Source organism: Camellia sinensis, chromosome 8 (genome assembly GCF_055761805.1).
Source record: "Camellia sinensis isolate YWXY chromosome 8, ASM5576180v1, whole genome shotgun sequence".
Lineage (NCBI taxonomy): Eukaryota > Viridiplantae > Streptophyta > Magnoliopsida > Ericales > Theaceae > Camellia > Camellia sinensis.
Window position 1 is genome coordinate 7357552 of NC_138968.1, and position 72089 is coordinate 7429640.

At 35.8% G+C, this 72089-nt stretch overlaps 5 protein-coding genes and 1 long non-coding RNA gene across 8 annotated transcripts in view; 3 read left to right on the forward strand and 3 right to left on the reverse strand.

The window, feature by feature from the left end:
* The first annotated feature begins 3617 nt into the window (after positions 1–3617).
* On the forward strand, positions 3618–4591 carry LOC145797466 (uncharacterized). Its single transcript, XM_082884608.1, has 2 exons — positions 3618–3790; positions 4069–4591. The coding sequence occupies exons 1-2, from the start codon at positions 3618–3620 to the stop codon at positions 4589–4591; spliced, it is 696 nt and encodes a 231-aa protein (XP_082740734.1).
* Positions 4592–12188: 7597 nt separating this feature from the next.
* LOC145797467 (uncharacterized) lies at positions 12189–13756 on the reverse strand. The gene is made up of 3 exons (XM_082884609.1): positions 13749–13756; positions 12451–13669; positions 12189–12365 (listed from the first exon to the last, which is right to left on the reverse strand). Exons 1-3 carry the CDS (start codon positions 13754–13756, stop codon positions 12189–12191), a joined length of 1404 nt encoding a protein of 467 aa, XP_082740735.1.
* A 2202-nt stretch (positions 13757–15958) lies between these two features.
* LOC145796803 (uncharacterized) lies at positions 15959–25335 on the forward strand. The gene is made up of 7 exons (XM_082881971.1): positions 15959–16304; positions 16619–16720; positions 16959–17073; positions 19444–19559; positions 23370–23558; positions 24099–24241; positions 24957–25335. Exons 1-7 carry the CDS (start codon positions 16183–16185, stop codon positions 25136–25138), a joined length of 969 nt encoding a protein of 322 aa, XP_082738097.1. The 5' UTR covers positions 15959–16182; the 3' UTR covers positions 25139–25335.
* A 6318-nt stretch (positions 25336–31653) lies between these two features.
* LOC145796804 (uncharacterized) lies at positions 31654–32663 on the forward strand. The gene is made up of 2 exons (XR_014337341.1): positions 31654–32003; positions 32085–32663. It is a non-coding gene; the product is annotated as an uncharacterized LOC145796804 (long non-coding RNA).
* LOC114299802 (histone acetyltransferase MCC1) lies at positions 32468–45179 on the reverse strand. Of its 2 annotated transcripts, none has more exons than XM_028244629.2 (8): positions 44884–45179; positions 41946–42025; positions 40887–41092; positions 40646–40790; positions 40378–40477; positions 40070–40298; positions 32749–32915; positions 32468–32571 (listed from the first exon to the last, which is right to left on the reverse strand). In XM_028244629.2, exons 3-8 carry the CDS (start codon positions 41030–41032, stop codon positions 32546–32548), a joined length of 813 nt encoding a protein of 270 aa, XP_028100430.2. In that variant the 5' UTR covers positions 41033–41092; positions 41946–42025; positions 44884–45179; the 3' UTR covers positions 32468–32545. The 2 variants fall into 2 exon arrangements, with proteins under 2 accessions (XP_028100430.2, XP_028100429.2); XM_028244628.2 differs by having other exon boundaries at positions 40887–41116; positions 44884–45172.
* Positions 45180–61040: 15861 nt separating this feature from the next.
* LOC114274897 (syntaxin-22) overlaps positions 61041–72089 on the reverse strand; it is a 19068-nt gene continuing 8019 nt past the window's right edge. Inside the window, exon 7 of one of the 2 annotated variants that reach the window (XM_082881973.1) lies at positions 61041–61476. In XM_082881973.1, the coding sequence (XP_082738099.1) occupies positions 61411–61476 (66 nt within the window). In that variant the 3' untranslated portion in view covers positions 61041–61410. The remainder of the gene's footprint in view (positions 61477–72089) is intronic. The other variant, XM_082881974.1, reaches the window with a different exon arrangement.

Genomic DNA, 72089 nt, shown 5'->3' on the forward strand with positions numbered 1-72089 from the left:
TTCAGTCATAGCCGTCATATGTGGTACATCCCATAGCAAAACAGTACAGTAAGTCTTAACAGACCGAACAGTCAGTTGATGGCTATCATATCAGTAAACAGTAGTAGTTTCAAATATGGGAACCGACAGAGATCTCTGTAACAGTAGCAGTAACAGTACAGTAAGGATAAATTGCTAAAGATGCCATGAATACAGTTCGCAAATAGGACAAACATTCATTCAGTAAAAAATATCATTTCAGGAAGCAGTACAGTTGGTCATTAAGAAAATATTCATGATTAAATATATCTTTACAACATTGTTACTCACAGAGTTCTGGGCTACAAATAGGCTTGTGAGCGTCCTCGGATGCTAACCTTACACATTTACAGGATGAACACACACTAAGTTGCATGTTTGGGAAACAATAACTTAGTCCCTAACTCGACTCGGTGTGGTTCTATAGCATTATCCTCATTAAGATGCCTTAAACTAGGCCTAGGAATGCTTAGGATGGAATGAGGATGCAAAGATGCACTTTAAAACACTTTTCGAAATTTTCAAAAAATAGGAGTCTCGCTCGAGCGTGGCTTTCTACACTCGAGCGGACATGCTGATAAAGGAGCTCTGCTCGAGCGTGACTTCCTTCGCTTGAGCGGATTGTAAACTATAGTAAAAGTACTGGATGCACAAAAATCGCGCTCGATGGGCGCTCGATCCACGCTCGAGCGTGAGACTCAGGTCCTCGCTCGAGCGTGAATTCTCTCGCTCGAGCGGACTGTAAACACATGCAAAAGTACTGGATACACGCATTTCACGCTCGAGTGTTACTTTCCCTGCTCGAGCGGGATGCATGTATTTAGAGTGTACGCTCGAGCGTAAAGTCCTATGCTCGAGCGTGGGTCCAAAATTTGGAATTTCCAGATTGAACCTTCAAGCTCAAATTCAACATTTAAAGCATCAAATTCGATTATTTTGTGCTAATTTTCTGGAAAACACTTTAAAACTCATAATATGACATGTTTCAAAGATCAATTTGCAAAATCAAAACCCAAAGGTAGTTCAATTAAACACCAATTCAAATGTAAGTATGAAGAACAATGCAAAATCATACATGCATGAGTTCCCATGAACTCTAATGCTTCAAAACATAACCAAAGCAAGATTGAGCTCAAAAAATCATGGTGAAATCATGGACTATAACCAAAAATGTGGACATGCATGTGAAAATTCATGAAGAACAACTCCAAAATCCAAGAATATGTGCATGCATGCATGAATTAAGCCCCAATTCAACTCTTACAAATTAATTCTTGACTTAGATCACCAAATTACCATGGACCATGCAAGTAACAACTTAAATTCATAAATGAGAGGATGAAATCTCTACCTTAGGTCTTGTATTCAAGATATGCAAGCTCAATTATACAATCTCTCTTCAATTTCTCCTAAGTTCCAAGCCAAACTTTGTTGAATCAATTCTTTCCTTCAAATTCTCTCTCTCTTACACGTTTGGTCTCAAAGATGGAATGGATGGCATATCAAACATGAGGGAAGTAGAAAAGAATGGTCTTGAATCAAGCCACTAGGTGGCATTTGTGTAAATATTGCAACTAATGTAATTTAACTTTATTTAATCATTCCAAATCAAATTTCAATTAAATCTAGTATAAAATCACATAAATTCTAATTAACACATAACACTAATCAGTTTCGGATTCGGCCATTGATAAGGCCTTCAATTTACAGTTTAAAACATAAAACATGAACAAATCATTTAGCAGTCAAACAGATAGATTTGCATTTAAACTAATACACTCAATCAATCAGTTCAGAATTTCAGTCTAATCAGTTACTTATCATATTCAGTCACCGTTTAGCAGTAATCAGTGGTGAGGGTTGTCACACGAGCGAACCTTCACTTTTTGCATGTCCGCTCAAGCGAGGAAAGCCATGCTCGAGCGTAGACCTTGTTTTCAGCAAGATTTGGAAAATATTTTCAAGAGCATTTTTGCATCCTCATTCTATCCTAGGCATTCATAGGCCATGATTAAGACTCCATAATGAGGTTAAAGGCTAGAAACACACTAAGAACAGATAAAGTAAGTTATGTACGTTTTGGGCGTGTGTTTCAAGTGTGCGTTTGTTATATGTTCTTGTAGGTCACGTGCCATAAACCGTTGATTAGTCTGCTCCGCCTGTCTGCACCTGAAGCCAACTGTGAGTAATAACTTAGTAAAGCTATGTTCAATTTTATTTATTTTCCATACGATGAAATAAGATATGTTTTCTGAAATGTTCTGTTCTGTACAATGAATGACTGTCCAATTTCTGACATATATTTGTGGCATCCTTAGTATCATGTGATACGTGTTAACTGTTACCCGGTATCGGAGGCTCCATCATGGAGCTCAGCATGTTTATCCTCTGTTACCCGGATCCGGAGGTTCCTTTATGGAACTGGTTATTCATAATCACCACATGTTCTGCATCTGCTCTGTTAGTGCTAATGGATGTACTACGTATGATTAAGCACGACTTATGATTTATGTATATGATCTGAACATGATTATGAACTTGAATTTGATTTATGATTTCTGAATCTGTATGGACTTCATTCATTAAAACCCTTTACTCCGTTATTATTCACTAGGCTTCCACTCACTGTTTATATTATGTATGTAGGTGAGTCGGTACGTGATCAGGGCTCGAGTTGACGGCCCACGTTTTAGTTTTGTCAGCCAACTCTTGCACCTCCCGAGGAGGCTCCTGATGAAGTTCAATTTTGTAGCTGTTTTTGTAATCTGTATTAGACTATGTTTGTTTGTTAAGATGTGGGCGAAATTTTTGTCGTAAACACCTAAGTGTGTTGTGTATATATTATGTGTGTTGACTTCGCTTGCATTTTATAAAAGTTTCAAGCTTTACTGTCCCATGTATGTTATCACAGCTCGTTGGACTTTGTCTATTTTGTATATTTGCTTTCGCAACCCCTATCTATATGTTAATCTATCATGAGGCCTTTGGTAATCCAATGATTACTGGCCGGTTGCGATACTAAACCTATAAAGGTGGGTTTGGGTCGTGACAATCCTGGGAAGTAGACGCCGGTTAAAACTCGAAGCACCGGAGTGAGGGCGAAACCTACTTTAAGGAGATTGTGTCCAACACAAGTGTTAATATTATTTTATGTAAGCTTTTAATTCAGGAAATAATTTATGTAATTATTTTTCTGAATTATTTATTTTATTGTTTATTTAATTTATACATTTAATTTACACACACACCACTGTGGGTATAACAAATCTATGGTCAAAAACCAAGCTGCGGGAAATGGTGAGCTTTTGGATAGTGAAAAAGACCATGACATGCTCCCGAAGGTGGTGGAATTCTCCTAGCAGAATGGAGACGGTAGAGAAGATAAGCTGAGAGTCAACATTCATGTCCAACAATACGAGCAAGGATGGATCTAGGGGGGCGGAGGGGGGCGGCCTCACCCCCAAAAATTTGAAAAATATCATATATTATACTAGAAATTTTAAAATAATTTAAAATTATAGGAGTTCGCACCCCCAAATTTTTTTTAGATAATTTCAAAATTATATAGAGTAGCCCCCCTAATTTGTAGTTTGATAAACATGTTCAATGCTACTTGTGTAGTCCTAAGAAACGTAATTAATGATAGAAGCAAATCGAATCAACGAGCTGAGGCAGATGGAGTTTATGATTCCATTACATCTTTTGAGTTTGTCTTCATCTTACATCTTATGAGGGATATCATGGAGATTACTGATGATATTTGCCAAGCTTTGTAAGTAAATCTCAAGATATATTAAATGTAATACATTTGGTGTCTACAACGAAGATACTTATTTAAAAATTTAGTGAAGATGGATGGGTTCCATTGTTGGAGAAAATTAAAATATTTTCTAATGATCATGGTATACAGATTCCTGATATGAGCTGTCCTTATAAAGAAGGCCGAGGTCGGTCTCATTCTGAAAGAGATCAACTCACCATGGAACATCATTTTCGAGTTGATATTTTTATGGTTACAGTTAATTCTCAGTTACAAAAATTAAACAATAGGTTTAAGGAAGATGTAATGGAATTGCTTGTTCTTAGTTCAGCTTTGGATCCTAGGGATGGTTATAGATCATTCAAAATTGAGGATATTTGCAAACTTGCAAATAAATTTTATCCCATGGATTTCTCCGAGCAAGAAAAATTGCATTTGAACTATAAGTTGGAAAACTATAAGCTTAATATTTTCATACTTCCCGAGTTTCAGAAGCTGTCAACCATTTCTGAGTTATGTCAATTGTTGGCAAAAACAAAAAAGTTGACAAGTTATCCTCTTATTGATAGATTGATCCACCTTGTGTTGACTTTACCTGTTTCAACTGCTACATCAGAAAGTGCATTTTCAGCTATGAAACTCATTAAGTCTAAATTGCGCAATAGGATAGAAGATGGTTTTCTGGCTATTTACTTGATTACGAACATTGAAAAAGACATTGATCGAGGGTTTGATGTAGATTCTATCATCCATGCTTTTGATATTATGAAAGAGCGTCGAGTTCAATTAAAGATGCCTAATTTTAGTATATAAATGCATGTAGAAATAATAACTACTTTTTGTAAGTGAATATTGGCAAAAAAATATTCTCAATTGTATAATCATCTTTTGGTACTCAACTATGTTGATAAGGAATATATAGTTCAATATTTTATCGTAACATTATTGATTTTTTCCATGTTAGTAGAAATTGGTATTGGACTTCAAATTTTATTTGTTAGAGGTTAAACGTACTTTGGCCCCCCCAAAGTCATAATCCTGGATCCGTCCATGAATGCGAGCATCTCGTAAAAGAACTTTTTCCAATGGATAATAATGTTTTGTGTGATGAGGAACTTCGAAGTGGTGCTGCAAAATGTGATAATTTGAATGGAAACCTGAATAATAATGAAAGCAAAGAAAAAGAAAAAGAACATTCGGTGGACGTTGAATTTAAGATGTGAGAGAGCTGTAAGATTGGAGAGAGAGACTTCTCTCTTGAGAGAGAGATCCAGAGCAGGAATCCTTTGAAGAGGAAGTGGATGCAAAGGTGGAAACAGGTGTAAGCTATGACCAGATAAATGGTTTACCCTCATCAGCAAAAAATCTTGATATTGGCACAAGCTCACCGTCGAAGCAATAGCAACATTAAAAGAAGAAGAAGCCTTTGCTGCGCAAGTTTGGTAGCCTACTCAAGAAGAAGAGTACTAGCAACCACAAATAATGGGCTGTTGGTGGCTGGCAGGTACAATTGGATTCTATCTAGCACCTGATTGTGTTTGCTTTAATGTTTTTTTGGCTTCTGATTGTCAGACTATATAGGGAAAAGAAAGATATAAAAGGGCATGTATCATCTGTAGATTTTTTTAAAGGAATTTCTTTTATTGTAATTCCCCAGTTTGGGAGAGCATCTTGTATTTGATGGAGATTTTTTTTTTTTTTTCCTTTCATTTTTTATTCTTCTTATTTTCTTGGAAAGGAGTTGTAACTTTTGAAATTGTATCTTTTTGTGCTTTGGCCTGTTTTACGTGAAGTATTGTTCATTGTTATATTATAACTTCATCTATGGCAAACAACTACTGAAATTAGTGTCTGTAATAAGTATGTTAGTGTTATGTGTCAACTTGATCTTTGCTTCTTTCATTTTGTTTTTGTTTGAATTAGTCTACCAACACACAAACTGTTGTAGACACAATATATATGGACAGATAAGATTTTTTAAAAGAATGTATATGGAAGACGGACAAGATTTTTTAGAATAATGTACATGAACAGATAAGATTTTTCAAAGGCTGATCCACTGATAAACTTGTAAAATCTTGTCAATTCTACTTTTAGTATTTTGATTGATTTTTGTATTTGCAGTTTTTTTTTTTTTTTTAGGTGGCATCAGATAAACCATTCATTCATTTATAATAAAAAAAAAAGAAAAGAAAAAATAGATAAATTTCACTTTACCCTTCATGGTTTGATTCATTTGCAAATAATCCCATTGTTATTTGAAAATAACTACATAATCCCCGTATAATTTGTGAACCAAATGTATAGTCAATTTTTTCATCCAAATTAATGACATGTGAGAGATACGTTCCGTATATTAATTTTAAAGACTGTTAGAATAGTAGAGAGAGAAAAAAAATAATATGTATTATATTGAATGTGCCACGCTTGTTGGTTCAACATCTAGTCTCTACAACTGTTCAGCATGACCCCGTAAACTGTTCCGATATTGATTCCGGTTAACTCCTATATTGGTCCGGGGTAACCCCTTTAAACTGTCTCCCGACTTTAGTTCCGGCCTCTGACCTATTTCAAGCACAACAAAATATCCATGATATGTTTTTTAATTAATAAAAGAATGTCATTCTTTTTTCTTTTTTCCCTCTCTATGATTTCTCTACACCCTCTCCTCTCTCCCACTACCCCCACTCATCCATTTCCCAGCCCTTACATATATTACCTCAATAAAGGAAAGAAAAGTTCTTGCCATTTTTTTTCTCTCCTTTTCTAAATATATATATATATATATATATGCTTGTTAGAGTAAGGCATCGTTTGGCAAGTGACTTTTTTTTGTCAAAAAGTCATTAAAAAAATTAAAAAGCCAACAACTAATACCAAAAAGGCAAAAATTTTATTTTCTCTCTACTTGTCATCTCAAACATATTAATTTTTTTTACATCATATTTGAGCTAAAAAATCAAAAAATTACTAAAAAAATCTATTCCCAAATGAGGCATAAGAATGAAGAGAAGACAAACGAAAGGAAAAAGAAAATAAAGGAAAGAGGGAGTAACTAACTTCACATTTTTGCTATTCCGTGAATGCAACTTCAATGAAAACATTTTGAACAAACCTTGGAAAGAGATTCCTGACCGATGTGAATAGGGACGGATCCAGGATTATGACTTTGGGGGGGCCAAAGTACGTTTAACCTCTAACAAATAAAATTTGAAGTTCAATACCAATTTCTACTAACATGGAAAAAATCAATAATGTTACGATAAAATATTGAACTATATATTCCTTGTCAACATAGTTGAGTACCAAAAGATGATTATACAATTGAGAATATTTTTTTGCCCATCTTCACTTACAAAAAGTAGTAATTATTTCTACATGCATTTATATACTAAAATTAGGCATCTTCAATTGAACTCGACGCTCTCTCATAATATCAAAAGCATGGATGATAGAATCTACATCAAACCCTCGATCAATGTCTTTTTCAGTGTACGTAATCAAGTAACTAGCCAGAAAACCATCTTCTATCCTATTGCGCAATTTAGACTTAATGAGTTTCATAGCTGAAAATGCACGTTCTGATGTAGCAGTTGAAACAGGTAAAGTCAACACAAGGTGGATCAATCTATCAATAAGAGGATAACTTGTCAACTTTTTGTTTTTGCCAACAATTGACATAACTCAGAAATGGTTGACAGCTTCTGAAACTCGGGAAGTATGGAAATATCAAGCTTATAGTTTTCCAACTGATATTTCAAATGCAATATTTCTTGCTCGGAGAAATCCATGGGATAAAATTTATTTGCAAGTTTGCAAATATCCTCAATTTTGAATGATCTATAACCATCCTTAGGATCCAAAGCTGAACTAAGAACAAGCAATTCTATTACATCTTTCTTAAACCTATTGTTTAATTCTTGTAACTGGGAATCAACTGTAACCATAAAAATATCAACTCGAACATGATGTTCCATGGTGAGTTGATCTCTTTCAGAATGAGACCGACCTCGGTCTCCTTTATAAGGACAACTCATATCAAGAATCTATATACCATGATCATTAGAAAATAATTTAATTTTCTCCAACAATGGAACCCATCCATCTTCTCTAAATTTTTAAATAAGTATCTTCGTTGTAGACACCAAATGCATTGCATTTAATATATCTTGAGATTTACTTACAAAGCTTGGCAAAGATCATCAGTAATCTCCATGATATCCCTCATAAGATATAAGATGAAGACAAACTCAAAAGATATAATGGAATCATAAACTCCATCTGCCTCAGCTCGTTGATTCGATTTGCTTCTATCATTAATTATGTTTCTTAGGACTGCAGAAGTAGCACTGAACATGTTTATCAAACCACAAATTGAGGGGGCTACTCTATATAATTTTGAAATTATCTAAAAAAAATTTAGGGGTGCGAACTCCTATAATTTTAAATTATTTTAAAATTTCTAGTATAATATATGATATTTTTCAAATTTTTGAGGGTGAGGCCGCCCCTCCCCCCCCCCCAGATCATCCTTAGATGTGAAGTATGGATCAGAATTTGTTCTTTTCTTTTATTTTTTTCTTCACAATTTTTTTTTTTTCCTGGCCATCTCTTTTTCTTCTTCTATTCCTCCCTTTCGTTCTTACTAGAGTAGAAATGTACGTAGGCAAAAAAAAAAAAAGAAAGGCAAAATGGTGGGAATTTTTCCCTTAATTTCTTAAGGTAAATAAAAAAATTTTAACATTTAAAGTGTCAAAGTCAAAATATATATATATATATATATATATATATATATATATATATGTGTGTATAATAATTAAGGAGTCAATGTAGAAGAGTAATTTTTATACTATTTTTTTGGATTGCTTTTGAGTCTAGATTGCGTAAAATGTTACGATGTAGCAATTTTTGTAAAAATTAGACAGCCGTTGGCAGTGGTGGGGCCACAGTTAGAGGGGGGTCACGTGTGCCCCTGAATTTTGGAATAAAATTTTTTTTTTGTATAAATATAAAGAAAATATTTTAAACAAAAAAAAATTACAAAATATTATTTAGAGTGAAATATTAATGACATTTTTTTAATTATGAGAATAATAATGGTTGTTTTTTTATTGAAAATAAAGATATTACGATAAGTCATATTATTATCTATGAAAATTTCAATACAATCGTGATGCCTATCATTATTGACATACAATTATAATTAATCTCAATAAAAATTTAGAATTTATTTAATTGTTAGGTACATTTGACATGTAGGGTTTATCCTCTATGTGTTTCTTTACTATTGGTTGGTGATATTATATGTCAATGATGACGTGATATTACTATTATATTGAATTTTTATTGAAATTTTGTATAAAAAATTATTTTATCATTATATAATTTATTTTAAACTTATATCCATGACTCTTTTTTTTATATATATTGTCCATGATATACTAATTACAAATATATATATATATATATATATTTTTCTTGAAACCAATCGTAAAAATTTATATGAAATATTTTGTAAAAATTTTCAATATTATAATTAATATGTGCCCCTCTGATTTAATTTCTTGACACTCCCATTAGCAGTTGGTGATTGGAGCTATATTGGAAAGAAGAACAAACACTCAAAAGGATCAAAGTACAAAATAGATAAATTTGTAAGAGACAAAGTGGGAATTCGCTAATACTTTAGGGGTAAAAATGTAATTTAACCCAATTAATAAATATCAAAAAAATGTTTTGCTCGAGAGCTTCTATATACACACACCTAATCCCCTCTTTACACATCCTTCTCAAAACACACACCAAAAAAATTAATTCCTAATTAATTTCCTCACTACACACACGGTGAGTTCCAAATGTACCCTCATACACACACACACACACACACCCGACCCCAAATACACACACCTATTGAATCTGAAGCACATCTTCAACCTTGAAGCATTCCATCACCGCTGAAGCACCTATTGAAGCATTGAAGCACATCTGCAAACACATTGAAGCATTCCATCTCCTTACCGTGTGCAACCCAGGTGTGCAAATATATTGAAGCATTTCATCCACGAAGCTGCATCCCATTGAAGCATTCCATCAGATTTTCAATCCTCATTAGATGAATTTACTTTTGAATCATCATTCCTATTCAATCCTCATTTTCATTTGTAATGTAGAGTTTTTCAGTTGGAATGTAGAGTTTGTGATTTGGAACCGTTCTTCGGAACTGGTTATCCGAAACATAACAATGTATTCGGACGTAGGAATCCGAAAAAATTCAATATTTTCATCAGTAGATTTCCGAAATTTTTACATTCATTCGATAGTCAACTTCCGAAAAAATTGAATTTGGACAACAGTCAACCTCCGAAATTATGTTTATGTTTCGGACAACAACTTCCGAACAAAATAGGTATTTTCGGTTGTGAACTTCCGAACAAGTTTTTTTTTTTTTTTTTCCCCTTCTTAATTAAAACACTTAATTATAACACTTATTATAATTTAAAACACTTATTATTTACACACACACACTCATTACACACACTCTCATTAATTTTACACACACTCTCATTATAATTTAAAACACTTATTATTTACACACACACTCATTACACACATTCTCATTAATTTTACACACACTCTCTCATTATAATTTAAAACACTTATTATTTACACACACACTCATTACACACACTCTCATTAATTTTACACACACACTCATTACACACACACTTATAATTTAAAACACTCTCATTAATTTTACACACATTCTCTTTATTTACACACACTCTGTTTATTTACACACACACTTAGTATTTTTTGCAGATAATATGGATTCTGAATATCAACAACGTGTCCCACCTACTGCTTCAAATAGACGACGTCGTGAATTGGATGTAGACCATGAACGGGGACAAGGGCGTGGGCGAGGACGAGGTCAAGGTCGTGGTCGAGGTCGTGATCCAGTTTCGGTAGAATATGATATTCCCAGTGCCAGTCAAAGTGGGGGCCAAAGCCAAAGACGAGTTGAAGGTTATGATATGCCTGACATTGCTGTGGAGGATACCTCTTTACCTGATTCTCCTCCTGTCCAGGAAGAGTACCTTACTCATGCTTTTCCAAGTGGACCGACTGATCCGTCAATACTGCGGAGTTTCAATAGTCATGTGGCTGAAGCTATTTGGCACGGGGAGGTAAACATTCCTCAGTAAAACTGAAATTCATTTGTATATGAGTGTTTTTTTTTTTTTTTTTGTGTGTGTTTACTCATCCTGGGATAATTTTAACACTTCCATTTATCTTACCCTTTATGTACTTTAATGCAAAAACACTTTATGTTTACAGGTTATTTGGGATCCATACCACAGCTGCAGAGACCGACATCCATGTAACCCGGTTACGTTCTACCATGGATTCTTAAAGTGCTTAGACGTTGTCGAACCCTATCATCCAGATAGAGTTTTGAGGCAGTTTGGCAGGGTTCAAACCATCTCAGATGCACCGCTAGCTCCCAGTCGTGTTGCGCGAGGCAACATATCTGCACGATATACAGTCATGTACAGATACTTGGATAGGATCTGGGAGGCTTGGGATAACCACGTGTTATCTGAGCAACGGAGGAGCACACCAGTTCGTCAGCCTTGGCAATGTGTACCGGGTTACATGGATTGGTATAAGAATATCACGCACCTATATGTCGAGCACACTGATGAACCGCGTGTCCATAACCATCAGGATTTCAGCGAACATGCGGATGTAATCTATTATCCTCTCTTATGCATATGTAACCTACTTTTTTTTCTGATATGTTCCCTAAAATGTGATATTCTTTTCAAATGCAGCGTATTGCACATGCACTGCAGATTTCACATCCTATTATTGATGCTGGTTATCAGGAGGGGATTCGCCATCCTTATCGACTTTACCAGGCTATCGAGAGTATGACACATGTTCTTGAAGGTCAGCACATTGACGAAGCTGGACCTAGTTCTGCTGGACCTAGTTCTGCTGGAGGTCGCTTTCCATCTTCGACATTGACATACAGTCGTAGGCCTAGGCGTAGGCATACAGTTGATTCATGACATGTTATTTTGTTACATGTTATTTTGTTAGTTGATGAATATTTTTTGGTGTTTTTTGTAAGATGACATTGTTGTAATGGTAACAGTGGTTAATATTTTCTTATTAGAATGGAATGGCAACAATGGTATTGTAATGACATTGTAATGATATTTTATTATTAGAATGGAATGGTAACAATGGTCATTGATTTTCTAAATGATATTTTCTTATTACAATGGAATGGTAACAATGGTCGATAATATTCAATCCACATTGCAAAACATAACACATCAACATAAAAAACACATCCATTAATTTCTTCCATAATTCTAACATTGTCAAATGCATACACGTGTCATGCGACAACAACAACATCAAAAGTCTCTCGAGTAGCTACATTATCATGAATAATGTCCTTGAAATCTTGAATGCGACGCACATATGCATCATCCCAGTCGACAGCGCAAGGGTGACGGTATTTTCTCCAATTAGTGGCAATAGGAGGAACTGGATGGCCTGGCTGCAACAAAACCTGCATCAAATATCAATTGACTTAGTGGTCATACCTCATAACTTCTTGTACATGCACAAACCCAATTGATAAGTTTCTATTATACCTGGATGAAATGATTTCCGTTGACAAACCCAATGGCAATCTCACGTCTATCAAGTTGAGGTACTGGCACTGTTCTAAGAGGTAAAAAGGTGAGACATTGCTGTAAAGACAAGTGGTGTAACACAAGATTGTAGCACGATGCAACAAGATGCCCCATGTCTGGCATAGTCATCCAATGTGAGTATCCAGGACTGTCTTCAAAGTATGACAATATGCTTGTCAATTCTTCAAACCTTTCATAGGACCCATAAAGTGTAATGTATTCCTCTTTGTGTGTGTGCAGCTCACCCAATAGGTCACGCCTAACTTGAGCCCAATCATCTTCTGTATGACCAATTGAAGCAGCTATAGCCCTGAAACCACAATTCCCATCTGCAGCTACATCCTTGACAAACTTAATGTATGGTTTCAACCCAACAGGGAAAGCATCAGCATATGCACCAGGTTTTATTGTTCTAGTAATGTATGCCTTCCCTTTCGGATTCACCTTCTCATTTCCCTTAACAGGTCGCTTCTTCTTGGTTTGCAGAGTAGAAGCTAATGTAGTGATTTGAGTGTCTCTAGGTGAGAAGGAATCATGTCCAGATTGCACTAACTCAAATGCACACGGGTCACGACGGGTAGAAACATTGATCTTCTTATGATCCCGAGGACGTGTTTTGGGCTTCACCTCCAGCTCAACAAGAAAAGTGCTTCCTGGATATACAATCTCTTTCAACTTCTTCAAAAGCTCCAACCGCATGGTTCTATCACTTTCATTAAACTTGTTCACAAACAACTCTACTTCTGCATGACAAGTCACCTCTGTTTTCTCTTCTTTCTTGCATATGGAGATATGAAGTTGCCTCCACTGTGAGTGTATGGTAGCAAGTGGTATAGGACGATCTTGTCTGATGTAGTCAGCAATCTCATGGGCGCAAGGTAAACCATGAGTGTGGCGAATGACGCATCCACAAGCTTCAACATCAATACCAATGGAATTGGCTCTCTTACTCTCGACAAACAAATACTCCAATGCAAAGATAGACACATTACCCCGTAGCTCCTTGAATTGAGAAGGTTTAAATTGATGTTGCACAACAGTTAGACTTTTCTCAAATGAAGCCTTGATATCAGTGTGTTGCAACTCAAGCAGACTGTGTATTTTCTCAAATGATGCCTGAAATGAGACTTGACATGAACCCAATTGTCTTTTAAGTTTTGCATGTGCACTCTCAGCCCTGTTCAATTCAATGTAAGTCAAGTTAAAATCAAGCACATGGCACTTATTAATAACACATTGAAGAAAAGTAATCTTACCGGTTCATTGTAACATTGCCACAATGCATACACGTGTCTGTCCATGCCGCCACAAATTTGTCCTTGTAAGGAACCAACCAAGTATCCATGACGTATTTGACTGCATCAGGATAACTACTGAATTCCTTAAGTAATGATTTAAGACGCTTCTCGTATTGAATTTCAGAAGATTAATACACTACAGAGTTCCACTCATGGTTGAACTTCTCCCATTTTTGCTGTGTCTCAAACATTTTCTTGCATTTGGTCAACACATTCTTACTGATATGCCAACGACATAATAAATGTCTGGCACTCGGGAATATCTTCTGTATGGTATTCATCAAGGCTAGCTCTCTGTCAGTAACAATAACTGTTGGCACAACAAACCCATCCATGACATCACGCAATGTAGCTAACACCCATGCATAGTTATCGACCCTCTCATACTGTAAGTATGCAAAAGCTACAGAGAATGTCATTTCAGTTGATGTCACTCCCACAATTTCAAGAAGAGGAAGCCGATATCTGTTGGTTTTATATGTGCAATCCATAATTAATATACATGGGAAAGACCGAAATAAGTCCAAACTGGTAGGATGTGCCCAAAACAAGTCTGTCACAGTCATCGTGGACTCTTCAGACCGATGGCGCTCAATGTAATTATACTTGGCCAATTCACCCAATAAGTGTTGCATCTGTGATCTTCCAGCTCTCTGTACCACCCTGTTTCGATGGCGTACATTGTAAATGGTTTTAAGTGTGCTTACATTGAGGGCATCTCGCTGTTTCAAGGTTACTAGGATTTCTTTTGACCGAGCCATGCTCTTTGACATATCCATTAACAATGCTTTCTCATCCTTTGATAGCCTCCCCGCATATGAATGTCCCTCAAGGTGCTCCGCAGGTGGATGATTATGCAATCCGCATACTACGGCCGATGTCTATTCATCATGTGTGGTAAACCTGTGAGCCCTCATATCAAAAGGACAACCACACTTCTTTGTACCGGTTATTCTTGATGTATTGTTGCCATCATGTTTTAACTTCTTTGTTGCTCTATATTGGCCACTTCTCTCACAAGCAAGATACATCCTGGGTCTTTTTTTCCCTCCACCATAGTCTGATGTTTTGATTACAATGACCAAACCATTTCTCTTTCCAACTTCACGTACCCAGTTGAGCAATTCATCCTTACTTTTGAATACCTACAAAGTTAAATAAATATTATCAAACATTTACATTTGGTGAGCAATTTGAAACATAATCGTTATAATTTCGTAGACTAAACCTGTTCAGTTGTGAATTGAGTGGTGTAATCTAACACAAAATCCGCGCAAACCTGACTTCCTTGAGTTGACACATATTCCTGCATGTTTTGTATAACATTACAAATTTTTAATGGCATTATAAAGATTAATTTGCAATTTGAAACTGTAAATTTGGTATGCAGTTTGCAAATTTGGAATATAAAATGGAAAAAAAAAATTTACTTCTTTCAGAAGTAGTTGTCCAAATTTTTTTTAAAATTTCGGAAGTTGAATGTTATAAAAGTTAACTTTGTTCGGACAACAACTTTCGAATTTAAATACGTTGTTCGGACAACAACTTCCGAAATTTATTACTTTGTTCGGACATCAACTTCCGAAAATACATAATTATTTTGGCAGTAGATTTCCGAATCAAATAACACAATTCGGCTCTGGTTATCCGAACGACGCTGGGAAAAAAAAATTTTAAACTCACATTTCCTTCGCTCTGCTTCACATGAACACTTATTTGCTGATTTTCAGAAGGTAAATCCTTCATAACAATGATGTTTTCCCTACGAATAACGAAGGTTGATGAACTTGGAAATGCCAAAGCCCTTTGGTTTCACTTCTAGCTCAATGAACATCATATACAGAAATTGATAGAAGAAGTGAAACCAATTTGGACAACCTTCGTCATTCACAAATTGATAGAAGAAGTGAAACCAATGGTGTCACTAGTTACACACACGATGCAACAGATAGAAACTATGAATGATTACACACGCTCCCTGGAAGAAGCTATGAATGAGCGTCTACAAGCTACACACACGATGCAACAGATGTGAACTCTGAGGTATGCATTGAGATATTTTTAATTAATAATGGTGTTTAAAACAGTAATTTCATTTAGGGATAAAATTGTAACAAAATTAAATATCATTAAGCGTGTGTATTGAGGGGTTAGGCGTGTGTATATAGAAGCTCCCGTTTTGCTCGTTCCTCTCCTGACCTGAGAAAATCTTGTCTAACTCGTATTTTGTCTTTGGATTGTCCTCTCTCTTTCATATCCTCCTTGTTTTGGTGCCAACTGCGAAGCCCATCGAATCCATAGTAGAGAGAGAGAGAGAGAGAGATAGTAGGGTTGGGTTGGACTGGATTGGAGGTGGATTAATTGAATTGTGCGAAAACAAAACAAAACAGGCATGTGGTTGGAGATCATTTGTGGTCTGGTAATCTACATATTGTGCCGTTGTTTCTTCTACGATGACGACACTCTCGATGTCGAAACCACCGATTCCAATGCCCTTTTCGCCGTTGCCACTAGGTCTACTTCCGATTCTTTCTTTCTTTCTTTCTTTTACTTCCCTTGTTATTAATCCTCTTTTCCTTTTCTTCTTTACTTTTTTTGCAATTTTGATCTTCTGTTTGGTTGCTAAGAAAATTCTGCAGAAAATATTTCATGTCATAATTAACAAACAGTAGAGGTCAAATCAAATCAAATAATAGTAGAGGTTGCGTTTTTATTTGAAACAACTTGTAATGAGATTCCATTTCTTTTAATTTACTGTTATGTTCTTTTCCTTCTTTCTTCGCTTCGCACTTCAATAATTTGTTGATTCGATTTAATTCTAACTGTAGACTCGAAAAGCTTTATGGTGGAAAAGTCTATGTTGGGCTTCGAATTCCAGACGCTGATACTGGTTCGCCACAAAATATTGATATGGTCCTCGTCACCAAGGGGTAGGTCTCAACTATGTATTCCAAAAATGTGATTGCTTATGGATAAAATGTTGGAGAAAGAGGGGAGTTATTGAAAAAGACCAATGTGATTCTTTAGCTTACTAAACTAGTTTGCCTTGCCTTGAGTTGAGTTGAGTTGATCTTTGCATTTCAATGGCATAAAACATTATTATTTTGATTGTTTTCGCTAGATTTTCCTTTGTCATAATTGGGTGCATGCTTGCATTTCTTTTAACAGAGAAGCAGTGGTGATTTCTGTTCAGAATCTCTCAGGTTTTGTATCGATTGATACCGATGGAAGTTGGGTTTCCACAGGTGGAAAAAACAACAAAACTGAGCGTCATCCAGATCCTGTATGTCTGAGTTCAAATTTCTGCTTTTGCAGTGATATAATTTGGCTTTCTTTTAGCATGTTTAGGTGTCTATCACTGCTGATTTTTATTCTTCTTCTAATAATCGACATGTGACAATCATATATGATTTTGGGATACAAATTATAAAATTAAACCACCTTTATAAAATTCTTGTGTGGAGTCCTCTCCACAACATGAGAAACTTCACATGAGGAAGGTGGAGATCCCTATTAGCCACAGTATTCTATCTGCACTAAACACATTTGTCCTTTACTTTTTGGGGGGAAGAGTGGCACACTGTGTCATATTGTTGTTTTATATTTAATTTCCTAACTTGGTCAATTAGTGTGTCTTCTTTGCTTCAGTAGCGTGTTGTAAGTGTTTGCATTTGGAAAAGACTACGACGCCACCAAGACAGAATTATTTCGAGGGTCAGCATTAATTTATTACCTTTTTGCACTAATTATGGATGGATCTATTAGGAAATAAAGTATCCCTTTGTAGATGTTGTTTGCAGATGATTTAATTTTAGTTGATGAAACAAGAGTGAACTTAAGTTAGAATTGTGGATAAATATTAAACTGATATGGAATGCGGAAGACCTAGTAGAACAAAATGGCAAAAAATGATTTATAGATATGACCCTGCTTGAATGGAACACGAAACTTAGTTTGCTTTGGTTGGGTTTGGTGATTTAAGGATTTTAGGTCAAATATGACTAAAATGGGGTGTAATTTAATTAGTATTAAAAATATGGAAGAAGGTAGAATAAAACTTGATGGGAAGAGATAATCTACTAAAGAGTTACCATTTTTGATATATTAGGTCAACTATTCATAAAGAATGAGAGGTTGGGAAGGATTTGTCCCTCAAAATTAGGACTGAATGATGAAGTGGAGGAGTGCATCATGAATTTGTGTGAACATAGGATTCTTATTAAGTTGAAAAGAAAGATTCATAGTACTACTATTAGACAATTAAATAAAAAATTTAATAACAATATGTTTAAAAAATGAGTGTAGCTAAAAACAAATTTTGAGATGGATGAGTTGTGCTAAAATAAGAGATAGAATTAGAGAAAAAATGCATTAGGGAAAAGTTAGAAGTGGGAAAATTAAAGATAAATAAGGGAAAGTCGTTTGCAATGATTTAGTCTTGTGCAATATAAGGTAACTAACGTGTATTTAAGGAGGATGATTTGATAGATGTCAAGGGTGATAAAAGAAATAGAGGATTGCTATGGAGAAACATGGGCTGAGTCCATAGAAAGGACATGATTGTCTTAGATTTAATTTAACTAAGGATGTGACTTCTAATCGAACTAATTGGAGGAGATGAATTTATGTAGCTGAGCAAAGGTTTTAATTTACAGCACTGCTGCCATAGCAGTGGTGATGGTGTAGTTTCGTGTCTAACAGATGTTGTGTGGAGGCAACGAAAATCATAGCTATGAATTGTTTCTTCTCCAATCAACTTCGCAAAATCATACTGATACATTTTTTTTTTCCCCTGCAGAATTGCATTCATTCAGATTTAAGAGGGTTTTAGCAGTTTTTGTTTTTATAAATTTAGAATAAACTTAAAATAGAGTGTCTAGAGATATAGGCGCTGTTTGGGAAGTTGGGTTTTGGATTTATTTTTTTATTTTTTTTTTTCACTAAAAGACAAATTGGTTACAAAACCAAAAAAAATAAATCCAAACAAAATATCACATCAAACCCCATAATCATTTCACTTTTTCTCTCACAAACATCACATCCAATCACAAAAAAACCCAACTATCTTCCCAAACACAAAAAAAAATTCTGTAATAATATCCTACAACTAAAAAAACCCACTTCTCAAACACCCACATAATATAGTGGGTGTTGGAGAAAAAAGTAACAAGGGGTATGTTGATGTGATAAAGGACGTGTATGATAGGATTCTAACTTTAATCATTTGAACAGTTATTTTGAACTGCCATCCCTACACCTTAATGTTATTTTCTACACTCTAACCATTATTCAGTAAGCATCAAGCCACTTGTTTTGAACTTTGAAGTATGCTTGAGATGATAATTCTCTATCACTTATGTTATTTGTAGACAATTAACTCTTGCTATGCTTACTGAAGTGTAAATTATGATCAAATGAAATAACTCAAGTGAGGACTGAGGAGAGAAAAAATTGAATACTTGAGTACGTTCCCTACTCCGTTTACCACCTTTTCCAGGAACCTATCAACTTGTAATGTTAACAATGGTTCCAATCATTTGTGATAGATTCAAGATTTATAGCTGAAAAATTCACACATAAGTAGGATGATGTATTTTGTCTGCTCTTGTAACATTTTTACCTCACACTACATTTGGGAATTTATGTATCTCAGGTGGCAGAAGTTAAGCGGCAAGTTGCTATTCTTGAATCCTATCTTGAACAAAGGGGAGCCGCTCTTCCAGCGGAATATATGTCTTATAAAGTTGTCTGTCCCAACCCAAATTTCCGGTGTGCATCAAACTCTTCCCTTGGATGTGTTTGTACCAAAAACTATTGTTTATTGATTCTACTCAAATTATAGGGTTCTGATTTCTTCAATTTTCTTGATTACTTAATGGATTTATACTTGCTCATCCTGAACTTGTAGTTTGTGCATTATTGCTGCATTCTTCTCTTTAAGAGTTAATGATTTCATTGCCCTAAAATTGTATCAGTAACACTAAATTCTGATTTACTTGTTAATCAAAAAGCGCCAGAGTGCTTTTTTTTTCTTCTAAGTTTTGCTTAGAGAACACCATGAAGATGTGGCTTTTGGGATTGAGGACATTTTTATATTGATAAAATTGGTGATAAATCCAATTTAGATTTAAGACATTAGGTCTACACTTTGTGAGAAATCCTGTAGGATATTTTGTTTCCAATTTTACCCTTTGACTTCTTTTTTTATCAGTTTGACTCTTTATTGACTATCTGTTCAAATTTTTTCCCTATCTATTCAAATTTTTTACCCTATCTATTCAAATTTTTTAGCCTATCTGTTTAATTTTTTAACCTTTCAATTCAAATTTTGCTTATCTACTTAAATATTTGTCCAAATAAAATTCTATCTATCCAATTATTTGTCTATATATCCAATTTTTTGCCTATCTATTGAATTTTTTCTCTTATTTGTTTGAATATCTGTCCAAAATTTTATTATCTGTTCAATTTTTATTTATTTTTTCTATCTATTGAAATACAAGGAAAACCAAACTCTATTTGTTGAGCCAACCCAACCCTATCTGTTGCAATACCAAGTCAAACCAAGCCTTATTTGTTCAATTTTTTGACTTGTCTATTCAATTTCTATATCTATCTGTTAAACCTACTCTCTCTCTATTTGCCAAACCAAGCATATCGATCTGCAATCTAGTTCATCATCAACATCAACAACAACAACAACAACAATACATCATCATCATGCCAAGCTATGATTAGGAAAGGGGAAAAAAAAAAAAAAATCAGAAACATAAGCTTTGTACATTCAACCAACCAAGCACATGCTAAAACTTCAACGTCCATAAGGATGTAGAAAAACATAATTATATTCCTGGACAAAAATAGATATAACATATATACCAGATCCGATCTAACAATTTAAGTACAGTCATACATGTATATCTGCTTATATATTCATACTTGCACAAAATTTAGTAATTTATGGATCAACATTTTAAGGCACATAGTGAACAATTGAAATTCAAAGAATTCTTCCCTTTGAACCATAGCACTGTTGCATATTGCTTGGTGCACATCTAGTACAAATAAGAATATTATAAACAATCACAAAGCTTATCATAACTAAACAGAAAATTATTGGTATAACAAATTAGCGTGTTAAATGTGCAACAAAAAAATCATTTTGACAATTCAACAACAATGAGTGGATTGTAAGATATTACTCAAATGGCCAAGAAACTAGCAGCACATTCTAGAATTAAACATCAACAAGATCTCCTACAATGAGGAACAAGAAACAATATATCCAACCCAACAAGGTAGGAAAGGAAAAACTGAACCTCAAGTCATTAATTGCAAGCTATAAAGGTGGGTCGTTTACCAACCATGGACAAATGAAGGGGCATAAAGTTCTTTTACCAATCAATTTCTAACCACAAACAAAACATAGCAATTATATTAATTTCTAAGAAACAAGGCTTCTCCTCTAACCTCCACTTCATCGTCCTCATGCTTCTTGGCTATGCTGCCATGGTCCTCTATCATCCTCGATCCAGGTCTCACCTTTGTGATTGAAGATTTGGTCGTACATGGTGATGGAAGATCTACAGATCTGGCTAGCAGGCGGTAGACTAGAGGATGGAAGGCGACGGATTTGTAGATCTAAGTGGGCTTTGGCAGCTTCGGCGGCCACGGTGACGGCGGCGACAACGAACGACGGAGGAGAACGGCGAGGATGGGAGAAGGTGGCTGCGCAAAGCGGACGGCAACTCTAGCGTTGCGGCAGTGGCGGTGGCGCGGAGAAGGAGAGAAGAGAGAGAGAGAGAGAGATGTGTGGATTGTGATTTGTTTGTTTTTGACCGTATATATGATATATATATATATATATATAAGGGTATGTTGGTCATTTTGCTTGAGTTTATCCTTTTGGACAAAGTGTTTCAATGCCTAGACCTTTGAACAAATAAAATTAAAATTTGGACTTTTGAACTGAGTACCTTTTTATATTTAGTTGACTCCCTATGATACAAGGACACCAAAGATCGTGTCCTGGTGTTTGACATATGTCGGACACAGGCACACGGCACCAAACACCTTCCAGACATATGTCAAACACGCTAGAGAAAGTGGCCCCTTTTTTTTTTTTCTAGTCAGGCAAGTTCGGGACATGCAATTTTCATTTTAAAATTTTTTAATTTATTTATTGTTTTCATCTAGAGTAGCATATCCAAGGTTCATGAATTTGATGAGACTAACTATTTGACATAGAATAAATATATAATATTCAAATATATGACATAGTAAATATTTTAAAATGTATATGTTTTGCATGTGTCCCTCGCATGTCCGTGTCGTGCCAAGTGCCCGTTTCCGTGCCTTTAGCTTCTTTCCCTCATTGGATGTCCCCATATCAGTGCTATGGACATGGGGAAAATATTGGATTCTTAGATCTCATGGGAAATGATTTAAGCATGTCATACAAGCACAAAAATGTGATAAGTGACTAAATTTTGTGCTGTATTGAAACCACTGAACTAAACAAGGGTGTCAGCATCTAAATTGACCAAAGAAGATGGCAAATTAGGATTGGCATTGGTATATTGAAACTAGCCGATGACTGCACTATGTGGGTGTGGCTGTGGCTGTGGTTGATGCGGGCGTAATTTTTTCTATGCTTACATACATAGACACGTGCATAAGCATGTGAGAACTACACATGCCCATTGCAGTTTAAGGTGACCAATTGGATGGTAACATGTGCAGAAACTACAGAAATGACAAAAAGTATTTGGGCAATTACAATTCTCTTTACACACTAAACCATGTCTGTTATTGAAACTATTACAGTTCATTTGGTCATAGTTTTTAATAACATGGCAATTGCTGTTCATTGGAATAAGTATTTATGAAACTTTCTGGAGAAGGCACAATCCAGTGGGAGAGACGGCCTATATCACACGATATGATTGCCACTATTGAAGTTTTGCATGTATGTTTGACATTGAAATTATTTCTAGTATACTTGATATTTCATTCCAAATACTGCATTTATTAGCTGGATCTACTATATTGCGACTGGACATGAATTGTAAAAGAAACAAACACAAGGGTAATTAGGCATCCTCCATTTTTAAATGATATATCATCATTAAAAATAATAGACAATGGCATGTGAAAAAAGAGCAAACTATCTAGGAAGATATACAACCCTCTAGAATGAACTCTCGCCTTTTAATGCAGTGTTTACACATGAATGTCCATACATTGCTTCTTGGCTTTTCAATCTTACTTCAATAACTATAACTTGCATGTCAAAAACTGTAGAAACAACAAAAAAATGTTGACAATTTTACTCTATGCACCAACTGTGTAACCTATAATGGGACTCATGAAGAGCAATAGGAAGATATTGGCTGAGGAAATCTTCAAATTGAAGTTGTGTTTTGGTATGGGTAGAGGGCATGAAGGAGATCAGTGGAATTTACCATTTAATGAGAAATACAAGTAATCACAGGTGTATCATTATGCATATTTGGGGTAATTGTCATCCTTAGTTTTGGTTTGCATTTTTACTCATATATTTTTTGGTTCCACCTGTAGTTGCATTCATTCAGACTATTTTCCATCTGAGGTTGTCACCTATGAACAGTGGATACAACTGAAACCGGAGCTGAAGGGTATGTTTTCTAATTGGATCAAGGGTGCGTTTCGTGGTGGAAAGAAAGAAATACAGGAATCAATACATCAGAAGCTTAATTTTATCCTCAGCACTGCTCCAACATGGGATAGGTATGTGCCTTAAAGTGGCTGTTGTTTAAACTTGTTCCATTTGCCTAAAATGTTCTATATTTGGTGGAGGATGTCAATAGTCTTCCCATGATGTCAACTGCTGTGCAGCAGGATGGTGAAATTTGCCACTGCCTACTATGCTACAAGACTTTACTACTTGCCAGACCCTGTTGTAAGCAAGGTGTCTGGTGCTTTAAAAAAATTTAAAAATTTTAAAATTTAAAAAAAAAAAAAAAAAAAAGAGGAGAAGAAGAAGAAGCTGTGAAACGTCTCAGTGATTGTCTGGCTGGTCATTTTGTAATAGCAGTCTCATTAGTAAATCATAGATTACCAGCCAAGTGTGTCTTTGGGCTTGCCATGGAAATTTTATGAAGATGATACTGATCTGGGCATTAAACAAGCAAAGCGAGGGTTACCCAGTGCACTGGGCTTACCTTGGAATCCTGTTTGTTCTCTTATTTGTTCATGAATATTCTTCATCTTTCCTTTTGTAATTTGCTCCTTGGAGAAGAATATAAAGAGGTTTCTCACATCATGCAGGTTGGAACTTAAAGGTAATAAATACATCCTTGGAGAATTTCTGGAATTCAAGGGGAAGCATGAAGATACCCAGTCTTTGAGAAATATCAGGAGATCCAAAGTTAGTCGCCTGACTATCCAAAAGACGAGCATGTTTGGTTTAGGTAACTTCCCGACCTTCTTGTGCTTCCTAATACGTGATAGCCATGGCTGATTGTTGTAAAACATGAATCATTAGAAACATTCCAGGGTAACATGGTGCTTACTCTTGATTATTTAATCCTTAAAGCATGCCATATATGGTAGTCTGATGTTCAGCTGGTTAATTTTTTGTGCATGTGGAAATGACATCGTTTTACAGCCCTCCATCAGTGTTCTCCTCCTAAGTTATCCTACAACAGAAAAATAAGAGACACGTGAGGAACTCAAGCCATGTATTAGATTCCTGCCCCAGCCTCCTTTCCCTCACCGCTTATGTGTGGCCTGCCCTTTCAGATTATATAATCATGCCTGTGATAAAATTGAGAAACATGAAATAGTAACTTAAAATAAGCTGGGGGGATTTATAAATTATTTGACACAATGAGAACCCCGGGGCAGGAAAATGCTGTTTTATATCTGTAACCTATGTTGTTTCTGTTCTGGGGGATGTGTGAAGGAATTCTCTCATGTCGGGTAGGCTCATGATTATGAAGAGGGATTGACAAAATACTATTAATTTCGTCTTGGGATTCAATAGTCTCCCATATGGGGATATACTATGTCCAAATGAATTATTAGTCACTCCAATTTTTTTAGTTATATTGGCTCAACTGTTGTCACATATTTGCTTTATGCGTTCCCATTTTTATTCAACTGCCTGTTGTGCACCAAATGCAGCCCACTCTAAGCTCCAAGTTCTGTATTCTCCTCGAGACTACCGAAATGACGGGGCTTCACCTTCTGAGTGGAAGGAAGTAACTGTTAGATCAAGTACAGAGGTGCTGTTTCAGCCCCAGAATTCAACTAAAGTACGCAAGTTCAAGCTATCATCAATTATTTCCATGTTTCTTAGTGCCTGAAGATATTGTATCATATATTTAATTGCAAGATTCAGGAGGTAACATTTATGATGTTACACTTAAATACTTATTTTGTTTTATTGTGCATGCTGTACAAATTCTGGTGGAAAATGACTCCATATGAGTTACTTTATTTGACATGCCATCAGTTCTTTATTTTTTTCTTTCATATATTTCCACTTGGTCTTTTCTCCTTCTATTTGGTGTTTTTGTTTCGGAGTTCTCTATATTTTATCTGCTTTATGATTGAAATGTTTAAACCAGAGTTTCACAAGCATTAGTACAGCAGGAGCGGTGCATATGTTAGAAATTGCAGTTAGAATGTGGGGCATTTTTGAAGTTTCAAGATCCCAATTTTCCTTCATCCTATAAAAGAAGGGAAATGAAAATTCTCAAGCTATTCTTCCATTTGGTGGTCAAGGGTAAATTCTTAAACAAAACCAGAGGGGGCTCAATGCTTTTCTCTTCTCTTCTCTTTTCTTTTCTTTTCTTTGTTTTTTTTTCGCTGCATAGTGCATGTGATGATTAGTGGACTGCTGCCATTTGTAGTAAATCTTGAAGGTGGTGAGTGTCACCTCTTTCTCCATTTCTCTTTTCTTTTTTTAAATTTTTTATATAATTAAACACGACATTGGGTTAGGTTACTATTGTTTGACAAGGATGAAAACATAGGATTGCATTACTAATCTCAACTCCAACCTTTATCCCATGTTTGGTTGCCCTATGTATATATGTATGCCAGATACATACACCAAAAACCCAAGGTAAACGGTCACAAATTCGCCTACCGTTCTTGTTACATTTCAGCCGTTCCTTTCAAATAGGATTTAATATGATTATTATTATTGATGGGATCCATCAGCAACTGAATATTGATGGGTCAATCATAGTAGCAAACAAAGTTGTTTGATTTGATTTCAAAAACAAACGGACAAAGACACACACGCTGGGTATTTATTTATGTATTTGTTAAAGATAAGTTCAGCTTTGTGTGGACAATCAAAAAATGTTAGGGATCCAAACCAAGGAACACCAATAGACAAATTTTGGCTAATGGCATGAAGGAAGTACCCTTGGTCATGAGACACAGACACATCAGAAAAATGTGAAGTAAGAGTGATATTGTGTGAGATAATAAGATTTAACATTTTTCTAAGAGTTTTATCAAATGTCTCACATGAGTAATATTTATCTCCAAAAAAAAAAATAATAATAATAATAATAATAATAATAATAATAGTATTAGCCAGCATTTTTATCTTTTTAATTTTAGTTTTTTTATTTGCTCAAAAATTAATTATAGAGTTGGACACAACCTTTTTACATAGATGTGGGATTTAATACAAATAGTGAGAATCAACTTGTGTGAAAGCAAATCAAAACAAGTGCTACGATTTCCCGCACCTCTCTCCGGTGAGGATCAATCTTTTGGTTTTCCTTGTTTTCATCCTCCGATCTTGTTGTTTTGAGGGGAGGGGGACCTATTGTAGGTCATTTCTATGTCGGCTGTGCTTTTAACCAGTTTTGGTCTTGGTTTTACTCTGGTGATTTTTGACTGGCTTTCCCCTCCCCTCACTCACTTACTCATTATCTCCTCTGGTTGTTCTATCGATCTAGGTCTGTTTCTGCCATTTCTTGAGTTTTTTGGCAGATCTATGAGGTTAGGAGCTTCTTGAAAGGGTATTTTTCAGCGTTGGGGGTGATTTCTGGCGCCTTTCTACGGTTTTTCTCTGGCTGATCTGCAGATCTGTGGGGTTGTATTTTTTTTTCTTTTTTCTTTTCTGGTGTTGGGGTAAAGTGCCTTCAGGCATTAGATTAGGAGGTGTTGGTGGTGTTTTTCTGGTGATCCTTTGGTTTTTTCTTTCCTAGTTTCTGGTGGGTTCGTCTAGTTCGTTTTGTTTCCTCACTCCTCTGCCATCACGTTTTTGGGTGTTTTCTGTGATATTTTGCTCCTCATGTTGAAGAAGGGGTTTCTTCTCAAACCCAAGAGGGCCTCCAAAAATCGCCTCTCTCGGAAGGAGAAGGGTAAAGGTATTCTTATGGAGAAGGAAGATAGGCAAGATGAGTTGAAAAGCTCTCTGTCATTTGATGACTTCCCATTTGATAAATTCCCCCATTTGGATCCATTGGAGATTGCTCTCATTAAGGATACTATGGATGATGAGGATTTTCAGTTTGTTTGTGGTTCAGCTTTGCTACATTGGAAGGGTTTCGTGGGTATGGATGACGAAGTTGGACCAGTAGACATCCCCCCAATGAGGGGTCACGACATGTCTGACTCCTTTGTTTTTAGTGCTGTTTCTGGCACGGGTGGTCCATCCTCGCATTCATCTAGGCCAGATTGTTGTGATAATGGGACAGATGGAGGTAATGGAAGCAAGCCTGAGGTAGGTTGTATCAACGAATCAGGTGGACGTCAGTTTCGAGGGGGTAAGGTGTATGGTGGTACTTTCAAAAGGGAGATTTAGCATCGTCACAAGGTGGGTCTTGGTAAGAATTTTCTCCTCATCGATTGTACATTGCGGCAAAATCAACAGTCAGTTGGTTCTTTTCACTTTCTGCACCGACCAAGTTTGTCAATTGTTGAACTCCAGCCACAAGGGCATTCCAACCCAGATATGCAACTTGACGAGGAGGCTTCATTTCCTGAAGTTCAGATGCCACCACTCGTTTCAGATGAAGTTTCGCCACCAATTCAGTCTTTCCCTCTTTCTCAAGACTCTGAAGAGCAGCTACCACCACTAGATCTTGACTCACCTTTACTTCCTGATCCTTTATCTGATTCCGTTATGGTTTTTCATGCAAGAGGTTCTAAACGAATTAGAACTCCAAGAGTGGGTAGCTTGAAGTCTGATGCAACCACCTCTGCCCATTTCTCTAGAATTGGAAAAGTTAAGGTTCCAAGACTCGGCAGATCAAGTCGGGCTCCTAGATCTTGTAGCACACATTCAAGAGAATTGCGTTTGGGCCCTATAGCTGGGAAACGTAAGAGAGAGTTGAGAATTGAAGACTGCTTCAACGAGCCCAGTCTTTTTAGACCACCTCGACGCCGAGCAATCTAATAGGAGCATGGGGCTTGTTTTTGGGCTTTGTTGGTTACCTATTTTGTTTGGTTCTATTTTTGTTTGTTATGCGTCTGTTTGGTACAGCTTAAAAACTGCTTATTTCAGCTTTCAGCTTAATTTAAACTATTTTGATGTGTTTGGTTTAGCTTATAGCTTATAACTTATAGCTTTTTGAAAGTCAGAAATCAGCTTATTCTTTGAGTGGGGCAGGAGATGCTTAATTTATAAGTCAGAAATCAGCTTATATTCATAGTTATAAGTTATAAACTGTTTAGACATAAGCTATAAACACTTTCCCACGGCTCTACCAAACAGGGCCTATGTCTGCTTGCTTGTCTATTAAATAGTGTTGGCTTGTAATCCTTATTCTATTTCTTATTAATATATTTGCTGGTTTTACTCTTTCCTCAAAAAAATAAAATAAAAAACTTGTGTGAGAATTATGTCTGATTTTATGTTTAATCCTAGCAAACTTGATATGAAAATGCATAGCCAACTTTTAGAGAAGAAATCCAACGGTACCCCCACCAAAAATTTGACACCAAACGCTGAAATATAATTACATAAGGGATTAAAGTAAAATTTTTATGAAAGTTTCATAGTGAAAATATAATTTGGCCATTTTACTTTGCTATTAAGAAATGGATCCTCCTTAGTTGGTGTGCAAATAAAAAATATAGATACTAGCAAACAAAGAGCTGACAATATTTCAAACAAATATTGACCATAGTAGTGATAATATTTGAATAAATATTGACAATAATGATGATAACATTTTCTATGGCATCATTCACTAATAAAAACACAATTATATATAGTAAACATAAACGACAAAAAGACACACACAAAAAAAAAAAGAAAACACAATTAAGATTAAGGGGTTGTTTAGGGTGTCCTAAATAAGTGCACTTTTTAATTTTTTATGAAATATGAGTTGGATATGGGTTGGGTTTGAAGTGATGTGATAAAGAGGTGATGTGACTTAAATAAGATGATGTGACTCAAATAGAATAGTGACTTTTTGACTTTTTAGATTTTTTTAAGAATGCCAAACTTAGCCTAAATATATATCATTTATCTATTATTAACCTAATAATATAATTCTCATTATCAAAATGCGATATTTCGTATCAAAATGCAATATTTCATTAGTAGTTACTCAAATTTTCCAATAACTACTAAACTACTACCAGATTTGCACTCTCATTTGTTTTCCTCATTTGCAAAATCGAAAAGTTTGGGATCTGAATTGTCCATCCAGAATTTTTTGGATAGATTATTATGTGATGAAAATTAATTTGTGTAGTGTGAAGTCTATGTAAGGTGTGGTGGAAATTAAGAGGGTTTGAGATGATTTAAATAAATATACATTTTAATTTTTTACGAAAAGATGTGCAAAAAAATAAAGAAGTAATATGACCTAAAAAAATAAAAAAACATATACTTTTGTAAGAGATGCCAAATAGTGTCTAAATTCTAGATAATTTCTAGATTGATAAGGATAGATTTACAGTATTACTCTTTGCAGATAACCGCCTAACTTCCATAATTTGCTAATTTTATTTACAGAGCTCTCAAGGAACCACGTGGTAACAAGTTTGATCTACACTAATATTAAGTGAAGGTCTCGGTTGATATAATAAATCCTTACTTCATCTCATATCAAGTTGAAGTGTGTTTTTTATTTTTATTAAAAAAAAATAAAAAAGATTTAAACCCATAACCATAGATTTAAAATAAAAAGACTCATACTACATAAAGCTAAATACATATTATAATTTTAATTTTATTATTATTATTATTTAATTTTAATCTTATTTATTTGAATTATCACGTATTACTACGTGGGTCACTCACTAATTATTATATATTTTTACTTTCTAAATCATCAATCATTTCATCTATCTATATGAGTTTAAGTTGCACACAGTCGTTCCGTGAAGGTTTAATTTTACGGACAGCAAATAATATTTTAGCACGTGGCTACAAAATTTAAAATAAAATAGAACACTCATTTTAAAAGTTCCACAAGTTTAATACTAGTTTAAAGTGAGTTAAAAATTTACTTTTTAATTTTTAAATTTTTTTAAAAAATATATAAATACATAAAGAGATAATATAACTCAAAATAAATTAAAAATTAATTTTTAACTTTTAATTAAATTCCCAAATTAAATCTTAAACTCATATTTCCCTTTTCTCCGTTCCCAAATCACATCTCTCTTCTTTTGCCCTACAAGCCCCATTGATACCATCTACCATTTTCACTGGTCATTTGTCGTCTCTTCTACACCAATGCCATAGCCATATTATATTTGTTTCAATTAATAAAAATAATTTGTAAATCCATTTCTGTATATACCCATAAAATTATTTTCTCCCACAAGCACATCACCAAATCATCGCCTCGTCAACTAAGGAATTTCTCTCTCTAAAATCTCACTCCACTCTTAGAATGGAAAATTTCAAAAACAATAAACAAAATCAATTCAAGCTTCGTTTGACATTGATTAATATAGTCAATTTTTTTTTGTTGAAACTTTTTTAACCCGACCTTATTAACCTCATTTGGTTTAAATTTTTGACAATATTGACTTTTATGAGAAAAAAAATATAATAATTATAAATTGAATGTGATATTTTATCTTATTAACTTATTTAGGCCTTATTCGAGATAAACTAAAAAATCCAAAAAGTCAAAATTACTAAAAAAATTAAAAAATCTATACTATTCAATGGTAGCCTGTGAGAAAAGTCACTAAGACAAAATTATTATTTTGCCCCTTAAATTCAACTACTCAAAAATCAAAATTAAAAAGTCAAAAGGGTAAAATGATGATTTTGATTTTATTACAATATTTTATTATACATCTTTTCGTAAAAAGTTAAAAAAATTATTTCAAACATATATTTTTTTTTCTCTATTTTTTTAACTAAAAAATCAAAAAGTACAATAATATAACACATCCCAAACAACTATTTTAGTCTATTTTGTCATTTTATATTTTTTTAGCCCCAAAATGATAGTTAAACCAGAGCTCATGGTGTTTCAAAACAGAGAGGCCAATCAAATCAATCCATCACCCAATAAAACCCATATCACCATTTTTGGCCAATATATTTTGCTCATCTCCAACACACAGTCACCATCACCTCTCTCCTTCGATGTATTCACTTATTACTATATATACATTTATATTGTCTCCACTTATTAATGAGAAGAGAAATATACATGGTCCTAGAGAGAAGATGATCATGGGTAAGTTAGGGTTTATGGACAATGGTGTAGAGAGTAAGAGCGGAGAGAAAGTGTGAGTATGAAGCTCTGGGTCATCAGTCTGAAGAACGAAAGAGAGATTAGAGAGAGGGGCCTGTGTGGCTTTGTAAAGAGAAAAATTTGAACCCAAACGATAACTATGGTTGAGTTAAATGGTCCTCTTATTAAATCCAGCTAGGGGTATTTTTAATTTTGGTGATGTGGCACAAATCTATTGGTCATCTGTAAAGTGAACTTTCACGGCTCAGCCGTGTAAAACACAAAGTCCTATCTAGCTTGCTGTATAATATAACCACCATCGATCTCCGACACCACCAAAGTCCAAACCAATCGAAGAAAAACGTTCGGAACAGTTTCACAAGAAAAACAAGTAGAAGTGCCAGCAAGCCAAGCATGGGAACTGTATAGCACCCGCCAACTGGGCAATCTAACCCAACAACAACTCACTACTCTTATCGAAAAAATTGACGTTGTGGAAGGTGATGAGGCGTTGGAACTGTACTCCACCTAATATTTCCACCAGGTATGTATATATATATATATAGTTATACAGTTATATACCTACCAACTGAAATAACTGTGTATTGTTGTCTGATTGGACTAGGCAAATCTGTGTTTACCTCTTACAAGGAGAAGTTTACCAAGATTGATGATGAGAAGCGAGTGAAAGAAGCAGAGGCTGTTGAAGGAGGATATCTTGACATAGGATTCATTGTCCATTGGGTTCGCTTTGAAATCATAGAGAAAGGGGAGGATTGTTGCATCACCAGACCAATGATTGAGTACGATGTCAAGGAAGAGGCCGCTACTAATGCCTCCTGTGGTCAGCATTCAGCCACTCGTGATGATTATGGAAGCGGCTGCCAATCATCTGGTGATCAACAACAACAAAATAGTCGAAGACCACCGAATGATCAATCATCATCAACTTCAAGTATCAACATTCCTGTTTGTCTGTCCTCCGATCCATCTTATGCATAACAATTATGAAATAATCCTTTTCTGTTGTTCTCATCGAATATCAGACACTTACAAGAGTTTCATCGGTCTTTATAAAAATGCAATCTATTTTGAGTTCTTAGAAATTATTTCTTTGAATGGACATGATACAATAGAAGGGATACGGGAAGGGGAAGTGGAAGGGGAAGGAGGACCAGAAAAAAGAAAAGAAAAGAAAAGATAAGACACATTAAATGATGACCAATGATGAGTCCATATTCAACAACATCAGCAAAATAAAATTGACTACACACATTGAAACCCGGTACCTTGAGTCATAAGGATTGATCTCTTATTTTGCGTTGATGTTAGAAGGCAACAGGTTTCTTTATTATTAGGCCATCTAGAGGCCTTCTTCCCATCATTTTTCCATAGCTTTGCAGCAACCAGATTAAGCCCATTCCTCACATAAGCTGCAATGCGCGTCAGAAGCTCCCTGCAAAACAAAACATTAGATTTGACCCACGTATTGAGCACACAATCCTGACATTCTGAGCAATCCTTGCAGTCACAAGGAATCTTTTTGATAAACAGAACAAGTTTGTCATGTTATGTCATATTCATTTAGCGCAGTCATTTGGGCTCGAACCTCGACACACTACCATGTGCTTGGGCCAAGGGCAGAGCCCATGAGCTCAATGCCTAAACCTGTCTACAATACTGGGATTTTGTGGCACGGTGGCCACAACTAGGCTAGACACTTGCATCTTTAGTCTCACTAATGCAAACATTTCACGTTAATGATGTTATAGCAATGAGGCACATCTTAGCCATACTATAGAGCAAGCCAGAGAGGACGTGGCCTCTGAGCCACACATCATACTTGCCACAATTCTAGCAATAATCAAGTTTTCTTCAAACTTGAGGCAGACAATCTCAAATTTCCAGCTGGCTAAGTAACTTGAGCCTTAATCATCTGAGCCAAGCCTTAATAACCTGATGCCTCCAGCTACACCCTGTATGTTGAGACCGGATCCTCAATCCTCAGTTCTCCTGTCTCAAATTACCTCTCTACCACATCATCAAAGTCAAATAGACTAATTGTGTGGTAAACAAGTGCTGGTTTGGGACATAGTGACAGGAGGATGGAGATAGAGGATCCCGCGTGCCATAGGATAAATCTCAATCAGAGTTTTTTACCAAACCCAAGTTACTACAAAACTTATTTCCCAGATGCAGTTTGTTTTTAGTTTACTTCCCAAAATCAGGTTGTTTTTTCTGAAGTCATGTTTTCACAAACATAAGTCTGGAAAAAGTTAAAAACTACTTAGGTTTGGGAAATGTAATTTAAAATGGCATGAGTTTGTAAAAATCTCCTCAATCCACCAAAAGCGATATTGAACAGATTGGTCCCCTGCATGTATACAGCATCTCCTCATTCTCCCTTGTCCTCTTTCACCTTCCTCAGTCCCCTCCCTAGCATGTTTTCAATTCTCCCACTCATCATCTTGTGTGTACTATCTCCCCATGCAACCAACACCACTTCCCACACAACAGTTAATATAACATTCAAATAACACCCAGCTTTTTTGGGACAATAAACAAATTTTGTAAAGGAGAAGCTAAAGATGAAGCTAGCAGCACATGAAAGCAGTCATGTTGCAATATATTTTGCTCAAAGTCAGGGTGTTGAGCAGGCTCAGCCTGAGCAACCCAAGCGCTACCCGAAATTTTTTTAAGGCTTGGGCAATATATTTTTGAATTCAGTGCCAGCTTGACCAGAAATTTAGAAACCCAAATTAAAGTCAGGCCAAGCTTGGGCAAAGACACCAACAACCCAAGGCCCGAAGTGTATATCAATATTAAATATACATATAAATTATTAGCCTTTGTATGATGTTAAAATGGATTGTTAAATCATATGCACTATATTACATATATTATATACATAAGTCACACAACACAAAACCTTACCCTTTTCTTTTCTCTCACAAATTCCAAAGACCACTGCAGAGTCGCATTGGTTTCTTAATTCTCATCTCTCTCCTCTCCATTTCTCTCACATAAATTATTTATTTTGATGTTATTAATGGTTTTACCCAAAAAAAAAATAAAAAACACTACGAGTCTAATTTTAACGAAGTAATCAACCTAACTAAAAAATAAATAAATTACACATTAGTCTCTGTAGTTTAAGTAAAGTCTCACTTTAGTCCTTGTAGTCTTAATTTGAACCCTACACTTTCAATTTTGTTGCAATATGATCCATCCGTCACTTACAGTTAGAATTTGAAATGGAAAAAGACTACATGCAAAATAAGAGGGACCAAAGTAGAATTCAAAACAAACTATAAAGACTACCGGTGTGTAATGAATAAATTGCGCCAATGGTCCCTATATTTTCTTTTGAATTCCACCTTGGTCCCTCTAGTTTTGCACGTGATTTTTTTCCATTCAAAAACGTATGATGGAGAGACCATATTGCAACAAAATTAAAAGTGTAGGATTCAAATTGAAATTGTGACGACCAAAGTGAAACTTTGCTAAAACTAGAGGAGCCAGTGCTATAATTTACCCCCCAAAAAAACTAAAATTTATAGGCAACTCAGGCAATTTGGACCTAACTTGGGTTGAGCCTGGACAACTTCTCAACCCACCCAAGTTGCACCCCTACCCAAAAGTCATGATGCATGGAAAAATCCTTAAGATGATAATGAGTAGCCAAAAAAAAATTTAAGGTACAGAAAATTATTGTTTAAGATTACTAAACACTATACATTTCCCTCCAAATAATTAGATAAACCAGTTAACTTCCTAAGTACCAGTCATACTTACTAAAGGCACAACTAGGCCACAAAAAATCCCCAAACTTATTAAGGCTCGAAGAAAGCGCCACCAAGCGCCTTCAGTCAAGCCCACATAAAGCCCCCATGGCACATGGCCTTTTAGCAAGCTCTAGGTCAAAAAACTGTGCCCTTTTATTAAAAATAGTTCGATCATATATTTATCATTTTATTTTTCAATAGTCACCAATTGATATGTCTTATATTTGTATCTACAGTCTCATGTGTAGATGATAGGAAAAATTACCAATAAGAGTCTTATTTTGTTTTTAAGATTACTTTTGAGTTCTATCAAGTTTCAATATGGTAAGTCCTATTAGTCATAAAATATTCCCAAAAGGTTCATTCCTCCATAATGATGTATCTCATCCTAATTTTACCCCTTATTTGATATGAACAACAATTTCATAAATATTTTTAATCTAAGTAAAATTATATTTTTAATTATCAATCATAAATCATATTAAGTGTTAAAATCCACCTACTCTCCACCTACTTCACCCACTTAAACCTACTCCACTAAACCTAACCCACTACACCACTACCACCTCACCTACTCCACTAAACCTAACCCACTACACCACTACCACCTCCACTTCACCTACTCCTTACCTACTACACACTCACCCTCTTCTATATATAGGAATCATGAATCATTGTAATTTATATAACATTACATCAAGCAATAATAATACATACAATTTATTCTCTCTCTTTCTCTATACATTATTTCTTACATGGTATCAGAGCGATAAGATTTAAGCCTGTATTTCTTTCTCACCGGCGGGCAGCCGGCCGACACCTTTGCCTTTGCTGCCCGCTGGAATTTTCTACACATACCTTCCACTCTCCACAGCCGTAACTCTGCAAGAAGAGAAACTTCGCTCCATCATTTTCTTCCACGAATCTTCTTCGTGGCTTTCGAGCTCGTCTCTCACTATCTCGTGCAATCGATCTTTGCACTTCATCGCCACATGTGAGCAACCGTGGCCGTCGTAAACGCCGAAAAAGTGCAAATCCGCCGGATTCTGACTACTCCGGCGGCAAAGCAAGGGGTGAATGGCCACAGCGTCTTCCATATCTCTCCTCCTTCCACGCACAGAAGTCATGCCTAACTTAGGGCATTTCTGAGCCACCTCAGGCTCGTTTGTCACATTTGAAGTCGGAGATGCACACTGTTTCGCAGACGTCGTCTCTGATTCACCGTTCTCCACCAAACGACCTTCACTAATCACGCAATTCTCAACTGCTTTTCCGCACTCAGACAGCTTCGAATCTGCCACCAAAACATCCAATTTTTGATGTTTTCTACCGTGCTCTTCCAGATTCTTCTCAGCTTGGTGATAGATTTTTCATAATGGTTGCTACCGCCGCTACTTCTGCATTTTTTCCAGTTGCATCTCCTCCACCCGATTCTGGTGCCAAGACATCCAGCAAGCTTGGAGGACCTCCAGCAAATGTGGATGCACGAGGGATTAAATCAAAATCTGCTGCCACTGGGGGTTTGCAGGTTAAGGCCAATGCACAAGCCCCTTCCAAGGTAAACGGTACCAAAGTTGGTGTAATGGAGGGGCTCAAGAGTGAGGATGATTCGCCATCACTTCACCAAAGAACTTTTATCAACCAACTGTTCACCCACGTTGGGCAGTGTTACAGCTGCAAATTTGTCTTCTTATCACGTGAGGTGATGATGAGATTTGTGAATTATTTGAAGTGGTTTGAGCTGGAATGCATATCTTCAGAAAAGGAATGTGCCGGTAAACCTAAGATAAACTATGTTAATATGTTACAGTGTGTCTCTCTCTCACTTTACTTTTTCCACCACCCACAACACATTATCATCGCCATTCCCTAACCCACATGGACTTGTTCCCATCGTTTCATACAACTCATCATTCATCCCACTAGAATATATAGAATATATATATATATATATATATTTAAAAAAAAAAAAAAAAAAAAAAAAATACAAATTTGCACACCAAACCTTCCCTTATTTTATTCATGTTGGGGCTCACCCCGATCACCATTTTACACCCAAAAAAAAAAAAAAAAAAAAAAAAAAAAACAACAAGATTTGTTTTCTTTTCTGCAGACGGCCACCCACCGATCTCACTTTTTCGCCTATTCCGCCGGTCTTTTCTTCTTGCCTCCGTCCTGGGCGGCCCTTGACGGTGTTGCCTCCGTGTTTCCCACTCCACTGGGCACGATCACTCCACCCTGCTCCTCCACTACAGCATATGGAGGACCTCCAAATCGGAACATCACGGTGGCCTTCCGCTTCAGCTCCTTGTTTTCTGCCCTTAGCACGCTTATCTCTGCTCGCGCATCCTTATACATGCGTTGGAGCAGAGCCAGCTGGGAGTTTAAATGCTGCACCTCATTTGTCCTACTCTGCAGCCGGTTCGACAAGTTTGTGACCGCCGTCATGCTTTCCACACATGCCTTCAAAGTATACTGATTAGCCTCCACATCCGTTTGCACTGCCATTCTTTGCTCCACAGACCGCATCGGAAAGTTCAACGGAGCAAACTCCGGGGCGCTTGGTTGAGGTTCCAGTGCCACCGCACCTGTTATCTCTCCTGTTGACTCGTTGAGGTCGGGAAAGAGAGTGAGCAGACCACGGGAAGATGAGGCCATGTTCTGGGTAGCTGAACGGGAAGAAGAGGCCATGTTTTTTGGGTTGCTGAGTGTTTCCGAGAAGGGTTGGATACAGAGTATTTACAGATTGTTTCAGAATGACAAGTTCAGAGGTTTCAGTCTGGTTTGGTTTCCTCCGCCTCCGCATTGGTTTATATTGACACTGACGACGCGGCCGACACGCCGCTCTGTCGCTCACGTGCCTCGCCGCGTCTCCGGCTCACCTTTTGATGGCTCGACGCTTTCTGTCGGGCACGACTTTTGATGAAGTGGGCGCGCCTTTTGAGGGCGCAACTTTTGATGGCACGCCTTTTTATGGATTGGGCACGCATTTTTGATGGCACGTTTTTTTATGGATTGGGCACGCCTTTTGATGGCACGCCTTTTGAAAGATTGGGCACACCTTTTGAGGGTGCGACTTTTTAAGGGTCCGACAAGACTCTGTAAACTGTCCCGACACTGATTCCGGTTAGCTCCTTCAGGGGTCCGACAAGACTCTGTAAACTGTCCCGACATTGATTCCGGTTAGCTCCTTTATGGGTCCGACAAGACTCATTAAACTGTCCCGACATAGATTCCGGTTAGTTTCTACAAGGGTCCGACAAAACTCTGTAAACTGTCCCGACATTGATTCCGGTTAGTTTCTACAAGGGTCCAGCAAGACTCTGTAAACTGTCACAACAACTGTCACAACATTGTCTGCTACAACGGTCCGACATGACCCCATAAACTGTCTTCTACATTGGTCTGACACAATCATCCAGTGTCTTCTACACCGTTATGACACCACCATACAGTGTCCTCTACATGGTTATGACACCCCCATACAGTGTCCTCTACAACGTTATGACACCACCATCCAGTGTCTTCATTAAGAAATCATAAATCACAATAATTTTATTTTGTTTTAAAAATTACTATTGAGTTATATCAAATTTCAATATTAATAAATAAGTACTATTTTCTTTTTTATTTTATAAATTATTATAAATAATAAAAAAAAGTTCAATTATTCATAATAGTATATTTTATTTTCTCATTAAGATAATTTATATAAATTTTATTTTATATCAAATTTTATAAGAGAAATATTTTTAATTGTTGAAATTAAGTAAGTTTTCATAAACAAAAGCACAAGTATAAGATTTATCGACTACTTCATGCATTGAGAAATATATGTTATAAATCTGTCATAGTATTATTTTCATAACTCTTTGGCATAAGTATAAGATTTATCGCCTATTTCATGCATTGAGAAGTATATAAATTTGTCATAGTATTATTTTCATAACTTTTTGGAATTTTAATAAAATTTAGACTTTTAGATTGTTTACACTAAAAAAATTCATAATTTGAAATAACAAAAAATGATGCTTTTTATACTATAGTCGTTTCGATCCAATTGTTATTAATATTTTTTTAATATAATATTAATCAATTTTACAATTAAAATGTTTAATTTTAATTAAGTTAAAAAAATTTATAAAATTGTTGTTCATATAAATGAAAAGGGGTAGGTCAAAAAAATATTAAATGAAAAGGGTAGAATTAGGATAAGATATACCATTATGAAGGAATGAACCTTTTGAAAATATTTTATGACAAATATGACTTAGTTGTCCATATTGAAACTTGCTAGGACTCCATAGTAATCTTCTTTTTTTTTCTTTTTTTTTTTTTTGAGAACAAAATAGGACTAATTGGTAATTTTTCCTAGATGATTATAATCAACTTTCATATTTTGTATTCTAGATTCATAAGCATGTACTTGACTACTTGAAATAGATTGTTTTTGGTGTTCAAAATTATAAAAAGGTTACAACTAGCTTTTTCATTATTGCAAATTTATGAAGGGTACTTGATTTATCTAATTCTCTCAACTGATATGCCAAAAATTTCACATTATCGTATCAACGATACATATTTCAAATTACTTTTAATTGTAAGTATGTTAATATATAATCATACATGCCTATCACATGGCGCCTTACTTGACTCAAGCTCACACTTTATGTTGTGCCTTGCGCTTGAGCTCTAGGAGGCTTTGTTGCCTTGGTGTGCGTGCATTGAATTGGGTCTTTAACAACTATGGTGCCAATTTTGCACCATTACAAGAGGGGATTCATGTTTTGACAAGTAAATTCAAGAAAAAGGAAATCATACTTACAGTGGTGAGCAAGGAGATCGACCTCCATTGAGGTAGTAGATAAACAAGAACGAATCATAATGCTGGCCATTAATGAAATAAAAACCATGCAACTTTCGTACACATTGGAAAGACATTTTCTCGTAGAAATGGATGGCTGGCATATTGTAAGAAATCACATGGAGGTAAACTGCTCGGCACGTCAGAATACTTGAGGCATAGTTGATAACCTCTCTAACAAGTGAAGTGGCTGAAAATTTAAAAACAATCTATTGGTGCAAGAATTCAAGAAGTTCAAAAAACATGTGAAGAAGTAAAAAACCTCTTACCTATACCAAAGTTTCTATAAGATTCTACCACTCCCAGTGTCAGAATGTAAACTAGTGTTTGATCTGACTTTGAGGAGTCAAAACTGAGCAAATCTTCTATCTGCAAAGCTAATGTTTACGTTAATCGAATAGAACCTCATGAAACATAAACTATAAGTGCCAGTTATGCTTTAAAGATAAGTAAATTGGTAAATGAGGGAGCAGTTCCCTTCAAGCATTTCATATGTGATGCAGAACGTCAGAAATAAACAGGTCATTAAGGACTCACCTCACTGTCTTTTGCTTGAACAACTCTTGCAGTAACAAATCCAATGAGTTCATCATTTTGACCGTTTGGTCGACTGCAGTCAACAGCTCCCCAAGATACAATGTCATGGCCGTTAACAACATTATGGAAGAACTCAGACTCGTACCTGTGAAAATCAAAATATGCTTCTTGCTAAAGAAAGCAACCACATAATCTTAAAGTTGGTCATCAAATTAGAGAGCCAAAGATGAGATCAGCTGACCTAATAGGGAATAGATCACAATGGATTTTCTCAAGCAACACTAAATCAGAGGGTCGTATACGCCTATAAGATATGGTTGGATGGTGGACACCTTTCAAGTCTACCATTGAAAATGGTTGCATTAATCCCCAGCAAAAAATTGGCATAGTTCTTGAAGAACTCCTTCCATTTATGCCACATCAGCTAGGAGGTCCATGCAGTAGAAGCTGGTACCCAATAATGTAATTTTCCTTTGCATCAATTCCAAGTGATTGCAAACCCCGCCATGCAGAGATTAAAGGTAAGAAGCTGAGCCACACACATACTACTACTAGCCATCCCAAATTAAAAGTAAATTGAGTGGGCATGATTATTTTCAAAGACAACAGGTTTGATAGCTTTGTGTATGTCAGGCCTAATGAATCATATAAACCCTATATCTCAATCAAAGTTCTAGCAGCGTACTGTCACAAGACTGCCAAAAAGTTTTTCATCCTACTTCTCTACTTCAAGGTTCAAATTTCTGGCCAAGCTTCCAAAATGTTTACAAATTCAATGTGTGGTTTCACAAATTGAATGTCATTATGTTTCCATTAGCAAAATACACTAGACCAATGCTCCTGCGTAAGAAATAAGTACAAGTAACTGGTGGTTGATTTCTCTTTTTCTCCATGGGTTGTGGAGATATTTGAAAACCTATGGCATTGAAGCCCAAACGAGTAATATTCAAAGTTCTCTATTATTTTCCTCAATCTTTCAGTGAAATAAATAAAGCACTACATCCTTCTATCATCTTAAGCAAGCATAGTAGAAACTACACATTTAATTGCAACTGCAATGCAAAAATAAGACAAACACAGATTCGTAAGATTGTAATTTATTACTCCTGATATGTCAGATAAATGACATGACCAGAGTTGCCTTTTTCTAGATGGCATCTGCTATTGGCATCACACATGAACAATGTCTGAGAGTTTAGTAGAACAGAGTTGTTTTCAATGCTACATGCTTACATGCAGAAGTGTATACCGACAAAAAGGATACAACTCTTCATAAAAGTAAAAAAATAATAAGTATTACCTTGACTCGTCCCTTGACAATCAGTTCCCAAACTAGCACCAGTCTTACTGGACTCTTAAAGCCAGTTGTTGACACACAGCCTGCAGGAGTCAACCAGATTTATCAATTTCCCAATAGCCTAAGTTCCTCAAGAAAAGAAAGAAGACACACCCATGTTACAATCCTAAAGTTGGCCCACATCAGTTAACAAATGAGCTTGCACACATGAATATCAATTCTTGGACACCCTCCCCTTGCAATCTGGTTTTCAAAGGTAAGTTATACATAAGGGTTTGCATAATTTGTTATCAAATTCGGTCACCGCATCGAGTATGGGATCAGATGCAACCTATGCGAATATGGGATCGGATGGGCCGTGACTTTGTGATTCAAGCTGTGGAGGGGCAACCTATTTATCAGATTAAAACACCTTAATATTGTGTGAGCATAGTACTATCGTGTTGAATATTGATAGGTGAATGAAGCCGCCAAAAGGGAAAGAGCTACCTTCGGGTTAATGCTGATAGAGTAGGCCACCGTAGACATCAGCTACGGAGTATGGTGGTATATTATGATCCTAAAGTTGTACCATATCAGTTAATAATGAGCTTGTCCATGTGAATATAAGCTCTTGGACACTCTCCCCTTGCCCATGTGAATATAAGCTCTTGGACACTCCCCTCGCAATCCAATTTTCAAAGGTGAATTCTACCCAAGAGAGTTATCAAACTTTTACCAACTATGTTTACCCAATGGTAAAGTATATCTATAGACGAAACACTTATCGTCCAGTGGTAAAGTTTATCAATAGAAATATCACTTCATTGTAAATTTGATCTGCTAGAATAGACAAGATCATTTCATTGTAAATTAGATCTGCTAGAAAAAACAATGCAACAGCAAAAGCAACTGCACAGAAACTGGTTACTGCAGCTAGAAAAATGCAATTAGGAGTAAGAACCAAGTGATTAACTATAAATAAAAAAAACATTCGACAAGTGTTGCCAAGAAAAGCATACAGAAATCCAGAAAATCACAAAATTAGATGACAACAAACTCCTCGAAATGAAAATGAAAGCAATTGGAAATTAATCATAAGAAAGCAATATTGACCAACAAACCAACCTCTAACGCCATTGACTTTGCTGAGCCCATTTTGATCAAATAGAAAATTAATCATAAGAAAGCAATTGTCAAAGTGAAACATTCTGCATGATGCTTGTAAAACAACTCTCAAAACCACTAGCATGAATTTAAACATTTAAGGCAGAAAGTCAGTGCATTAGTTCACTTCTTGACATACAAACATCAATTTTTGTTTCCCAGCTTAGCTAGTTATGACAAGAAATAATATACAGGATTATAGTTGTAAAGAGACCGATTGGTTTCAAAGTCTAACTAAGCTATCACAAAAGGGCATCCCTGTCATTTTCAAAAAAAGGGTTATCTAACAGCCCAGTGTTATTAAAGGCGCGCCTAGGCCCAAGTCCCATCCAGGCCCAAGGTTTGCGCCTTATAGTATTCCAGGCTAGGCGACTTCGATAAGGCACGCCTAGGCCCAAGTCCTATTTAGGCCCAAGGTTTGCGCCTTGTAGTGTTCTAGGCCAAGCGACTTCGATAAGGCGCCTGACTAGCCCAGAGCTTGCGTCTTGAGGGCTTTTTTTTATTGTTACTTTAATTGGTTTTGTTTAAAATCTGACCATTGATTTAATATGGTATAGCTATAGAAGATCCTTACTCTTATTACAAATGCCAATACATTGGGCATTCAATCCTAAATCAGTGATAGAAGAAAAATTAGCCCTAATTCCTAATCTTCGAAAAATACTAAATGTTTAACATTTCATTTTGTTTATGTTAAACCCTAAATTATTTATTTATATTAAAAAAAAAAAAAAAATTTCCGTACAAGGTGCGCCTCGCCTTGCGCCGTGAGCCTAGGCCCAGGAGACCTTGGCACTTTGGTGCGCCTATTGCCTTTAATAACACTATAACAGCCCCGTAAACCTCCCAAGAAAGAAAAAGAGAGAGAGAGAGAGAGAGAGAATAACAACAATAATCATAACAGTAACTGCATCCCTCAAGATAGATATGACATGGTGACAACAGCACTAACCATCAAGCATGAAATCTGCATCACCCAAGCCCAATCTAGAAAACAAAATAATGATGATTTGAACAAAGACAGACAAAGATTTGCCGATTAAAAAAAACAAAAACAAAAACAAAACAAAGGCAAAGATGAATCAAACAATTCAAATATAACTATCCAATACAACAAAGTATCAAACAACTGAATGTGTCCTGACAAGGCTATTTGTCTTAGGCTGCACCCATCCTCAAACCCTATCCCAATGGTTGAGTTTCACAGTTAATTGCCCAATCATATCATATGGATAGAGAAGACAGCTTCCTGAGGAGACAATGCCTAAGCCTATTATATCATCTGGAGTTGTCATCTTTACGGAGAAGTCACCAAAAACAGTCATAAAATAAACAAAATTTCATAACAAGTTCAAATCCTGATTAAACTTGTAGTTTCTTGCTAAAAAAATCATCAATCAAGTATCAGAAACATCAATTACAATTTCAAATTCTTTTTCTGCCATTGATTAACTTGGATCGATTGCTAATATTTCATATTAATATATCTAAAAACACTAATTACAAGTTCAAATTACTTTACTGCATATCTCAATATAAAAAAATAAAAAAATCCAGCCCCGATTAGAGGATAATAGCCATGTTGAACAAGCAGGAAGGATACGACAGGATCGTTTCAAATCAAATATCAAAACCATTCCATTGCCAACTAATAAAAGAATTTCACAGGACTAATTTCATGTATCAAACGAATGAATGATATCAATTAAAAAAATCCATCAAAAAAAAGGATAAATAAAATTCATTCGTTAAATTCGATAAGATCTCTACATCGAAATTGAGACAAAGCTCTTACCTCGACCGATGGCGTAATTATACCAAAGTTGTGAGTTGAGAGAGAGAGAATCAGAAAGATGTAAGAAAGAAAATAAATGCGTTAATAACCCTAGTAAATATTTTCAGGGAATTGTTGGTTTGTTTGTGTTGGATTGGATGGAGAGTGAATTGGGAAGAATTGGAATCAAACGCTTTCTTATTCTTTCTTGCCTCTCAATCTTTCCTTATGACTTTTTGTTTCTATCGACGACTTCTATTGTATCCCGAGTTTGGGAACGTGTTTCAAGTTAGTTTTTTTTTTTTTTTTTTTTTTTTTTTTTTTTTTTTGGAGGTAGCGAACTGACATTTTTGTTGGTGGCTTAAGGATGAATACATGATGTGAATATTTTTATTTGTGTAAGATAATTATATTATGTGAATAATTGTATATGGGTTAAACTTTTAATATTATTTGTAGTGTGAATATTCACATTCTTGTTATCGTTGACGGCATCAAAGTAGATGGCATGAATATTTACATCAACATAACCATTCACATCATCAACTCAGAAGATGTGAATATTTAGATATGTATTACGAAATATAATTGTGAGTGTTTGTTGCTAGTAAAAATAAAATCTCCTTGTGTATATTATGATGCATGCATGGGCGTGGTGTGAATATTGCGTCGTTGTTTTCATTCACATCATCAAAAGTTACAACGTGAACATTCACATCATCAAATTATTAGTTATGAATATTGATTTATATGTTAAGAAATATCATATTCACACCTGTCATATTGTGTTACAATAACACTTCAAGCAATATTCACATCCATACAATAGGGCTTTAAAACATAAGAACGTGTATGATCCTTCCGTGATGTGGAAATCCACATCATGTCGTGTGTCCAAAAAAAAAATACAATCTCAATGTACATCATCAACACAAAATAGGCCTTAAAATGCATATACATATATTGAATGAAAAATAACAGTACAAGTAATGAAATAGAATTGATTTACAATTAAGCTAGTCTATTCCAATATGTCAAATCTATTGACACTAAATTGTGTGGATAACAATTTCAGGTAACTGTGATAGGTGGATACCTCCCACCTATAGGTTTTCATATTGCACTGTCTTTCTGTGATTTAGAAAAATGTGCACTAATGAGTCTCTTATTTGACACAATTCAAAGCGATTTAGGCTGTCAACAATTTCCTCACGGTATACATGCGCCCGCATGATGTAACACACTGCGGGCCTGCAATCCACCCTGAAAATGCAAAGTTGTTGTTAGATTTTGAAATTTAGGTGTGTATAATGGTTGTGGAAGATATGTACAAATTGATTTCAGACTTACGAATTTTGGAAGATGTGTACAAATTGAGGACAGATGTCTACTGATATGATTGGTTGCGATGGATTTTGGCCTGATAATTTGGTCTATAGTGGTGATGATGGTCCGATGTTACGCACCACAACCTCGATGTAGTCTCTCTGCTATGAGGGGAACAATGAAATTTCATATCAGGCATAAAGCAACATAGTGCATACGTCAAAGTTCAAATATTACACATCATGACAAGTATTATATGTATCAGTCACTTACCACTATTTGTGCTTTGTCAATATATGGGTCATATATATTAGGTCTTGGTCGTAGTGACTTATAATGTCTCCATAGATTGTCTTTGACGTCGTATATAACAATTGTCCAGTGGAAGTTGTGGTGTATTAGGAAGATAAAGTATCTCTAGCCTTGATAGTCATTGATATGTACATCAATTAGTTTATTTCTCTTGTGGGGGGTACTCTTGCATGACTTTCTGCACAAAATGGGCATACAAAGATGTACCAAGTATTTATATCAATATTCACTGTGAATGATGTGAATGTTCACATCTTTTAATTTGCCAAACAGTCCTATAATGTATTACAGATGTGAATGTTCACACCTGTTAATTTCTCAAACTTCCCAATACACAAATGTTTATATCTGTCAATGTGAATGTTCACACCTGTCATATTATGTTGTTGTTAACATTCAAATCTGTCTAGCATTTAAGTTAACAATATAAGCATATAATGTTGAGATGAACATTCACACCTATTGAACATGCAAATCAAACACTGTTCATGTGAACATTCTCATCAACATTAAACATAAACAAACCAAAAGTGCAGTTGTTACCAAACATGTGTTTGTAAAGATGAATGATGAATCCTTCAAAGTTGGGTTGACCAGCCTTGTAGTTCGAGTAGAATTTCACCATATGCATCTATCACCTGCACAAACAGATGGGTGGCAGTACATTATTTATAATGTCTATACAGTCTGTGTGTGTGTGTGTGTGTGCGCGCGTGTGTGTTTTGTACACATTGACAATTGCCATAAGTTGCTATGCATTGATTCTTCCTTGATGACGTGTATGATGTCATCAAAATACATGTTTCTAATCTTTGAGTCCCTTTACAATGCAAGCAACTTGTGCATTGTGATTACAGAAAATGTGAATGTTAACATTACACAATTATAAAATGATATAAGCTATTAAGTACATATGTGAAGCTTAACATCATTATAAAAATAAGGAGGGAATTCATAGTGAGGGGATTAATAGTAAGAGGATTAAGTAAAACTGTGTTTGTTTTAATGATAGTTGTTGGTGTAGGAATTGTTAAATTACTTTTATATAAAATAATAAAACAAATAAAAAAATACAAAAAATTAAACATTAATGTTCAAAAAAAAAAAATCTAGTCCGCTTACTATTTTTCTAATACCACCTCTATCTCTTCCAACCCAATCCCCCTTCCAACCTCTATCTTAATCCCTTCCTCTATCATAATCTCTTCCCCAACTCTACAAACAAACACAACACTAAATGGGCCCCACCTCTATCCTAATTTCATCCCACCCTCTACACCCCAAAACAAACGGGGCCAAAATTCAATCTAAATATGTATGATCACTTACTCATCATCGTTGTTCTTGTGCAAATTTTGGGCCTTCTACTTGTTGAGTTTGCTCATGTTGGCCCAAGCTTCAGTTTATTGGTTAATGTTAACTTCTTGTAATTTGTTGGGTGCTTTTTTTGTGGATATTTGTCTAAATCTTGTACAATTTGGACTGCATAGGATTGTTCTTCAGCTCCCTCTTTCTTTCTTTTTTTGACCAGGCAAGTCGGGATATTAAAACTCATCCAAGCGGTGCTCTTTCCTTACCTTCTGCTTGATGCGCTTTACCCTAGATGGTGGGCTTAGAATGTGTTCCAGTGCTGCAATGGGATGCTTCTTAACACTGTCATGAGCCTTTTATGCTTCGACTTACGTGATAATGTAGACGGACTAATCATCGTAAAGGTCTTGAAGAATTGTTTTTTCATATTCTAGGTTGATGACCAATTTTTTCAACCGCTGAATTTTTGTATCTTTCCACTTGATGCAATTCTTGATGTCTATGTCCATATTGGATAGGCCCCGATTGGTCGAATAATTTGGCTTCAAGGGCAAAGATCACCCTTGCCCTCAACTTCCACGATTCTTCCAATTGTTTGTATTTTGCTTTCCATTGTCGTACGAGACCCCAAATTTTTTGGTTTTCTTTTATAAGTACATCCACAATGTCCAGTTCACTTGGTTGTGCTATGATGATACCTCTCTCGGTATTGAGGTTGTTAAAGCTGGTGTTGATGTCATCTTTAACATCATTTAGGTCCATTGTATCGCCAGAAATTCCATCACTGTTGTCACTGCCTTGATTGTCTTTGCTTTCATCGTCATTGCTTTTATCTTGTTTTGCTGGTGCACTTGACAAAACCTTATGTTTGGACTCCATATTCAATTTTGTATGATGGTACATTTTTGCTTCAATTGTGGATGCCATCAGCTCGCCGTCATATACCTGAAATTGGAAACATTATGTTAGTTACATAGTTCCATGTCTCACTATGTGAATGGGCATAATATTTTTGGTTATACTTTTACCTCATTTAAACCAAGCTTCGCCAAAGATATGGACGTCATGTTGGTATGTAAGGCTGTGAGGTCCCACTTCACACACTGCGTAATGACATTAGGTTTGCGGGGTTGTAAGATGGTTGTGTGCTCACACAACCAGTACTGAAATAAATAACAAACATCAGTAATGTGAATGTTCACATCAATAAACACTGATGTGAATGTTTACACCAGTGTCTACTAATATGTGTTTATCCATTACTGAACAGTAATGTGAATGTTCACATAATTGATGTCAACTTTCAGACCATTGCCTAGTAATGTGTGTTCCACATTTGTTTTGGTGCTAACATGAGCAAAACACTAGTGTTAATGTTTACATTAATACACATTGATGTGAACAACAACATAATATGGCTGATTGAGAAATTAACAGTAATGTGGACATTCACATTATTATACACTGATGTGAATGTTTACACCAGTGTCTACCAATGTGAGTTTATCCATTAATGAACAGTAATGTGAATGTTAACATCATTGATGTTTACAAAATCAAATCCAAAAACAACAATAGTAATAGGGCAATGTAAATATATACATCGGTAATCACATTATGTTATCATTGGCTGAAAAACAGAGAGTGGAACCAACAACATCCAACAACACTAACAAGTCTGACATTGACGTTACAATGTGAATATTTACATCATATTCTATCACATTTTTGGGGTGAAGATTAGGGCTTCTATAGACATCAATAATCAATAATACCAACATTGACAGTAATGTGAACATTCACATTATTATACACTGATGTCAATGTTTACACCAGTGTCTACTGTTGTGAGTTTATCCATTAATCAACAGTTATGTGAATATTCACATTATTGATGTTTACAAAATCAAATCCAAAAACAACAATAGTAATACGGCAATGTAAATATATACATCGGTGATCACATTATGACTGAAAAATAGAAGGTGGAATGATATTGCTTACTTTTGTTCCTCATTGTGGGTGGGTACGAAAATCGATGGACCACACTTGGTCGACCGACGGGAAACACGGAACAACAAACCACCCTCCTTCCGATGTAAACTTTCGCATCGGTGAGATGAAGTGGAATAGTAGTGGCCAACAACATTGGACGATGGACGACGACGACGGTGGTAAGGCAATGTGAATCTAGGGTTACGGTTTGAGAGTTTTTTGGAGTCAACGATGAGATTTTCTTTGGGAAATCAGTGTTTTGTGGATTGAATAAATGGAATAGGAATGGTTTGTTTTCAAAATGGAATAGACGTGGGAGAAGTGAAGGGAGGGTAATTTTGTCCTATACAATGAATAGACCTAATGGAATAATAAAAACGATTTGGGTTTTATGGAATAAAACTGTTAGGAATAGGATTTATGAAAAAAGAGCCATTGAAAATATCTCCTATTATCATACTTTAAATCAATAAAACTTACATATCTATTACATATTTAACTTGCATCATAACTTACCTAAATAATAATAATTAAAAACAAATAGAAACCACAGCTAAATTAAATTTAAAAAAATAGAAACCCACAACTCCATCTAAATAAATTGAAGACAAAAAAAAAAATAGAAACCACACAAAAATAAAGAAGATAAGAATTTGGATATGGATCTCAAAAAGATATAACAATATCTGAATTTGAATTATGATTTAATAATATAATTATCTATTTTTTCGATGTATATCTATCAAAGTTTAAGTCACTTAATGCGGCAAATTAATCAATTTGCTAAAATTATTGATTTTTTTAATTATTTTAGAAATAATAATTAACTCACATGTTTATCACATAAATTTAAAATATATATATATATATATATATAAAAACCACAATTCCATCTTAAATAAATTGAGAGAAAAAAAAAAAACAAATAGAAACCACACAAAAACTAAAAACAAAATATAAGAATTTAGATATGAATATCAAAAAAATATGACAATATCTAAATTTGAATTATGAAAAGTCTTATTTAAAGAATAATCTGATTAGTCATCTAATCTCCTAGACTTTGCGGGCACTGGCAGAGGAGCTAACGGACTGAGTTAAGTGATGTCTAAGTTGTTGGAGCTAACATTCTCCTACTCCATAAGTTTATTTGTTTTTTATTTTTTTTCCTGTGTGATTCTCTTTCTATGCTGTTGGTTTGGTTTTGGTTTTTGTTTTGATTTCGGTTTTAAGGAGATTTATGTATTTGTTTACAGGTTTACATGGTGGAAAAGAATTATTGGTGATTATGGCTGCAATCGAAGCATCTATATCCGTTCTGTGCCAATAATTTTGATCGAATTTTGTTTTTTTCAATGAAGACCATAAAATTGAAGTAAACAAAATGGGTATCAAATTTTTTTATTTTTTATTGTCATTTTATTTTATAAAAAATGTGAAAATTTATTGAGAATTCAAGATTTTACTATAATATTAGATTTTTAAAACTTTTAAATATCATTGTGTTTTTTATTTTTACCCTCTTTCTATCTCATTATATCATTACTGCTATTTGTTAGTTTGTTAATTATAATTTAATTAATTGAAAATGAAAATTTAATATAAATTTTCATATATATTATAGTTAATTTGCTACAGTTATAGTTGTATAGAATAGCATAATATATAGGGATAATATCTAAATATAATTTCTATTTTTTATGTGATTAAAATAGTCCATGTTAAATAGTATATAGAAGATTTAGATGACTTCTTTCATCTCCAAAAACCCCCCAATCTATTTTTTTTTTACTTTTTAATTTTTAAAATTGAAACATCAATTGTTTATGTTCATAAAACAAAACTAATAAACACATATCCAAAAGCTACATATTTTTTTCCTTTTTCTTTTTTTTTCTTTTTTGAATATGTAGATATTTACAATAATGTTTGATACCTCAAAATTTTTTTCATAATCCAACTTATAATGATGTAATCATGAGTGTCAACTTTTATACAAATATGAGAAGAGAATTAATTAAATTATACATTTTAACCAACCACATACTCAAACTTTCATTATTTGAAGATGTTATTTCACTATAATTCCAATTAAGAGAATCTTCAACCCTTAATATTTTTTTATCAAATTATAATTTGAAAAAACTTTTAAAAAATGAAAATGTTGAAAATTATTGTTTTTTCCATCAAAATTGGTGAAAAGGAAAAAAATTGCGATAAGAATGAAAGTTCTTTTAAAAATTGATAAAAATTTAATGAAAAAGTTAAAGTAATTCATATCAAATCAAAATTTTTATTCAAATTTAAAATCAAATTAGATAATAAAAATTAAAAGAAAATGATGAAAGTTTAAAAACATTTTGAAACCTTCTTATTCTTAACGACCAAAAATTCGTATGTGTATTATATTCATATTGTATTTTTATGAGAGTTTTTTTGATAAATCCTCTTTCTAAAAGTTTTATTTCATTCAACTCATATTCTTTTTGACTATTCCATTAGATCTTATTTAAGGTAAGAAGAGTAAAACACCCTCAATTTCTCATACCCCCTATTAATGTTGATATTTAAGGTTGATTGTCATTATGTTTTGGTAGTTCCCAGGATGTTGACTGTCATTATATTCGTATTAATTTGAAATGAATTTTTGTCATTATGTTGTCAATTACATGATGTGAATATTCACATCATGTAACTGAAATGAATAATCGCATCACTATATTTACATTAATTTGAAATGAATTTTTGTCATTGTGTTGTCAATTACATGATGTAAATATTCATACTAAAACATATGAATGTGAACATTCACATCATCACATTAGATGAGAGAGAATGTTCACATGTTGTGAATATTCATATCACTACATGTTGTGAACAAAAATGTGTTGTTAATTAAAAATATAATGAACGTTATTTTTAATGTGTTGTCAATTAAAAATAAGAAGGTTCACATGTTGTGAACGTTCACATTACTACATTAGATGAAAAAGAATTTTTCAAAAAGGTATTGTGAACGTTCATATCAGATAAGAGAGAATATTCACATTATTTTTAATATGTTGTCAATTAAAAATATACTCACATTATATAATAATATAAAATAATAACATCAATGTTATTTAATTTGTGTATAAAATTTCCTATGTCTTGGTCATTTCCCTTCCCTCTCCTCTCTCAACATTAAATATAAGGTGATAAGGGTCTAAGAAAATAGTGTAAATCAAGAATATGGACTTTATGAAATAAATGCATGGGATTAAGTGGGTTAGAACACTTTTAAATGGGATTTATCAAGGGCAAATTATAATAAATGTTCTTATAGTTTGAGGCTTGTGTCACTTTGGTCCTGGCTTTTCAATTGTGACACATTTGACTTTGAATTTTGAATCTTGCTTTAAATAAGGACAATTGAATACACCATTGCTCAATTTCAAGGGCAAATTCGTCAATTTGATAAAATATAAATTAATTTGACAAAAATAAATGTCAAAAAATATTTTAAAAATTTTAAAAATTATTTCTACCCACTAGTGATAAAATTATGTAAAATTAATAAATCTTTTACATATTTATTTATTTATTTATTTTACTAAATTAATTTTTATTATGCGTTTGAATGATGATCATATAATGGGTGCTTGTTTTTATTTTCCTTAAATTAGTTTCTATTTTTCTAAAAGTCAAATATGACGATAATTTTGATATCATTATTAACCAATCCATTAAATAAAAAAATTCAAAACTAAAAACATTTCATATATTAAATATATCGATTATACATTTAAAGCCTAGCAACTACCCATTACATGATCATCATCCAAACGCATAATAAAAATTAATTTGGTAAAAAATAAATAAATGTGTAAACTCCATTAAATAAAAAAATTCAAAACTAAAAACATTTCATATATTAAATATATCGATTATACATTTAAAGCCTAGCAACTACCCATTACATGATCATCATCCAAACGCATAATAAAAATTAATTTGGTAAAAAATAAATAAATGTGTAAACGATTTATCAATTTTATATAATTTTATCTTTAATGTGTAGAAATAATTTTTAAAAATTTAAAAATATTTTTTGATATTTATTTTTGTCAAATTAGTTTATATTTAATCAACTTGACGATTTTTCCTTTGAAATTGAGAAATGGCATATTCAATTGTCCTTATTTGAAATAAGATTTAAAATTTAGGGTCAAATGTATCACAATTAAAAAGTTTGGGACCAAAGTGACACAAGACTCAAACTATAAGGACCGTTGGTGTAATTCGCTTATTTATCAATAAAAATCCTTATAATTTATGAAATTGAAATAAAAATAAATGTAACTTAAATTATTAGATTAATAATAGAAACATTATATTAATTTATTATTAAATATCACTTTACTTCACATTATAATAAAATTGTATATTTGTCTTAATTATAACTTTTAAATTTGTATATTTCCAAAATAAGAAGAGGTATGTCATAACTCTTTTAATCAGGTTTAACTTTTTTTTAATACAAATTATCAAAATTGCACTAAATATATTTATATATATATTTTTAATTTTTTTTAAACTAATAAGTTAAAGAGTTATAAACATAAAAATTAACTTATAAATTTTATATATATCACAAGATAAAATATTAAATTATTTCAAAATAAATATAATAATTTTTATTTGTTAATTTATAAAGTCTCATGCATAGTAGGGTTACCCCCAGTAATTGACTATATTAAAAAGAAAATTGAGATCTCACTATACATGACTAATCATTAATGATTTCATGTCAAAACTAACGTGAAGAGACTACCAAATAAATTTTGTTCTTTCTAATCGAAGTCCTCCTTATCAACATCTCTCTTATATCAATGAACAACACATAAGTTATTTAGGGTGTGTTTAGTTTGTGTTTATAGAGCAGTTTTTGAGATAAAAAGTACAAAAAATTTTTGATTTGTCTTTTTTTAAAAATGGTTTTGAAAAATTATTTTGGAGAGAGAGTTTTAAAAAAAGTGATTAATTTGATGTGTATGAGAGAGAGAGTGATTTTGAAAAGTACGTAACTAAACAAAATTTTGAATTTTTTTTTGAAAAAATTTGTTTGGTGTGATTACTCTTAAAAATTTGTTTATAGAGAATTTTTCCCAAAAATTTTTCTGAAAAACAAACCAAACAAGGCCTTAATTTTTTTGTTACAAAAATATATTACCATTTAGTACAAAGGGGCAATTTGAAAAGCTAACTAAAAATTAACTTTTACTTTTAATCTATTTTAAATCATATCACTCTCACATTTTCACACATAAAAAGACAAAAAAATCAAAAAATTAATTTTTAACTAACTCACCCCTAAATAATTTGAGGGGAAGTGTTGATCAACAAACAAGCTATATAATTGTTGACTTGACACAAGAAATGACAAAGGGGAAAATAAAAATTTAGAATAATAATTATAAAAATAAAAAAAAAAATTGGAGGGAAAGAGTATAAAAAAATGTGAATGACACTTCTGGCTTTCAAAATTGGCTTTCAACTTCAAAATAATATAATTTTTGACATTTTGGTAGAAATGTTTGTTTTAATTGGTTTGAGTCAATTTGACCCAATTTTTTGATTTTTTAGTTAATTTAGGCCAAGTTTCGCATCTTTTCAAAAAGGTAAAAAGTCAAAAAATTATTCAAAAAGTTAAAAAGTTATCACTATTCACCAAAAAAATATTAAAAAATTAATTTTTCACACAGCCATACAACTCAGCAATCATGTATATTGTACGGCTGTGCAGCGTTTGTTAAGAAAAGTAGCACAGTTTGGGTGCAATTTTCACACACTGTTGTTGGGCCCGTGGGAGCCTATCATGGGTCCCGTTTGGATAATCTGAACCGTTCAATATGTAGAACTCGTCGAGTACTATATGTTTGTAAAATACACATTGATCGGATATCGATAACTACATGATCAAATCAAGTTTGTACAAAAAAAATGGATGGTGTTATAATTAACGATTGAAAAAAAATAAATCTGATTAGATAGCTATCGATATCCGATCAACGTGATTTTTTACAGGCATATAATACTCAACGAGTTCTACACATTGAATGATTCAGATTATCAAAATGGGACCCTTGATGGCTCCCACGGGCCGGACAAAACCATTCAGTGCAATGCTCGAAAAGTAGCCAATAATTTCTTACCATCAATTCAATCCCTCAAATTGTACGGCTGTAAACACACATTTCTAATCTTCTCCTATACACTTCTTTATACAATTTTTTAATACATATTTTTTCATAAAAAGTCAAAAAGTTAACCCAAGCATCCATTTTTTTTCCTCAGCTTTTTAGTCGAAAAAGACAAAAAGTGCACTTATTTAGAACACTTCAAACAACCCCTTAGCCTAGATAAATCAGTTCTATTTGGAAAGAATTTTTGATTTTTTTTTATTTGGATGTGATAGTTGTGATAGAAAATGTAAAATGATTATGATTTGAATGTGATATTTTATCTAATTAACTTATTTAGTTTATTTTATTTTTTTATACTTATTTAGACAAAAAGGTAGTTTCCAAACGGTAATTAAATAAACTTGTCAACTGATGTTGATTATAATTCTTCATTTTGATAGGGACTTATATGACCATTCAAATTCCTTTTAACTAATCTAAGGGTGTTTGGCAACTTGGTAAATGCTTGGGGGTTAAGATTCCAAATCTTGAGTTCGACATTTCTTGGGCCAATTTCTTAAGCGTAGCGCAATTGATTAGGAGGTTAGTCTCAAGTTGTTGTTACCATAGTACTTGGTATAGGCATAATACTCCCCCGCTGAGAGAGTCTTGACTTAAGCGAAACTTATTTTGGGAAATTGGGGCAAGTTCCCAGGTTATAGTCTCCTTACTCGGAACAGACAACAGGACACCTTGGTAATTTCTGCAAGGGGCACTACTTAGGACGGACAAGTTCCCAGGTTATAGTCCCCTTACTTAAAATGGATAATAGGACACCTTGGTAATCTCTGCAAAGGGCGCTGTTTAGGACTTGTGGAAGAGTAGGGATGGCAATATCAACCCAGCCCGACGGGGACCCGGACCACCTCGTCCCAATGAATAGTTTTTTTCCCGAAAATTATTCCCCATAGGACTGGGGCTAGTATTGAAAAATACATCCTCGATGATTTTCGGGCCGGGGACGGGGATTAATTTCTCGGCCCTGACCCCGCCCCGAAATTTGTCCGAAGCTTCCTCGCGTAAATACTACCTATTAGTTGTATTATAATTTTATATCTCTCACTTTTATATATCTCTCACTCTGACTCTCATCTCACTTTTTCACTCTCTCGTTCGTCTCTCTTTCACTCTCTCAACTCTCTGTCTTTCGTTCTTCTCTCTCTCACTCTCTCTCAATTCTCGTTCTTCTCTCTGTTAACTCTTTCATTTTCACAGTCATCGACACGGCGACACCACCACTACCGTTGGCTCGACCTCCTCTCTCTCTTTTCTTCTCACCTTGGTTTCTCTCTCTCTCTCTCTCTCTCTCTCTCTTTCTCTCTCCACTTCGTTTCTCTCTATTCTTCACTGCCACCATCACCGCCACCGCCACTGCCACCGCTACCGCCGCAGAAGGTTTGTCTCTCTGTCACTACCACCGAACCCACCGCCATAGCTAGCCACTGTTGATCTCGCGCTTGGTCATTGGCGTCGCTCAAATCTGTTAGATCTGAACTCAGATCTGTTAGATCTGTTATCTCTCTCTCTCTCTCTCTCTCTCTCTATGTGATCTGATCTGTGTACTCAGATCTGTCTTTGTAGTACTGTTTTTGAAAATAGATTTTCTTTTTTTCAGATTAATTTTTTTTTTAATTTAAATCTGTGTATACATATTGATTTGTTGATGATGATGAAACATATTCACTTTGCTTGGTTCCCATTTTTTAAAAACAGTTTTCAGAAAATTCTACACTCTTATTTTCCGTGTTTTTTTATTTTTACTGAATTTTTTAAATATTTTATCCAATTTTTTTACTTTTTAGACACACCTAACATAAATACACCTAAAAAGTAAAAAAATTGTAAAAAAAATCTTTTAAAAATTCACTAAATACCAAAAATACAAAAAAAAAAATACAAGAATTTAGTACATTTTTTGTATTTTTATGTATTTCTTAATTTTTAAAAATATTTTTTCACAATTTTTTTACTTTTTAGACACATCTAAGTAAGGTGCATCTAAAAAAGTAAAAAAAATGTTTAAAATTTTAAAAATATTCACTAAAAACAAAAAAACACGAAAATCAAAAAACTCAGTTTTCAAAAAACTTAATCCAGAAAACTCAAACCAAACATAGTGATTGTTGTTGAAAACAGATTTTTTTTTTTCAGATTATTTTTTTTTTTAAAATTTAAATCTGTGTGTGATCTGATCTGCATACACATTGATTTGTTGTTGTGTTGAACAAAATTCAAAAAAAAGCTTGGGGATTTTTCGGGGTCAGGGAAACTCGATCCCCGTTAGGAGAGGGGGACGTGGACGGGGAGTTGATGGGTTCCCTCGCCGGGGATCGGGGGCGGGGACAGGAATTGTTGAGCCTTCAGGGATCGGGGACGGGGAGTGTAGTCTTCGGCCTCGCTCCGGCCCGTTGCCATACCTACGAGAGAGTGAGAAGATTTTCCTGTAAATCATAGAAGATGCATCATGTCCTTAATTGACACGCACATAGAGTTATAAATAAGCTGAATTGAGTTAGGTAGTAACCATTTTAAATTTGATTGATTTAAAAACTTAGGAAAATGTTTGGTGGCCACAAATTCTGTGGCTCAAATGGCCCGAAAATGTCAAAACGAGCCATTTGAGCCACAGAATTTGTGGCCACCAATCATTGCTGAAAAACTTATTTGACTTTCAAAATATATTCAAACTTAATTTGTTAATCTGGGGAGGCGATCCCAAACAAATTTTGATTGAGCCAAAATTTGAATGAATTTAAATTTTGTTTAATCTTGAATTATTTATATAATAAGTCAATCTCAAATGAATTTTTAGTGAGTTAAACATGAGTAAAGCTTAAATAATTTTGGAATAACCAATCTCTATAATAATTGATTATATTCTTAAAGTGAATATTTTAGGGTCAAATTATAATTAAGGAAAACATTAAAAGGACGTACTAAATTGAATAATGCAGCACCAGGTTATCTTCAAATGTTGTATCAATTCTCACTATTGTTGTGTTTTATTTATTGGGGAAATTACTAATGAGTGGTACTGTTAAAAAATTATTATAGATTGATGAAAAAAAAATTCATACCTTTAATTATTAGTACTCATAAAATTTGTCACGTATATGTAATTTTTTTTAAAATTTATCTTGCGTTGAATTTTTTTCTTATTTATCAACCCACTAGGCATATTATGCCTAGTAGTCAAAATGCCTAATGTAACTCGAATGCACTAGGTGCATGATTATGTATTTTGACTAAACTCACATTCACTAATTACATGTAACTAGCCTTCAAGATTAGGCAAAATGTATTTAATCATTAGGATTATTTTCCTCTATCTTTGTTGCTGACGTGGCATTCTATAAAGTTAATAATATTTTGATGAATAGGTAAAATAAAGAATATAGTTGGAATAGAAATATGAAACGGTTAATAGATAAAATAAAATATATATTTTATAATAATATTTAGATAGGTAAAATGTATATTAGCGTTGGAGATAGTGTGTTTTGATGCTAATGTCGTTAGAAAAATGTTTGGTGGCCACAATATTCGCGGCTCAAATGGCTCGAATTGACCAAAACGACGTCGTTTTGTGTCCAAAACGACGTCGTTTTGGTCAATTTGAACCATTCGAACCTAAAAAATTCGGGCCCTCTATCATTGCTGATGTCGTTAATAAGGAAAAGTCAGAAGTCTTAAAGAGGAGAGAGAGAGAGAGAGAGAGAGAGAGAGAGAGAGAGAGAGAGAGAGAGAGAGAGAGAGAGAACTTGTCATTGTTGCAGCTTTAGACGTGCTTGTGAATAGTTCAATAAAATGATAGTTTGATTATATGAACAAAACAAAATAAAAAATAGTTTTTGAAATAGAAGACTTGACTAGAAAATGGAGGAGTGTATTTGTTGGACACGGTTTAGTTGATTAAAAAGTTGTAAATTGTTTATTTTGTTCTTAAATTTTTTTGTAAGAAATTATTTTTAATAATTATTTATTTTATAATAAATTGTTTATTAGTATACTATTTTAGTGTGGGTTGGAGACATCCTAAATTGACACACCTGGTGTAAAACCCCCGACCCACATTATCTGAAAGTTGATTGCCCGCAAAATAAATAAAAATAAAATAAAAACTGCACCAAACAGTGGGAAGCAACTCACTTTTAGAATTAATCAATAGATGGCAATATGAGTTGTGGGAAGCATCAGGAACACATCTTTTTTATATAAAAAAATAAATAAATACAAATTACAAAGCTGTTCTAATAACTGCTCTAATGCAATGTTAAAATATGATTAACCGTTCTAAGATAGCCAAAAAACAAAGGTGGTGTCTCGAGTGCCTCATGCAAGCCTCTCAGGTCAATCTACATTCTGCATTTCAATGTTTCAAGGACAACTCTACAACATGACTGCTTGATGCAGGAATCAATTGCAACACTCATCTCTAGCTGCAAAAACGGGGAAGGTCCACCCTCTATTCATGTACACATGCCTCAGTCTACCCAGGCAACAAGAAGGTGAATGCTATGATGACCAAGTTTAAGCAAAGGCGGCTTCTTGCGATCAAATGAAAATTTTGCAAAATTTCACATTTTTTTTTTAGGTACATCGGAAAATAAAAGAGGGAAAGGAGGCTAGGCCCTCTCCCTCGAAACACCTAATATATCGGCTACCAAAAGGCCCCGTATCTCCATCGGGGGTTCATTTACAACAAGTAAATCCTCCGGTTGCTCCGCTCCAAATTTCGCGAGAGCATCCGCACATGTGTTCCCTTCTCTCAGAATATGTTTGATTTCGCATGCACAGCCTTGCATGATGATTCTTGCGTCTTCTACTAAACCCCGGAATTGGAAATTATCTCCCGAACTCTCTGTCATCAGCCTTGCATGATGATTCTTGCAAAATTTCACATTTATTGACAGCATAGAGTTCGCATTAGTCAGCCTCATGGTAACAGATGGCCTGCCCCACTGGTGTAGAACCAGAAGATGAAAAACAGCACAAGAACCACAACTAGGGTTTTTGGAAAAATATTTTCAATCAATATTAATTCACTCAAAAGTAAAAATCTTCCTTACACCATCCACCATCCAAATACACATGTTCCATAAATCAATAGAAAAATAGAAAACACGAAATAAATAAATCTCCTAAATTAGTATTTGACTTCTAAAGACTTCTCTTGCGCCTAAAATAGGTGTTCCTTTCTTCTCGTTGATCAGTATCACCCACATTTGAAACAAACCTGTACATAGGCGATCAACCAGGAATCACATCATGTGCTTTGTGGTCGGACCAGATGTGATCATCTCAAGTCAGGCAGCATTTTGGTAGCAGCTTCACCAAAGAATCAACGAAAAGGGCAGCAATTTAAGACCAACATTGCTGGTCATGCTACCACAACTACAACCACAATAAGAAGAATGATCCCAAAGATTACCAACATTAGACATGTCTGCATACCAAAAAATAAAAAGGTGAAAAAATTTCAAATATTTTTCTCAAAAGAAAAAAGAAAAAAAGTAAAAGGTTATGCGAGATGTCACACATTTCTACAACTTAAAATAAACAGACTCACTCAAATTAGCTGCATGAAACCAACTCTGTTACTTTCAATTAGAATTTACCAAAACAATTCTACTCGATACTTTATATAGTTTAAAGATGGATGGCTATATGAACTCAGCTTTAATAAGTTTCCAATGAAACAAAAAACTCCACCATGTAATGCCAACACTGCCAAGGGCTAGAGTTACTCAAAGTGTAACTATGATGGTCTAAAATTAATACATAAAACCATAGATTGTGTTTGGTAGGTGCTCAACTATACAATGGAATAGGTACAAGGTACTTGGTTTCAATGCAAAAACAAGCTCAACTGTAAATTGAAAATTTTCAGAAGCAATGTAACTGAAAGAGAAAATAAATGAGGTATATGTATATTGAATTTGTTGTGTAATTACAAGGGGAGCTTAGCTCGCTTCTTATAGCCTATGCGAGGCATGCGAGACGCGAGGCACGGAGCCGAAAGCATAAAGCAAACAAACATAATAATAACAACTTAATGCTAAAGTATACAAAGTAATAACAACTAAAGAATAAACAATGCTAAAGTATAATAATAGACTAAACAATGCTAAAGTATAATAATAGACTAACATCCCCCCGCAAACTCAAGGAGGGAAAGCATCAACCAAGTTGAGTTTGGAAACAAGATCAGTGAAGCGGCCAGGAGGATGAGCTTTAGTGAAGATATCAGCGGGTTGATCGATGGAAGCAATAGGGAGAAGGTGGACAGTACCACAGGTAACATGCTGGCGAATGAAATGACAATCAATCTCAATATGTTTGGTGCGATCATGAAAAACATCATTGTGAGCAATTTGAAGAGCACTGTGATTGTCACAAAAAAGGTCAGTAGCACCAGAGGAGGGAACACCCAGATCAGCAAGAAGCCAACGAAGCCAGAGAAGTTCCTGAGTAGTATCAGCAAGAGCACGGTATTCGGCCTCAGTACTGGAACGAGCAGTAAGAGATTGTTTCTTGCTGCGCCAAGAAATAAGAGAATCACCCAGAAAAAAGCAGAACCCAGTAGTAGACCGGCGGTCAGTAGGATCTCCAGCCTAATCAGCATCGGAAAAAGCACGAAGCCGGAGAGAGGAGCGGGCGGAATAATGAAGACCATGAAACATGGTGCCTTTGAGATACCGAAGGATACGAAGTAAGGCAGCATAATGAGGGGTACGAGGAGCCGACATAAACTGGCTGACAATATGAACTGTATAGGCAATATCAGGACGAGTAACAGTGAGATAGACAAGACTGCCAACCAGCTGACGATATAGGGTAGCATCAGAGAGAAGAGTGCCATCAAGAGGTGTAAGACGACTCTGAGGCTCGAGGGGAGTGGAAGCAGTCTTGCAATCCGTAAGACCAGCACGGGTGAGAAGATCAGAGGTATACTTAGCTTGAGAGATAAAAGAACCCGTAGAATCATGGAAGATTTCAAGACCCAAGAAATAGCTGAGAGGACCAAGGTCTTTCATCTCGAAATGGTGGCTAAGAAACTGTTTAAGGCGAAGAATACCATCGATATCATCACCGGTGATAATCATGTCATCCACATAAAGTAAAAGCAGGGTGGTCCCTTGAGCTGCTTTTCGGATAAAAAGAGCAGTATCATAAGAGCTGGAGGTGAAACCATAGTCATGAATAGTAGAGCTGAACTTGGCAAACCAAGTGCGTGGAGCTTGTTTGAGACCGTATAAGGCACGCCGAAGCTTGCAGACTTTATGAGGTGGATAAGTAGACCCGGGGGGAGGTTGCATGTAAACCTCCTCGAGAAGAACACCATTAAGAAAAGCATTGGTGACGTCCATTTGATAAAGATCCCAGCGGCGGGAGGTAGCAACAGCAATCAAGCTGCGAACAGAGGTGAGACGAGCAACAGGAGCAAAGGTCTCTTCATAGTCAATACCATATTCTTGGTTAAATCCTTTGGCAACAAGGCGGGCTTTGTAGCGCTCAATAGATCCATCAGAACAAGTCTTGATTTTGTATACCCATTTGCAGCCAATGGCAGACTTGCCAGGAGGAAGATCAACAATGTCCCAAGTATGGGTTTTGGCTAATGCCTGCAATTCAGTAGTCATAGCTTGCTGCCAAAGAGGATTAGAGCGAGCCTCACGATAGGAGGTCGGTTCATAAGTAGAAAAAGCAGTAGAGCCAACAATAAAGTCACGAAGACGAGTAGAAGGTTGTGTTACCCGGCGTGGTCTAGCAGACGGAGGAGGAGCCAGAGGAAGAGACTCAGCAGGAGGGGAGGAGTCCGAGGAAGCAAGAGCAGGACCATCAGAGGGAGCAGGGGCATGGGACAGTCCAGCAGGCAAGGCGATCTCGAGAGAAGCTGGCGTGGGTGGTGGAGGAAGATCATCAGAAAATAGATCAGTGGAAGGATCAGTAAAAAACAGAGAGGGTGAGGGAACGGACAAACGGAAGAGAGAGAGAGAGGAAAACATTTTGTGTTCCCAAAAGACCACATGACGAGAGATACGAAGTCGTTGGGAGAGAGGATCCCAACAACGATACCCTTTATGTTCAATACCATAGCCCAAGAAGCAACAAAGGCGGGAACGAGGTTCAAGTTTGGTACGTTCATGAGGTTGGAGAAGAACAAAACAGGCAGAGCCAAAGACCCGAAGGTTGGTGTAAGGAGGACGGGTGCTGTGCAGACGCTCATAAGGGGTGTGATTCTGAATGACAGGTGTAGGGATACAATTGATAGTGTAAGCAGCAGTGAGAGCTGCCTCTCCCCAAAAATGTTCCGGACAAGAGGAAGATAGAAGAAGAGCACGAGTAGTGTCGAGAATATGCCGATGTTTCCGTTCAGCACGTCCATTTTGTTGAGACGTACCGGGACAGGAACGATAAGGTTGAGTACCATGACTCTGAAGGAAGGAAAGAAAGTCAAAATCTTTATATTCCATGGCATTGTCGGAGCGAAAAATCTTAATAGTTTTAGAAAATTGTGTGTTAACCATTGCAGCAAAATTGTAATAAAGTTGTTTGAGCTCAGAGCGACTTTTCATAAGGAACAACCATGTAAAACGGGAAAAATCATCAATAAAAACAACAAAGTAGCGGGCTCCGCCCATAGTGGGAGTAGGAGAGGGTCCCCAAATATCAGAATGGATGAGATCAAATGGTGCAAGAGAAACAGAGTCACTTTTATTAAACGACAAAGCAGGTGGTTTAGCAAGTTGACAGGACACACAATCGAAAGCATCAGAGCTGACAGGACCTAAATGACCACTAGAAATTAAAGTTTTTAAACGACCAGCAGAAAGATGGCCTAAACGACAGTGCCAAAGCTGAAAAGGAGATAAACGAGGAGCAGTGGTAGCAGTGGTAGGAGCTGTGATCTGAGAGGAATCCGGAACATGAAGATGGATAAGTTCGTAGAGGCGTCCATGCTTACGGCCTATCCCAAGGGTTTGCCCCGTCCGAGGGTCCTGCACCAAACAACCAGTAGGAGAAAAGGTAACAGTTAGACCATGCTCACATAATTGACTAATGGAGATAAGATTTAAAGTGAGAGCAGGCATAAGATAGACATGAGATAAAGATAAGTGAGAGGTGGAAACAGAACCAACATGACTTACAGACAGAAGAGACCCATTAGCAGTATGGATAGAAGGAACATGAGGAGTAAAAGAGATAGGAGTAAAAATAGTAGAGTCAAAGGTCATGTGATTACAACAAGCGGAGTCAAAGTACCAAGAAGTGTTACCTGCGGTGACAGACAAGGCAGGAGAGGAAAGGGTACCGGATTTTTGCCAAAGATGTTGAAACATGGCTTCGACATCTGTGTGAGAGAAGACTGGAGTGGAAGGATCTATAGGGACAGGGGAAAGTAAATCCTCTGAGGCAGCAGCAGCAGTGCGTTGAGCAGGGAGTGATTTAAACGGAGGCCCAGAACGATGTGAGGTGTTGCGGGAAAAATGCCCGGGGGAAGGACCATTGCGAGAAGCACGGGCGGGATTGCGGAAGCAATCTTGCTGAAGATGACCAGGACCAGTCTTGTTGCAAAACCGACAGAGGCGAACAGGACAATGAACCAGAAGATGAGTCGACGGAAGACTGCGATTTTGACAGTAGTTGCAGAAGGTTGACTTCTGGGATGAAGGTGGGGAAGGAGAACTCTTAGTCTGGGGAGTAGCAAGAACAGAGTCCACAGGGTGCGGATGGAGAGTACCAAACCGAGTTTCCTCTGACAGGAGTTCAGAAATTGCTTGCTCAAGAGTGGGTAAAGGAGTGCGATGGAGAAGAGATGCTCGTACGGGCTCAAAACGGGAAGTAAGAGCCATGAGAAACTGAACCAAGCGATGTTGGTCACGGTAAGTAGTAAACAAGGCAGCATCCTTAGTACAATCCCATGGAGGTTCAGAAAGAGCAAGCTGATCCCAAACATAATACATTTGGGAGAGGAAATCATTAATGGTCTGAGTTGTTTCTTGGCGCATACGGTGAAGATGACTCAGAAGCTGATATTGGTGCGCAAGGCCAGTAGTCTGATAGCGTTCTTGTAAAAAATCCCAGATGTCCTTGGCGGGAGAGGAAGCAGAGTCAAGTTGGAACCGACCAAACTGAAGGCTGATAGATGTAATAGAAGTATTGAGAAACCAGGTAATGATCTGATAGTTTTTACTATCCCAATCCTCCAGATGATCGATATATTTGACAGCGGAGTCCGTGGTGGCAGCGGAGTCCGTGGGTGTAACAACCCTCATACTGTTTACCGATTACTGACTGATTGATTACCGATTACCGTTAAACTGAATTGATTATGACTGATAATTGGACTGATTAAAGTACTGAACTGACTGATTGAAATTGGAAACCGAATTGATTGAGTATATGTTAGTTAAATTGCATTTTATCTGTTTGACCGTATGATTATCTGTTCATGCTTATATGTTTAAACTGCTAATTGAAGGCCTTATCGGCGGCCTTATCGGCGGCCGAATTAGAAATCGATTGATGTTCCGTGACCCTCATAATTAATGTGATTTTATGGTATATTTATCTGAGAACTGATTAGGTATGATTAAATTAGATTAAAATAAGCCAATTAAAGAGTTTGCCATATTTACCATTTTACCACTATCTCATATACACACACTTGAGCCTTTTACACTCCACGTATGTGATCAAACCAAACTTTTCTTCTCCCATTCTTGCACTCAACCGACCCAAGAGGAGAGTTAGAGAGAGAGAGAGAGAATTGTTCTAGAGAATTGGCTTGAAAGGCTTGAAGAGATCATAGGAGATTTGCCTAATTGGACTCCTAAACCTTGAATACAAGCTCTAGGTAAGGATTTTATCTTCTCATTCTTGTGTTTGAACTGGTTCTTGTATGGTTCATGTCTAGTTGTAGAGCTAAGTCATGAATTGGTCCATTAATGGTGAATTGAAGCTCAATCTTTGCATGCATGTTTGTATTGTAGATGTTTGAGTTGTTTTCATGGCAAAAGGTTACATGCATGTTCATAATCATGTTTAAGTCCATGATTTCACCATGTTTTGAAAAAGAATTGGCTCCTGAGAGCATCAATTGAAGCTTAAGTGTTGCATGCATGTACATATATTGAAGTTTTGAGGTGGTAGTTCACCATACCTCACATGCATGTCCATCTTTTGGTCATACTCCATGAGTTCATCTTATCTTTGAAGGTTTGAGCTCTTTTGAAACAGCATTAAAGCTTTGAAAACGATTTAAGATCATGCATGTCATGTTTGAAGATTGTTCTTGAAAATGATTTGAAATTGGGTTTGAATTAAACACCCTTGGGCTTTGATTTCTTAAAAATTGAGCTTTGAAACATGATATCCTATGTGTTTTTAAGTGTTTTCCAGAAAATGGGCCCAAGAGGATTGGTTTTGATGCTTTTGAGCTTGGTTTTAGACCTGGAGATCGAATCTGGGACTTCCAGATTTCAGTTGTCCGCTCGAGCGGGGGAAGTGCCGCTCGAGCGGGAAAATCGAGCTTCCAGCATCTTGCACTGTTTTACAGTCCGCTCGAGCGGAGGATTGGGCGCTCGAGCGAAGTCATGTCTCAAGCTCGAGCGGGCGTCGAGCGGAGATTTCACCCGTCCAGTACTTTCACAGTACGCTCGAGCGGGAAAGTTTACGCTCGAGCGTGTACCTTTGTTGCATGTCCGCTCGAGCGGGTAAACCTGAGCTCGAGCGGGACTCTGTTTTTCTGAAAATGCTTTTAAATGTACATCTTTGCATCCTCATCCCATTCTAGGCATTCTTAGGCCTAGTTTAAGACATCTTGTTGAGGATATAGACGTAGAACACACCGAGGCATTAGGGATTAAGTTATTATATTTCCCAACTGTGTAGCTTAGTGTGTTCAACTTGTGAACTGTGTAGGGTTGGCGACTGGGGAGACACGCTCTAGCATACTGTAGCCCGAACTCTGTGAGTAACAATTGTGTAAAGATATGTTCAACTGATTATCTTTTGAATACTGAACTGAACTGTTTACTGAACTGGTATTACTGAATGAATGTATGTCCTTTATTTCTGAACTATACTGTGGCATCCTTAGTACCTACGGTTTACTGTACTGTTACTGTTACAGAGATCTCTGTCGGTTCCCTCGTGGAGCCACTACTGTTTACTGACTGATGGCCATCATTACTGTTCGGTCTTTTAAGACCTACTGTTACTGTTATGCTAATGGATGTACCACATATGACTGTTTACTGTACTGAGCAACTGAATTACTGATTGAAATGAACTGTTTTCATTACTGTAAGGACATTCATTCTAAACCCCTTTACGCTTTATGTTATTCACTGGGCTTTAGCTCACTGCTCATATATATATGTAGGTGTACAGGCACCAGACCGCAGCTAGAGGCGTCAGGGTTACTCCAGTTTTGTCAAGCCAGCCTTTGTGCCTCACTGCGAGGTTCCGAGCCTACTGTTAAGGCTTAGGGGTGTTTTAGAATTTCCCCCTTTTTGTACTGTTTCACTGTTTTGTATAGACTGACTGTTTACTGTACTGTTATACAGGGATTAGGTCCCTGTACTGTGTGACTGTTAATTTTGTATACTGTGTTGTACAGACGGAATGTTTTCCGTACTGTTATGTGGGGTTGAGTCCCTAGTTAAATGGATGTGAATATTGTGTATACTGTTCTGTACTGTTTTTGTATAATGTATGAAAAGCCTTTTTGCATACAGACCGTCACAGCTCAATGGACACTATTTATTTACTGTATTGGCTTCCGCCAGGCCCTGTACTCTGTTTCACTGTATTACTGTTCAGCAGGCCTTCGGTAATCTCGGATTACTGGCCGGTTACGGTGCTAAACCCATAGGGCCGGGTTTGGGTCGTGACAGAGTGGTATCAGAGCGATACTTAACCACGAGTTATACCGCACACACGTGTCCAAATGAGCTATAGGGTGTCCTAGAAAAGTGATTAGGGCATTTCATGAACTTGAAAAGTGTGTGGTTAGGTTATGACTGAATATCTGCTAATGTGTTAAACTGGTAAACAAATGACCGCTTATGTTTAAAACTGTTATAACTGCTTATAGTGAAATGGATAATGCAAATGAACCTGAGTCCTCATCTACTGAGGCAAGAATGGAAAGAATGGAAAGAATGATAGAACTGATAACTGCTAGACTTGAACAACAGAACCAACAGCCTCCTCCTCCTCCTCCGGTACAGCCGGAACTTAATGTGAATGTGAATGATGGGGACATAATTGCTTTGACCCAGAAGTTCAGCAAAATGAAACCGCCATCCTTTCAGGGAGGCCTTGAACCGTTAAAAGCTGAAGCTTGGGTTCTGGAAACAGAGAAATTATTTGAAGTGTTTCCGTGCTCGGAAGCGAACAAGGTATTGTTAGCTACCTACACCCTTCAAGAAGAAGCTAGAAGGTGGTGGATGTTGATTCGTGATACAAATGCTGTTATGACTTGGGCTCAGTTCAAGGAGTCCTTTTTTGAAAAGTACTTCCCACAGTGTGTCAGGGATAGGAAAGTGACTGAATTTGAGCAACTGAAACAGGGCACCACGTCGGTTGCCGAATATGAAACAAAATTTACTGAACTTGCCCGTTATGCACCGCATATGGTGGATACTGAGTATAAGAAGGCCAGGAAATTTGAAGGTGGCCTTAATGTTGCAATTCTGGATCGAATAAATGTTTTGAAACTACCGACTTTTGTGGGTGTTCTCGACCGGGCATTGATGGCCGAGTCGAACATTGCAGCAGTGAAACAATCTGAAACGCCAACAACTGAATGGCATGGTAAAAGGCAGGGTTTCAAATTCAAGAAAGGCAAGCACAACCCAGCCAACAAGAAACAGAATACGGGGTCGACAACTAGCCCCAGCCAAGGGAGTGGTTTCATACCACCCTGTTCTGAGTGTGGCAAGAAGCACAAAGGGGTTTGCTACAGAATATCTGGAGCCTGCTACAGGTGTGGCAAGGTGGGCCACATGATTAAAGACTGCCCCTCTGCTCCACAAGCCAGTAGTAAAGCTGCACCAAGCGCAGCAGCATCAACTGTAGCACCAAAGCCTAACCCCAGAGCTACCGGGAAAGAGCCTGTGAGGCAAGGCCGAGTGTTCGCACTAGTACCGGGAGATGTGCAGAATACCGAGACCGTTGTGTCAGGTATTCTCTCTATCTGTACTCAAAATGCATATGTACTGATTGATTCGGGGTCTACGCATTCTTATGTATCGCATGCTTTCTCACGGAAATTGAATAGACCCTTAGAACCTATGAACTATCTGCTAGCCGTATCATCACCCGTAGGGGGATCCATGACATGTGCTTATATGTACCCCGCATGTGAAATTATTGTTGGGGATGTGCATCTGTCTATTGATTTACTGCCATTGAACATTGATCATTTTGACATAATATTGGGAATGGATTGGTTACAAAAATATCATGCCACTATTGACTGTGTGACCAAGCAAGTTGTTTTCCGTCCACCTGGTCTGCCTGAATTCGTGTTTAATGGGGTTGGAGTAGTACCTCCCCCGTATCTGATTTCATCTGTGAAAGCTGTAAAATTGATTAGAAAGGGCTGTAAGGGATATTTGTGTTCTGTACTGACTGTATCTACTGATGATAATGCTAATGTGAACTGTATTCCTATAGTCAGAGAATTCCCAGATGTTCTTCCAGACAATTTGCCAGGGGATTTGATTGACAGGGAGATTGAATTCACCGTGGACGTGATTCCCGGAACACAGCCAGTTTCTAAAGCTCCTTACAGAATGGCTCCAACTGAACTGAAGGAACTGAAAGTGCAATTGCAAGAACTGTTAGATAAAAAGTTCATCAGACCTAGCACTTCGCCATGGGGTGCTCCTGTTTTGTTTGTCAAGAAGAAAGATGGCTCACTGAGACTGTGCATTGACTACCGTGAATTGAACAAGGTAACTGTAAAGAATAAATACCCGTTACCGCGTATTGATGACCTGTTTGATCAGTTACAGGGTGCTAAAGTATTTTCCAAGATTGATCTTAGATCCGGATATCATCAACTGAAGGTTAAGCCGGAAGACATTGATAAAACTGCTTTTAGAACGAGGTATGGACATTACGAATTTTTAGTTATGCCTTTTGGAGTCACGAACGCACCAGCTGCTTTTATGGACCTCATGAACAGAATTTTTAAACCGTACCTTGATGACTTTATTGTTGTATTTATCGATGACATATTGATCTACTCCAAAAGCATAGGACAACATGAACATCATCTGAGACTTGCCCTACAAACTTTAAGAGAACAGAAACTGTATGCTAAACTGTCTAAATGTGAATTTTGGCTTGACCATGTTATGTTTTTGGGGCATGTTGTTAGCAAAGATGGAATTTCTGTTGATCCGCAGAAAATTGAAGCTGTAGTGAACTGGCCTAGACCGACAAATGTGACTGAAGTCCGAAGCTTTTTGGGATTGGCTGGATATTACAGAAGATTTGTCAAAGATTTCTCCAAAATTGCTCTACCATTGACTCAGTTAACTCAAAAGGGGACATCATTTGACTGGACCGACCAAAGAGAATCTGCTTTCCAGGAGTTGAAAACTCGACTTGTGACTGCACCAGTTTTGACTTTACCCTCAGGTACGGATGGTTATACTATATTTAGTGATGCTTCTCATAAGGGTTTGGGATGTGTTTTAATGCAGAATGGGAGAGTTATTGCTTATGCTTCCCGACAACTGAGACCACATGAAAAGAACTACCCGACCCATGATCTGGAACTTGCTGCAGTAGTATTTGCACTGAAAATCTGGCGTCACTACCTATACGGGGTAACATGTGAAGTATATACCGACCACAAGAGTTTGAAATATTTCTTCACACAGAAAGAACTGAACATGAGACAGCGGAGATGGCTAGAACTGATCAAGGATTATGACCTACAGATATTGTACCATCCGGGAAAGGCCAATACCGTTGCCGATGCATTGAGCCGGAAATCGATTGGGAACTTAGCATGTTTGCTCACAGGACAGA

What these genes read in the sequence shown, in the direction of transcription:
- LOC145797466 (XM_082884608.1), top strand. Translation starts at nt 3,618, where the DNA reads ATGTTCAATGCTACTTGTGTAGTCCTAAGAAACGTAATTAATGATAGA. An exon ending in GATGATATTTGCCAAGCTTT is followed by an intron (nt 3,791 to 4,068) that starts GTAAGTAAATCT and finishes ATTAAACAATAG; the next exon opens with GTTTAAGGAAGATGTAATGG.
- LOC145797467 (XM_082884609.1), bottom strand. An exon ending in ACGGAAATCATTTCATCCAG is followed by an intron (nt 12,366 to 12,450) that starts GTATAATAGAAA and finishes TATTTGATGCAG; the next exon opens with GTTTTGTTGCAGCCAGGCCA.
- LOC145796803 (XM_082881971.1), top strand. Translation starts at nt 16,183, where the DNA reads ATGTGGTTGGAGATCATTTGTGGTCTGGTAATCTACATATTGTGCCGT. An exon ending in CTTTTCGCCGTTGCCACTAG is followed by an intron (nt 16,305 to 16,618) that starts GTCTACTTCCGA and finishes TTCTAACTGTAG; the next exon opens with ACTCGAAAAGCTTTATGGTG. An exon ending in CTGAGCGTCATCCAGATCCT is followed by an intron (nt 17,074 to 19,443) that starts GTATGTCTGAGT and finishes TATGTATCTCAG; the next exon opens with GTGGCAGAAGTTAAGCGGCA.
- LOC114299802 (XM_028244629.2), bottom strand. Translation starts at nt 41,032, where the DNA reads ATGCCAATTTTTTGCTGGGGATTAATGCAACCATTTTCAATGGTAGAC. An exon ending in TGTGATCTATTCCCTATTAG is followed by an intron (nt 40,791 to 40,886) that starts GTCAGCTGATCT and finishes TGATTTTCACAG; the next exon opens with GTACGAGTCTGAGTTCTTCC. An exon ending in TTATAGAAACTTTGGTATAG is followed by an intron (nt 40,299 to 40,377) that starts GTAAGAGGTTTT and finishes TTAAATTTTCAG; the next exon opens with CCACTTCACTTGTTAGAGAG.